This window comes from Arachis hypogaea, chromosome 5 (genome assembly GCF_003086295.3).
Source record: "Arachis hypogaea cultivar Tifrunner chromosome 5, arahy.Tifrunner.gnm2.J5K5, whole genome shotgun sequence".
NCBI classification, from domain to species: Eukaryota; Viridiplantae; Streptophyta; class Magnoliopsida; order Fabales; family Fabaceae; genus Arachis; species Arachis hypogaea.
The window spans coordinates 69,261,457-69,333,545 of NC_092040.1; the positions used below are offsets into that span (position 1 = coordinate 69,261,457).

The following is a 72,089-nucleotide window of genomic DNA, read 5'->3' on the forward strand; positions in this document are numbered from 1 at the left end:
TCATAGCCTTAAGACATAGATACTAGACACTAATGATCATGTAATAAAGACACAAACATAGACAAACATGGAGCTCAAAAACCAAAAAACAGAGAGATAAGAACAAGGAAGTTAAGGAATAAGTCCACCTTATTGATGGTGGTGCCTTCTTCTTGAAGGACCAATGGTGTTCTTGAGCTCCTCTATGTCTCTACCTTGCCTTTTTTGCTCCTCCCTCATAGCTCTTTGATCTTCTCTAATCTCATTGAGAATGATGGAATGTTCTTGGTGTTCCACCCATAATTGGTTCATGTCATGACTCAATGCTTCTAGAGAAGTGTTGAGTTATTTCCAATAGTTGTTTGGAGGAAAATGCATCCCTTGAGACATCTCAGGGATTTCTTGATGATGAACATCCTCATGCGTCTCTTGAGATCCATGAATATGCTCTCTTGTTTGCTCCATCCTTTTCTTAGTGATGGGCTTGTCCTCTTCAATGAGGATGTCTCCTTATATGACAACTCCAGCTAAGTTGCATAGATAGCAAATGAGATGAGGAAAAGCTAGCCTTGCCAAGGTGGAGGGTTTTTTGGCTACTTTGTAGAGTTCTAGAGGGATGACTTCATGAACTTCTACTTCTTCTCTAATCATGATGCTATGAATCATAGTGGCCCGATCCACAGTCACTTAAGATCAGTTGCTAGTAGGGATAATGGAGCGTTGGATGAACTCCAACCATCCTCTAGCCACAGGCTTAAGGTCTAGTCTTCTCAATTGAACCGGCTTGCCTTTTGAGTCTCTTTTTCATTGAGCTCCTTTCACACATATGTCCATGAGGACTTGGTCCAACCTTTGATCAAAGTTGACCCTTCTAATGTAGGGGCATGCATCTTCTTGCATCATAGGCAAGTTGAACACCAACCTTATGTTCTCCGGACTGAAATCTAAGCATTTCTCCCGAACCATTGTAAGCCAATTCTTTGGGTTTGGGTTCATGCTTTGATCATGGTTCCTAGTGATCCACACATTGGCATAAAACTCTTGAACCATTATGATTCCGACTTGTTGAATGGCATTGGTAAGAAAGGGACCACAGGGATCACCTATTTCTTAGCCACAACTTCATATAAGTGATCTTCATGGACCTTTGAGATGAATCTCTCCATCTCCCATGACTCAGAGGTGGAAGCTTTTGTCTTCCCTTTCCTCTTTCTAGAGGTTTCTCCGGCCTTAGGTACCATAAATGGTAATAGAAAAACAAAAAACTATGCTTTTACCATACCAAACTTAGAATGTTGCTCGCCCTTGAGAAAAAGAAGAAAGAATAGAAGAAGAAGAAGAAGATATGGAGGAAAGAGAGAGAGGTGTGTGTTTCGGCCAAAAGGGAGAAGAGAGGGTAGTGTGGTGTGAAAATAAAGAAGAATGGAGGGGTTTATATAGTGGAGGGAGAGGGGTTTGGTTCAGCCATTTAGGGTGGGTTTGGGTGGGAAAGAGATTTTGAATTTGAAGGTAGGTGGGGTTTATGGGGAAGAGTGGATGGATGTGAGTGGTAAAGAGGTGATGGGGAAGAGTGATTGAGGTAATTGGTGAATGATGTTTGGGGAAGAGGGTTATGAAAAGGTGTGAGAGAGAGGTAGAAGGTAGGTGGGGATCCTGTGGGGTCCACAGATCCTGAGGTGATCCCGTGGGGTCCACAGATCCTGAGGTGTCAAGGATTTCTCATCCCTGCACCTTTTTGGCGTGTAAAATGCCCTCTGTATGCAATCCTGGCGTTTAATGCCAGACTGCAGCTTATTTCTGGCATTAAACGCCCAGATGTAGCTTGTTTCTGGCGTTTAATGCCAGCCTGATGCTTGTTTTTGGCGTTAAAAGCCAACTTGGTGCTTGTTTCTGGCGTTAAACGCCAGACAGATGCTTGTTTCTGGCGTTTAAACGCCAGACAGCTCTTCCTCTAGGGTATGCTTTTTCTTCTGCTGTTTTTGATTCTGTTTTTAATTTTTGCAATTGTTTTGTGAATCCACATGATCATAAACCTAATAAAACATGAAAGAACAATAGAAATATAGATAAATAAAAATTGGGTTGCCTCCCAATAAGCGCTTCCTTAATGTTAATATCTTGACAGTGAGCTCTCATGGAGCCTCACAGATGTTCAAAGCATTGTTGGGACCTCCCAACATTAAACATCGAGTTTGAATGTGGGGGTTCAACACCAAACGTATAGTTTGGTTGTGGCCTCCCAACACCAAACTTAGAGTTTGATTATGGGGGCGTTGCTTGACTCTGTATTGAGAGAGCTTTTCATGCTTCCTCTCCATGGTTGCAAAGGAAGATCCTTGAGCTTTAAACACAAGGTAGTCCCCATTCAATTGAAGGACTAGCTCTCCTCTGTCAACATCAATCACAGCTCCTGCCGTGGCTACGAAGGGTCTTCCAAAGATGATGCATTCATCCTCATCCTTCCCAGTGTCTAGGATTATGAAATCAGCAGGGATGTAAAGGCCTTTAACCTTCACTAACACGTCCTCTACCAATCCATAAGCTTGTTTTATTGACTTGTCTGCCATCTCTAATGAGATTTTTGCAGCTTGTACCTCAAAGATCCCCAGTTTCTCCATTACAAAGAGTGGCATAAGATTTATACCTGACCTCAGGTCACACAGAGCCTTCTGAAAGGTCATGGTGCCTATGGTACAGGCTATTAAGAATTTACCAGGATCTTGTTTCTTTTGAGGTAAAGTTTGCTGAACCCATGTATTTAGTTCACTAATGAGCAAGGGAGGTTCATCTTCCCAAGTCTTATTACCAAACAACTTGGCATTCAGCTTCATGATGGCTCCAAAATATTGAGCAACTTGCTCTTCAATTACATCTTCATCTTCTTCAGAGGAAGAATAGTTCTCAGAACTCATGAATGGCAGAAGGAAGTTTAATTGAATCTCTATGGTCTCTATATGAGCCTCAGATTCCTTTAGGTCCTCAATAGGGAACTCCTTTCTGTTTGGGAGACGTCCCATGAGGTCTTCCTCATTGGGATTCACGTCCTCCCCTTCCTCTTTGGATTCGGCCATTTTGATTATATCAATGGCCTTGCACTCTCTTTTTGGATTCTCTTCTGTATTGCTTGGGAGAGTACTAGGAGGAGTTTCAGTGATTTTCTTACTCAGCTGACCCACTTGTGCCCCCAAGTTTCTAATGGAGGACCTTGTTTCATTCATGAAACTTAAAGTGGCCTTAGATAGATCAGAGACTATGTTTGCTAAGCTAGAGGGGTTCTGCTCAGAACTCTCTGTCTATTGCTGAGAAGATGATGGAAAAGGCTTGCTATTGCTAAACCTAATTCTTCCACCATTATTAAAGCCTTGCTGGGGCTTTTGTTTATCCTTTCATGAGAAATTTGGATGATTTCTCCATGAGGAATGATAGGTGTTTTCATAGGCTTCACCCATGTAATTCACCTCTGCCATTGCAGGGTTCTCAAGATCATAAGCTTCTTCTTCAGAAGATGCCTCCTTAGTACTGTTGGATGCATTTTGCAATCCATTCAGACTCTGAGAAATCATGTTGACTTGCTGAGTCAACATTTTGTTCTGAGCCAATATGGCATTCAAAGTATCAATTTCAAGAACTCTCCTCTTCTGAGGCGTCCCATTACTCACAGGATTCCTCTCAGAGGTGTACATGAATTGGTTATTTGCACCCATGTCAATGAGTTCTTGAGCTTCTGCAAGCGTTTTCTTTAGGTGAATGGATCCACCTACAGAATGGTCCAGTGACATCTTAGACAATTCAGACAGACTATCATAGAATATATCCAAGATGGTCCACTCTGAAAGCATGTCAGAAGGACACTTTTTGGTCAACTGGTTGTATCTTTCCAAAGCATCATAGAGTGATTCACCATCTTTTTGCTTGAAGGTCTGAACATCCACTCTAAGCTTGCTCAGCTTTTGAGGAGGAAAGAACTTAGCCAAGAAGGCCATGACTAGCTTATCCCAAGAGTCCAGGCTATCTTTAGGTTGTGAGTCCAACCATGTTCTAGCTCTGTCTCTTACAGCAAAAGAGAAAAGCATGAGCTTGTAGACTTCAGGATCTACTCCATTTGTCTTAACAGTATCACAAATCTGCAAGAACTCAGTTAAAAACTGGTAGGGATCTTCTGATGGAAGTCCATGAAACTTGCAGTTCTGTTGCATTAGAGCAACTAGTTGAGGCTTCAGCTCAAAATTGTTTGCTCCAATGGTAGAAATTGAGATGCTTCTTCCATAAAAATTGGAAGTAGGTGTAGTATAATCACCAGGCATCCTCCTTGCGCCTCCACCATTGTTATTGGGTTCGGCCACGTCTCTTTCTTTTTCGAGATTCTATGTAAGGTTTTCTCTGGATTGTTGTGCTTTAGCTTCTCTTAGCTTCTTCTTCAGAGTCCTTTCAGGTTCAGGATCTGCTTCAACAAGAATGTCCTTTTCCTTGCTCCTGCTCATATGAAAAAGACGAGAACAGAAAAGGAAGAGGAATCCTCTATGTCACAGTATAGAGATTTCTTTATGTGAGTAGAAGAATAAAAGAATAGAAGAAGGAAAACAGAAAAATTTGAACACAGAGAGGAAGAGAGGGTTTGAATTTTAAGATGAAGAGAATAGTTAGTAAATGAATAATTAAATAGAAGAAGATGAGAGGGATAGAATTTCAAAAATTATTTTTGAAAAAAAAAAGTTAGTGATTTTCGAAAATTAAGAGAAGAAATAAAGTTAAAATTAAAATTTGAAACAATTAGTTAATTAAAAGAATTTTGAAAAAGAGGAAGGTGATTTTCGAAAATTAGAGAGAGAAAAGTAGTTAGGTGGTTTTGAAAAAGATAAGAAATAATAAAACAAAAAAAAATCAATTAGTTAGTTGAAAAAGATTTGAAAATCAATTTTGAAAAGATAGGGAGTTGGAAAAGATTTTTGAAATTGATTTTGAAAGAGATATGATTGAAAAGATATGATTTTTAAAATTGAAATTGATTACTTGACTAACAAAAAACTAAAAAATATGATTCTAGAACTTAAAGATTGAACCTTTCTTAACAAGAAAGTAACAAACTTCAAATTTTTGAATCAATCACATTAATTGTTAGCAAAGTTTTCGAAAATTTGAAATGAAATTAAGAAAAAGATTTTGAAAATCATTTTTAAAAATTTTTCGAAAATAAATAAAAAATGAAAAAGATTTGAAAAGATAAGATTTTTCAAAATGAAATCTTGACTTGATTAACAATAAACAACTTATTTTAAAATTTTTTTGACTAAGTTAACCCAAAGATTTTGAAATTTTTGAGAGAAATAAGGGAAAGATATATTTTTTCATTTTTGAATATTTAATGAGGACAGAGAAAAATACAAATATGACCCAAAACATAAAAATTTTGGATCAAAACCAATGATGCATGCAAGAACACTATGAATGCAAGAATGCATATGAAAAACAAGAAAAAACACAAAACAAGAAAATAAGAAGATCAAACAAGAAGACTTATCAAGAACAACTTGACGATCATGAAGAACACCATGCATGAATTTTTCGAAAAAAAATGCATAAATTTTAAAAACATGCAATTGACACCAAACTTAAAAATTGACACTAGAATCAAACAAGAAACACAATTTTTTTTTTTGGTTTTTATGATTTTATAATTTTTTGTATTTTTTCGAAAATTATTTTTAGAAAAATGAAAACAGAGAAAAAATTTTTGAAAAAAAAATTTTGAAAACTTTTTGAAAAAAAATAAAGGAAAATTACCTAATCTGAGCAACAAGATGAACCGTCAGTTGTCCAAACTCAAACAATCCCCGACAACGACGCCATCAACTTGGTGCACGAAATTGTGATCATCAACAATGGCGCCAAAGACTTGGAGTTCTCAAACGTGAATTATACTTTGTCACAACCTCGCACAACTAACTAGCAAGTGCACTGGGTCGTCCAAGTAATAAACCTTACGTGAGTAAGGGTTGATCCCATGGAGATTGTTGGTATGAAGCAAGCTATGGTCATCTTGTAAATCTCAGTTAGACAGATTTAAATGGTTATAATGGCTTTCGAATATAACGATAAATAGAGCATAAAATAAAGATAGAGATACTTATGTATATCATTGGTGGGAATTTCAGATAAGTGTATGGAGATGCTTTGTCCCTTCTGAATCTCTGCTTTCCTATTGCCTTCCTCCAATCATTCTTACTTCTTTCCATGGCAAGCTGTATGTATGGGGTCACCGTTGTCAATAGCTACTTCCCATCCTCTCAGTGAAAATGGTCCAAATGCTCTGTCACAACATGGCTAATCATCTGTCGGTTCTCGATCATGTCGGAATAGAATCCAGTGATTCTTTTGCGTCTGTTACTATGCCCAACACTCGCGAGTTTGAAGCTCGTCATAGTCATTCAATCCCTGAATCCTACTCAGAATACCACAGATAAGGTTTAGACTTTCCGGATTCTCAAGAATGCTGCCAATGGATTCTAGCTTATACCACGAAGATTCTGATTAAGGAATCTAAGAGATATTCACTATAGCTTTCGCATGTAGAACGGAGGTGGTTGTCAGGCACGTGTTCATAAGGACGGATGATAATGAGTGTCACGGATCATCATATCCATCAGGTTGAGGTACGAGTGATATCTTAGAACAAGAACAAGCTTGAATTGAATAGAACAATAATAGTAATTGCGTTAATTCTCGAGGTACAGCAGAACTCCACATCTTAATCTATGGTGTGTAGAAACTCCACTATTGAAAATACATAAGTGATGGTCCAGGCATGGCCGTGAGGCCAGCCCCCAAGTTCTAAGGACTAAACGTCCAAAGATAGATACCAAGATCAAAATACAATAGTAAAAAGTTCTATTTATACTAAACTAGCTAGTAGGGTTTACAGAAATAAGTCTAAGTGCAGAAATCCACTTCCGGGGCCCACTTTGGTCTGTGCTTGGGCTGAACTTGAGCTTTACACGTGCAGAGGCTTCTCTTGGGGTTAAACGCTAAGTTGTAACGTGTTTTTGGCGTTTAACTCTGGTTTGTGACGTGTTTCTGGCGTTTTACTCTAGAATGCAGCATGGAACTGGCGTTGAACGCCAGTTTGCGTCGTCTAAGCTCGACTAAAGTATGAACTATTATATATTGCTGGAAAGCCCTGGATGTCTACTGGTGCACGAAATTGTGATCTCTAACAATGGCACTCAACTTGGCATGCGCATTTATAACTCAGTACTTTCTTCACAACTTCGCAGCACTAACCAACAAGTGTACTGGGTCGTCCAAGTAATAAACCTTACGTGAGTAAGGGTCGATCCCACAGAGATTGTTGGTATGAAGCAAGCTATGGTCATCTTGTAAATCTCATTCAGGCGGATAATAAATGGTGATAAAGTTTTCGAATAATGATAATAAATAAACAGAAAATAAAGATAGAAAAACTTATGTAGATCATTGGTGAGAATTTCAAATAAGTGCATAGAGATGCTTGTTCCTGTTGAATCTCTGCTTTCCTACTGCTTTCTTTCAATCCTTCTTATTCCTTCCCATGGCAAGTTGTATGTAGGGCATCACCGTTGTCAATGGCTACATCCCATCCTCTTAGTGAAAAAGGTCCAAATGCTCTGTCATGCCACGGCTAATCATCTGTCGGATCTCGATCATGTCGGAATAGAATCCATTGATTCTTTTGCATTTGTCATCACGCCCAACAATCGCGAGTTTGAAGCTCGTCACAGTCATTCAATCCCAGAATACTACTCAGAACACCACAGACAAGGTTTTGACTTTCCGGATTCTCATGAATGCCGCCATTAATTCTAGCTTGTACCACGAAGACTCTGATCTCACGGAATGGAATGCTCGGTTGTCAGGCGAGGGCAACCATGCGTCGTGCATCAAGAATCCAAGAGATACACACTCTAGCTCTCGCTTGTAGAACGGAGGTGGTTGTCAGGCACGCGTTCGTAACGATGGATTATGATAAGTGTCACGGATCATCACATCCATCAGGTTGAAGTACGAATGGTATCTTAGAACATGAATAAATTGAATTGAATAGAAAAAAGTAGTAATTACATTAAAACTTGAGGTACAGTAGAGCTCCACACCCTTAATCTATGGTGTGTAGAAACTCCACCGTTGAAAGTACATAAGTGATCAAGGTTCAGGCATGGCCGAATAGCCAGCCCCCAAAACGAAAACCTAGATGTAAAAAATCCAGATATGGAACCAAGATGTCCAATACAATAGTAAAATGTCCTATTGATGACCGGAAAATTTATACGCTTTTTGGCATTGTTTTTAGTATGTTTTAGTATGTTTTAGTTAGTTTTTAGTATATTTTTATTAGTTTTTAGTTAAAATTCACTTTTCTGGACTTTACTATGAGTTTGTGTATTTTTCTGTGATTTCAGGTATTTTCTGGCTGAAATTGAGGGACCTGAGCAAAAATTTGATTCAGAGGCTGAAAATTTGATTCTGACCTCCCTGCACTCGAAGTGGATTTTCTGGAGCTACAGATACCCAATTGGCGCACTCTCAACTGCGTTGGAAAGTAGACATTCTGGGCCTTCCAGAAATATATAATAGTCCACACTTTGTCGGAGATTTGATGGCCCAAACCGGCGTTCCAAATCAGCTCAAAATTGCCCGGCGTTAAACGCCGGAACTGGCACAAAAGCTGGCGTTTAACTCCAAGAGAAGTCTCTACACGAAAATGCTTCAATGCTCATCCCAAGCACACACTAAGTGGGCCCGGAAGTGGATTTTTATGTCATTTACTCATCCTTGTAAACCCTAGGCTACTAGTTCTCTACAAATAGGACCTTTTACTATTGTATTCTTATCTTGGTAGCTATCTTTAGTCTTATGCTATCTTAGATGATGGGGGCTGGCCTCACGGCCATGCCTAGACCTTGTTCTTATGTAGTTTCAACGGTGGAGTTTCTACACACCATAGATTAAGGTGTGGAGCTCTGCTGTACCTCGAGTATTAATGCAATTACTATTGTTCTTCTATTCAATTCAGCTTATTCTTGTTCTAAGATATTCATTTGCACCCAAAAACATGATGAATGTGATGATTATGTGACACTCATCATCATTCTCACTTATGAACGAGTGCCTGACAACCACTTCTATTCTACAAGCAAACAAGGCTTGAATGTTTATCTCTTGGATCCCTTGATCGGAATCTTCGTGGTATAAGCTAGAATTGATGGTGGCATTCAAGAGAATCCGGAAGGTCTAAACCTTGTCTGTGGTATTCTGAGTAGGATTCAATGATTGAATGACTGTGACAAGCTTCAAACTCCTGAAGGCTAGGCGTTAGTGACAGACGCAAAAGAATCACTGGATCCTATTTCAACCTGATTGAGAACCGACAGATGATTAGCCGTGCCGTGACAGGGTGCATAGAACATTTTCACTGAGAGGATGGGAGGTAGCCACTGACAACGGTGAAACCCTACATACAGCTTGCCATGGAAAGGAGTAAGAAGGATTGGATGAAGATAGTAGGAAAGCAGAGAGACGGAAGGGACAAAGCATCTCCATTCGCTTATCTGAAATTCTCACCAATGAATTACAAAGTATCTCTATCTTTATGCTTTATTCATATATTATCCATAACCATTTGAATCTGCCTGACTAAGATTTACAAGGTGACCATAGCTTGCTTCATACCAACAATCTCCGTGGGATCGACCCTTACTCGCGTAAGGTTTATTATTTGGACGACCCAATGCACTTGCTGGTTATTTGTGCAAAGTTGTGATAAAGAGTTGAGATTACAATTGTGCGTACCGTGTTGATGGCGCCATTGATGATCACAATTTTGTGCACTAAGTTTTTGGCGCCGTTGCCGGGTATTGTTTGAGTTTGGACAACTGACGGTTCATCTTGTTGCTTAGATTAGGTATTTTTCAGAATTTTTAAGAATGAATTCTAGTGTTTCAAGGTGATGTTCTTATCATCACCAAAGCTGATTGATCTTCATCAATTTAGCTCTTGAATGCAATGTCCTGCTGAAGCTTGGCTAGCCATGTCTAATTCCTTTAGACTGAAGCTTTAGACTAACATTGCATGATTCTTGGAATTCTTATTAAAAATTTTGAATCTCTTTATTTTCTTTTTCCACATAATTTTCGAAAAAACCAAAAAAATTACAAAAAAAAAACCAAAAATATTTTATGTTTCTTATTGAGACACTAGTCTCATTTTAAGTTTGGTGTCAATTGCATGTTTCTGTTCTTCTTGCATTTTTCATACTGCAGAGGAATTACACAGAAATAGCTGGGCGTTCAAAATGCCCAGTGAAGAAGGAAAACTGGCGTTTAAACGCCAGCCAGGGTGCCTGGCTGGGCGTTTAACGCCCAAAAGGGGTGAGTTTTGGGCATTAAACGCCAGAATGTGCACCATTCTGGGCGTTTAACGCCAGGATGGTGATGTACCCCATTTTGAGGGTTCATCTTGTGTTGATTTCAGGGGTTTTATCAATTATTCCGCACGCTTTCTAGATGAAAATACAAGACTTTGTGTTCCGTTCCTAATTTTGCCTCATGGATGAAAACATGCCTATTTTGCACTAAATTAGATACATTTCTAATCTTCTCTTGATGCCATTCGATGTCGTGACCTGTGTGTTAAGTGGTTTCAGAATATAGGGCAGGGATGGACCGGAAGAGAGAAGAAAGACGGGTGCAAAGGAAGAGAGCATGAGAATTGAACTTTGGAAATCTCAGCATAGGCGCGTGCGCGCACTTGATGCATCTGCGTGGATTGAGAAGCTAGAAGTCGAAGCCAAGAGCCAAGCCACGAGCCGGTTTGCGTAGCGGCTAGGCCATGATTTTAGTGGGCGCGCACGCGTACATTACGCCTCCGCGCACATTACAAGATGCCCGGTGGCGCGCACGCGTACATTGCGCGTGCGCGCCGATGTTCGAATATGATTTTTTAAAGAGCCACGTGACTTGGGCATGGAGGTAGTTGGGAATCCCATTTTGGGAAAGTGCCCTGGCGGGAAAAGCATAAAAAGACCAAAGGAACAAGGGTTAAGGGACTTTTAGCTCATTTTCTAGATTCTAGATATTTTGGAAGATAGTTAGTTACACTTGTGGAGAAGGAGAGAGATTCCAAGCTCTCATTAGGGTTCATCTTCATCTAATTTCTGAATTTTCATTCACTCTTTGGTGAGATCCCTTGCAATTCTCAATTCATTTTGTTTATGTCATAGATCTTCTTCTCCAATCTACATTAGTGTTTGTAATTGCTCAATTCTCATAGATCTTAGATTCAATCTTGTAATTGTGGATTTAATCAATTTCCTTTAGAATCTCATTTCCATTGTTGTTCTTTGTTAATTGTTGTTAGTTCCTTGTGTTGAAATACTTTTAATTCTACTTTCTTCTCAATTTTACTATGACTTTCACTCTTGCTCACCAAATGTTTGATGAAATGCCAACACTAGTTATGGAGTAAAAGTTTCTTACTTGGCATAGGGTTTGGGCCATTAGAAGAAGTTGAATAGTTGTGTCAATTGTTGAATTATAATTAGGGATTGCTAATTGACTTGGAGTACACTAAAGCTAGATTTCCATAAGGTAAAGCTAGGACTTGTGACTCAAGTTGATTACTCTCATTTGACTTTCCTCTATGCCTAGGGGTTAACTAAATGAAGCAAGACCTAATTGTTGTCATCATTGAAAGAACTATAAGGATAGAATTTCTAATGCCAACCCTAAGCCAAGTCTTTTAAGGATTGATTGTTTGTTTTCTATTTTGCTAAAACCTTCAAGGAATCATAACAAGGCTTTCTAATCAATAAGATGCACACTCTAGCAATTTCAAGGGAGGACGACTCGGGAAACTAGTACTCTCGGTTATAGATTGTAGGATTGTTTGATGCGAAGTTTAAGTGTCGATTAGACTATACTCACGATCATATTCATCATTGAATTCTAAATCGACATGCTAAATTTTGTTTATCAAAATGGCGCCGTTGCTGGATGGATATGATGCCTACCAAGAAGTCTTGACTGCATGCAATGACCGTGCGTTCGATTGGAGCGCGATCCTCCGCGTAATTGCTTTACCCGACGCGTGTTGGATTCGGGGGACCATAAAACAACGACCAAAGGGTTTAGATGCCTGCTACTTCACTCAAGAAGCCACGGCATGGGCCCAAATTCTAGCTCACTACGTGCTCCCAAGCACCCACGGGTCATCCATTACCGCCGAGCTTGCATTATTGATATGGTGCATTCTAACCGAGAAACCGGTCAACATTCCGCATGCCATTCGCCAATCCATGGGGCGCATTCATGCCAAGGGAAATCTACCATTCCCTGCTATGGTGACCGAGTTAGTTGCATTTGCCGGCGTCCACCGAGAGGCTAAGGATAGGAGAACCTCAATCCCGATCGAGGGCGATGTTATTCCGACCAAGAGGTGCCTCAAGCCTCCGGAATTCACCAAGGACATTAGACTACCCACACCATCTTGCAACACCACCACATCATCCACACCACAAAAATCAACCACCCAACGCCTTGAAGACCTGCACAAGAAGTTGGACTGTTATGAGAGGCGTAACCAATGCCGATATGCTCACGTGAAGAAACTTCTAAGCGTAGTCACCCCACCTATGGAGGAACTAGATATCTCCACATCCACCGAAACTTCAAGCGGATATAGCGATGACATTGGAGATGAGGGACACTCGGGACTCGACCACCCATTGCGCCTAACCTATAGCACGGAGGACCGTGCTAAGTTTTAAGTGTGGGGAGGTCGGCCGACCGATCTCCGTAGGTAACACCCGAATAAATTCTTGTTCTTTGAACTCCTTTGTAATTAGGATAGGTTGCATGATTAGGTCTTGTTTGACACCATTTGCATGATAAGTTTACTTGGTTGGAACAATGAAACTCTTTCTTAGGAAACCAATACTTTGGGGCAACCGTGGCATTGCCAATTTTAAACAAGTTCGATGCCAATTTTGCATGGAGAATTATATCTTGGAACATGGATTTTGAGTTAAGAACACAAGCTAGTGAGCTTTGAGCCTTGTTTTGTGGCTACATTTTATAGTCACCTACTCTCCTTCTTGTGTGAAATTGTTTTCTCTCTATGAGTGTGATCCTTGCTTTGTTCGAGTCTATATGTCCATTGTTCCCTGTATTCATGCATTTATATGATTGAGGCCATCATTTCATCAGCTCACTTACCCAAATAGCCTTACCTTTTATCATCCATTGTTAGCCAATTTGAGCCTACGCTTAACCCACCTTGTTCTTAATTTAGCACATTACAAGCCTTAAAGCGAAAAACAATAAATGTCCTTAATTTGGATCTTTGATTGGCTTAGGCTAGTGTGTGTGAGTATCATTCAAGTGTGGAAATCCTGGGAAATTGGAGGAATAAAAGGGTAGTTTTGCATTTTATTTGAAAATATTGGGAATTGGGTACATGCTCATGTATTGATCAAATGTATAGGCCTTATGCATTGATGCTCTTGTATATAGAAAAAAAATGAAATGAGAAAAACAAAAAGAAAACAAGGGAGAAAAAGAAATATATATATATAGAAAAAAATAGAAAAAGAAAAAAAAAAGGGGAAGACAAAGAAAGAAATAAAAAGGGGACAAAATGCCCCAAAGCAAAAAGCATAGTCCAATGAAATCAATGCATAAGAAATGAGAAAGAAAATGCATGAGTATGTGGAAGGGTGAAAAATGGGTAGTTAGGTTAGAATTTAATTGTATAGGATGTCATAGGTTAGGTGGAAAGTTCAAGCTTATCAAGGATTCAAATTTCAACTCACTTAACCAAATATGCATCCCACCTTGACCCTAGCCCCATTACAACCTAAAGAAAGACCTCATGATATTTGTACACATGCATGGAATAAATGTTGATTGTTAGACGGAGAACAAATCTTGGAGAGCATGATTAGGAGAAAATCGAGAGAATCAACCCTAGACACTTGAGCGAATATAGTGTAAACACTTCCGGTGAGCGGATAATTTATACGCTTTTTGGCATTGTTCTTAGTATGTTTTTAGTATGTTTTAGTTAGTTTTTAGTATATTTTTATTAGTTTTTAGTTAAAATTCACTTTTCTGGACTTTACTATGAGTGTGTGTATTTTTCTGTGATTTCAGGTATTTTCTGGCTGAAATTGAGGGACCTGAGCAAAAATCTGATTCAGAGGCTGAAACGGACCGCAGATGCTGTTGGATTCTGACCTCCCTACACTCGAAGTGGATTTTCTGGAGCTACAGAAGCCCAATTGGCGTGCTCTCAACTGCGTTGGAAAGTAGACATTCTGGGCCTTCCAGAAATATATAATAGTCCATACTTTTCCCGAGATTTGATGGCCCAAACCGGCGTTCCAAATCAGCTCAAAACTGTCCGGCGTTAAACGCCGGAACTGGCACAAGAATGGGAGTTAAACGCCCAAACTGGCACAAAAGCTGGTGTTTAACTCCAAGAGAACTCTCTACACAAAAATGCTTCAATGCTCAGCCCAAGCACACACCAAGTGGGCCCGGAAGTGGATTTTTATGTCATTTACTCATCCTTGTAAACCCTACGCTACTAGTTCTCTACAAATAGGACATTTTACAATTGTATTCTTATCTTGGTAGCTATCTTTAGTCTTATACTATCTTAGATGATGGGGGCTGGCCTCACGGCCATGCCTAGACCTTGTTCTTATGTATTTTCAACGGTGGAGTTTCTACACACCATAGATTAAGGTGTGGAGCTCTGCTGTACCTCGAGTATTAATGCAATTACTATTGTTCTTCTATTCAATTCAGCTTATTCTTGTTCTAAAATATTCATTTTCACCCAAGAACATGATGAATGTGATGATTATGTGACACTCATCATCATTCTCACTTATGAACGATTGCCTGACAACCCCTTCTGTTCTACAAGCAAACAAGGCTTGAATGTTTATCTCTTAGATCCCTTGATCGGAATCTTCGTGGTATAAGCTAGAATTGATGGCGGCATTCAAGAGAATCCGGAAGGTCTAAACCTTGTCTGTGGTATTCTGAGTAGGATTCAATGATTGAATGACTGTGACAAGCTTCAAACTCCTGAAGGCTGGGCGTTAGTGACAGACGCAAAAGAATCACTAGATTCTATTCCAACCTGATTGAGAACCGATAGATGATTAGCCGTGCCGTGACAGGGTGCGTAGAACATTTTCATTGAGAGGATGAGAGGTAGCCACTGACAACGGTGAAACCCTACATACAGCTTGCCATGGAAAGGAGTAAGAAGGATTGGATGAAGACAGTAGGAAAGCAGAGAGACGGAAGGGACAAAGCATCTCCATTCGCTTATCAGAAATTCTCACCAATGAATTACATAAGTATCTCTATCTTTATGCTTTATTTATATATCATCCATAACCATTTGAATCTGCCTGACTAAGATTTACAAGGTGACCATAGCTTGCTTCATACCAACAATCTCCGTGGGATCGACCCTTACTCGCGTAAGGTTTATTACTTGGACGACCCAGTGCACTTGCTGGTTAGTTGTGCGAAGTTGTGATAAAGAGTTGAGATTACAATTGTGCGTACCATGTTGATGGCGCCATTGATGATCACAATTTCGTGCACCACCTATTTATACTAGACTAGCTACTAGGGTTTACAAAAGTAAGTAATTGATGCAGAAATCCACTTCCAGAGCCCACTTGGTGTGTGCTTAGGCTGTGCTTGAGCTTTACACGTGCAGTGGCTTCTTTTGGAGTTGAACGCCAAGTTGTAACGTATTTTTGGTGATCAACTCTGGTTCGTGACGTGTTTCTGGCGTTTGACTCCAGAATGCAGCATGGAACTGGAGTTGAGTGCAAGTTTACGTCGTCTAATCTCAAATAAAGTATGGACCATTATATATTGCTGGAAAGCATTGGATGTCTAATTTCCAACGCCATTGAGAGCGTGCCATTTGGAGTTTTGAAGCTCCAAAAAATCTATTTCGAGTGCAGGGAGGTCAGAATCCAACAGCATCAGCAGTCCTTTGTCAGCCTCCTTATCAGAGTTTTGCTCAGGTCCCTCAATTTCAGCCAGAAAATACCTAAAATTACAGAAAAACACACAAACTCATAGTAAAGTATTGAAATGTGAATTTAGCATAAAAACTAATGAAAACATCCCTAAAAGTAACTAGATCCTACTAAAAACTACCGAAAACAATGCCAAAAGCATATAAATTATCCGCTCATCACAACACCAAACTTAAATTGTTGCTTGTCCCCAAGAAACTGAAAATCAAACAGGATAAAAAGAAGAGAATATACTATAAATCTCAAAATATCAATGAATATTTAGTTCTAATTAGATGAGCGGGACGTGTAGCTTTTTGCTTCTGAACAGTTTTGGCTTCTCACTTTTTCCCTTGAAGTGTAGAATGATTGGCATCTTATGGGAACTTAGAATTTCAGATAGTGTTATTGATTCTCCTAGTTAAGTATGTTGATTCTTGAACACAACTACTTTTATGAGTCTTGGCCGTGGCCCTAAGCACTTTGTTTTCCAGTATTACCACCGGATACATAAATGCCACAGACACATGACTGGGTGAACCTTTTCAGATTGTGACTCAGCTTTGCTAGAGTCCCCAGTTAGAGGTGTCCAGAGCTCTTAAGCACACTCTTTTTGTTTTGGATCATGACTTTAACCACTCAGTCTCAAGCTTTTCACTTGGACCTTCATGCCACAAGCACATGGTTAGGGACAACTTGATTTAGCCGCTTAGGCCTAGATTTTATTTCCTTGGGCCCTCCTATCCATTAATGCTCAAAGCCTTGATCCTTTTTACCCTTGCCTTTTGGTTTTAAGGGCTATTCGCTTTTTCTGCTTGCTTTTTTCTTTTTCTTTCTAATTTTTTTCGCCACTTTTTTTTTCGCAAGCATTTGCTTTTTCACTGCTTTTTCTTGCTTCAAGAATCAATTTCATGATTTTTCAGATTATCAATAACATTTCTCTTTGTTCATCTTTCTTTCAAGAGCCAACAATATTAACATTTATAAATGGTGCACGAAATTGCAATCACGCTTTTGCAGTTCCGCACAACTAACCAGCAAGTGCACTGGGTCGTCCAAGTAATACCTTACGTGAGTAAGGGTCGATCCCATGGAGATTGTCGGCTTGAAGCAAGCTATGGTTATCTTGTAACTCTTAGTCAGGATATCAATAATTATCAGATTTAATTGTGAAAAGTGAAAGAACATGAACTTAGTACTTGTTTTGCAGTGATAGAGAACAGGTTGAGGTTCTGGAGATGCTCTATCTTCTGAATCTCTGTTTTCCTACTGTCTTCTTCTTCATGCACGCAAGGCTCCTTCCATGGCAAGCTGTATGTAGGGTTTCACCGTTGTCAATGGCTACCTCCCATCCTCTCAGTGAAAATGTTCAACGCGCTCTGTCACAGCACGGCTAATCATCTGTCGGTTCTCAATCGGGTTGGAATAGAATCCAGTGATTTTTTTGCGTCTGTCACTAACGCCCAGCCCTCAGGAGTTTGAAGCTCGTCACAGTCATTCAATCCTTGAATCCTACTCAGAATACCACAGACAAGGTTTAGACCTTCCGGATTCTCTTGAATGCCGCCATCAATTCTAGCTTATACCACGAAAATTCTGATTAAGGAATCCAAGAGATATTCATTCAATCTAAAGTAGAACGGAGGTGGTTGTCAGGCACATGTTCATAAGCGAGAATGATGATGAGTGTCACGGATCATCACATTCATCGAGTTGAAGAACAAGTGATATCTTAGAATGGAAGCAAGCGTGATTGAATGAAAAACAGTAGTAATTGCATTAATCCATCAAGACACAGCAGAGCTCCTCACCCCAACCATGGGGTTTAGAGACTCATGTCGTAGAAGATACAATGAGAAACGTGTAATGTGTCATGAGGTAGGTATACAATATCAAAAGGTCCTATTAATAGTGAACTAGTAACCTAGGGTATACAGAAATGAGTAAATGACGTAAAAATCCACTTCTGGGGTCCACTTGGTGTGTGCTTGGGCTGAGCATTGAAGCTTTCATGTGTAGAGACTTTTTCTGGAGTTAAACGCCAGCTTTTATGCCAGTTTGGGCGTTTAACTCCAATTTTTGTGCCAGTTCCGGCGTTAAACGCCGGAAATTCTAAAGCTGATTTGCAATGCCGGTTTAGGCCATTAAATCTCTGGCAAAGTATGGACTATTATACTTTTCTGGAAAGCCCAGGATGTCTACTTTCCAACGCAATTAAAAGCACGCCAATTGGGCTTTTGTAGCTCCAGAAAATCCACTTCGAGTGCAGAGAGGTCAGAATCCAATAGCATCTGCAGTCCTTTTCAGCCTCTGAATCAGACTTTTGCTCAGGTCCCTCAATTTCAGCCAGAAAATACCTGAAATCACAGAAAAACACACAAACTCATAGTAAAGCCCAGAAAAGTGAATTTTAACTAAAAACTAATAAAATTGTAATAAAAACTAATTAAAATATACTAAAAACATACTAAAAACAATGCCAAAAAGCGTATAAATTATCCGCTCATCAATAAAGAACAAGATCAAAAAATATGCACTGTTCAAGCATTCATTCAGAAAACAAAAAGTATTGTCACCACATTGATATAATTAAACTAAATTCAAGGATAAATTCGAAACTCATGTACTTCTTGTTCTTTTGTATTAAAACATTTTTTTATTTAAGAAATGTGAAGGATTCATAGAATTATTCATAGCCTTAAGACATAGTTACTACATACTAATGATCATGAAGTAGAGACACAAAACATAGATAAACATGAAGTATAAAAATCGAAAAACAGAAAAATAAGAATAAGGAGTGAGTCCACCTTAGTGGCGTCTTCTTCTTGAAGGACCAATGATGTCCTTTAGCTCTTCTATGTCTCTTCCTTGCCTTTGTTGCTCCTCCCTCATTGCTCTTTGATCTTCTCTAATTTCATGGAGAATGATGGAGTGCTCTTGATGTTCCACCCTTAATTGATCCATATTGTAACTCAAATCTTCTAGAGAAGTGTTGAGCTGTTCCCAATAGTTGTTGGGAGGAAAGTGCATCCCTTGAGGCATCTCCGAGATTTCTTGATGATGAGCTTCCTCACGCATCTCTTGAGATCTGTGGATGGCCTCTCTTGTTTGCTCCATCCTTTTCTTAGTGATGGGCTTATCCTCCACAATGGGGATGTCTCCTTCTATGATAACTTCCGCTGAGTAACATAGATGGCAAATAAGATGAGGAAAAGCTAGCCTTGCCATGGTGGAGGGCTTTTCGGCTATTTTGTAGAATACAAGAGAGATGACTTCATGAACTTCTACTTCCTCTCCAATCATGATGCTATGGATCATGATGGCCCGATCCACAGTAACTTCGGATCGGTTGCTAGTAGGGTTGATGGAGCGTTGGATGAACTCCAACCATCCTCTAGCCACAGGCTTAAGGTCCAGTCTTCTCAATTGAACCGGCTTGCCTCTTGAGTCTCTTTTCCATTGAGCTCCTTCCACACATATGACCATGAGGACTTGGTCCAATCTTTGATCAAAGTTGACCCTTCTAGTGTGGGGGCGTTCATCTCTTTGCATCATGGGCAAGTTGAATGCCAACCTCACATTTTTTAGACTAAAATCTAAGTATTTCCCCCGAACCATTGTAAGATAATTATTTGGGTTTGGGTTCATACTTTGATCATGGTTCCTAGTGATCCATGCATTGGCATAGAACTCTTGAACCATTAGGATTCCGACTTGTTGAGTGGGGTTGGTCAGAACTTCCCAACCTCTTCTTTGGATCTTATGTCGGATCTCCGGATACTCATTTTTCTTGAGCTTGAAAGGGACCTCAGAGATCACCTTCTTCTTGGCCACAACATCATAAAAATGGTCTTGATGGGCTTTGGAGATGAATCTCTCCATCTCCCATGACTCGGAGGTGGAAGCTTTTGTCTTCCCTTTCCCTTTTCTAGAGGTTTCTCCGGCCTTAGGTGCCATCAGTGGTTATGGAAAAATAAAAAGCTATGCTTTTACCACACCAAACTTAGAATTATTGCTCATCCTCGAGCAAACGAAGAAAGAAGAGAAGAAGAAGAAGAAAATATGGATGAAAGGTAGAGGTGTGTGGGTTCGGCCAAGGTGAAGAAGAGAGGGTTGTGGTGTGTGAAAATAAGGAAGGATAGAGGGGTTTATATAGTGAGGGGAGAGGGGGTAGGTTCGGCCATTTATGGTGGGTTTGGGTGGGAAAGAGATTTTGAATTTTGAAGGTAGGTGGGGTTTATGGGGAAGGGTAGATGGATGTGAGTGGTGAAGAGGTGATGGGGAAGAGAGATTGAGGTGATTGGTGAAGGGTTTTTGGGGATCCTGTGGGGTCCACAGATCCTGAGGTGTCAAGGATTTACATCCTTGCACCAATGAGGCATGTCAAATGCCCTCTGCATGCAATCCTGGCATTTAACGCCAGATTGATGCTTGTTTCTGGCGTTGAACGCCAGTTTCATGCTTGTTTTGGGCGTTCAACGCCCATCTGCAGCATGTTTCTAGCGTTGAACGCCAGTTCCATGCTTGTTTCTGGCGTTCAGCGCCAGCTTTCCTCAGGGTGTATTCCTGGCGTTTAAATGCCAGGATGTTGCTTGTTTCTGGCGATCAACGCCAAATCCATGCTCTGTTCTGGCGTTGAATGCCAGCCAGATGCTCCTTACTGGCGTTTAAACGCCAGTAAGCTCTTCCTCCAGGTTGTGCTGTTTCTTCTGCTATTTTTGATTCTGTTTTTAATTTTAGTAATTTTTTTTTGTCTCCACATGATCATGAACCTAATAAAACATAAAAGAACAATGAAATAAAAATAAAATTAGATAAATAAAAATTTGGTTGCCTCCCAATAAGCGCTCTTTTAATGTCACTAGCTTAATAGTGGGCTCTCATGGAGCCTCACAAGTGATCAGGTCAATGTTGTAGACTCCCAACACCAAACTTAGAGTTTGGATGTGGGGATTCAACATCAAACTAAAAGTTTGGATGTGGCCTCCCAACACCAAACTTAGAGTTTGGCTGTGGGGGCTTTGTTTGACTCTGTACTGAGAGAAGCTTTTCATGCTTCCTCTCCATGTATACAGAAGAACACTCTTGGGTCATAAACACAAGGTAGTCCCCATTCAATTGAAGGACTAATTCTCCTCTGTTAACATCTATCACAGCTCCTGCTGTGGCTAGGAAAGGTCTTCAAAGGATGATGCATTCATCCTCCTCCTTCCTACTGTCTAAGATTATGAAATCAACAGGGATGTAAAGGCGATCAACCTTCACTAACACGTCCTCTACCAATCCATAAGCTTGTCTTACTGACTTTTATGCCATTTGTAATGAGAATATGGCAGGTGGTGCACGAAATTGTGATCATCAATGGTGCCATCAACATGGTACGCACAATTGTAATCTCAACTCTTTATCACAACTTCGTACAACTAACTAGCAAGTGCACTGGGTCGTCCAAGTAATAAAGCTTACGCGAGTAAGGGTCGATCCCACGGAGATTGTTGGTATGAAGCAAGCTATGGTCACCTTGTAAATCTTAGTCAGGCATATTCAAATGGTAATGGATGATATATGAATAAAGCATAAAGATAGAGATACTTATGTAATTCATTGGTGAGAATTTCAGATAAGCGAATGGAGATGCTTTGTCCCTTCCGTCTCTCTGCTTTCCTACTGTCTTCATCCAATCCTTCTTACTCCTTTCCATGGCAAGCTGTATGTAGGATTTCACCGTTGTCAGTGGCTACCTCCCATCCTCTCAGTGAAAATGTTCTACGCACCCTGTCACGGCACGGCTAATCATCTGTCGGTTCTCAATCAGGTTGGAATAGAATCCTATGATTCTTCTGCGTCTGTCACTAACGCCCAGCCTTCAGGAGTTTGAAGCTCGTCACAGTCATTTAATCATTGAATCCTACCTAGAATACCACAGACAAGGTTTAGACCTTTCGGATTCTCTTGAATGCCGCCATCAATTCTAGCTTATACCATAAAGATTCCGATCAAGGGATCCTAGAGATAAACATTCAAGCCTCGTTTGCTTGTAGAACAGAAGTGGTTGTGAGGCACTCGTTCATAAGTGAGAATGATGATGAGTGTCACATAATCATCACATTCATCATGTTCTTGGGTGCAAATGAATATTTTAGAACAAGAATAAGCTGAATTGAATAGAAGAACAATAGTTATTGCATTAATACTCGAGGTACAGCAGAGCTCCACACCTTAATCTATGGTGTGTAGAAACTCCACCGTTGAAAATACATAAGAACAAGGTCTAGGCATGGCCGTGAGCCCAGCCCCCATGATTTAAGATAGCATAAGACTAAAGATAGCTACCAAGATAAGAATACAATAGTAAAAGGTCCTATTTGTAGAGAACTAGTAGCCTAGGGTTTAAAAGGATGAGTAAATGACATAAAAATCCACTTCCGGGCCCACTTGGTGTGTGCTTGGGCTGAGCATTGAAGCATTTTTGTGTAGAGACTTCTCTTGGAGTTAAACGCCAGCTTTTGTGCCAGTTTGGGCGTTTAACTCCCATTCTTGTGCCAGTTCCGGCGTTTAACGCCGGGAAGTTTTGAGCTGATTTGGAACGTCGGTTTGGGCCATCAAATCTCGGGCAAAGCATGGACTATTATATATTGCTGGAAAGCCCAGGATGTCAACTTTCCAATGCAGTTGAGAGCGCGCCAATTGGGCTTCTGTAGCTCCAGAAAATCGACTTCAAGTGTAGGGAGGTCAGAATCCAACAGCATCTGCGGTCCTTTTCAGCCTCTGAATCAGATTTTTGCTCAGGTCCCTCAATTTCAGCCAGAAAATACCTGAAATCACAGAAGAACACACAAACTCATAGTAAAGTCCAGAAAAGTGAATTTTAACTAAAAACTAATAAAAATATACTAAAAACTAACTAAAACATACTAAAAATATACTAAAAACAATGCCAAAAAGCGTATAAATTATTCGCTCATCACAACACCAAACTTAAATTGTTGCTTGTCCCCAAGCAACTGAAAATCAAATAAGATAAAAAGAAGAGAATATGCAATGAACTCCAAAAACATCTATGAAGATCAGTATTAATTAGATGAGCGGGGCTTTAGCTTTTTGCCTCTGAATAGTTTTGGCATCTCACTCTATCCTTTGAAATTCAGAATGATTGGCTTCTATAGGAACTCAGAATCCAGATAGTGTTATTGATTCTCCTAGTTAAGTATGATGATTCTTGAACACAGCTACTTTATGAGTCTTGGCCGTGGCCCAAAGCACTCTGTCTTCCAGTATTACCACCGGATACATACATGCCACAGACACATAACTGGGTGAACCTTTTCAGATTGTGACTCAGCTTTGCTAGAGTCCCCAATTAGAGGTGTCCAGGGTTCTTAAGCACACTCTTTTTGCTTTGGATCACAACTTTATTTTTTTTCTTTTCTCTCTCTCTCTCTTTTTTTCGTTTTTCTCTTTCCTTTTTTTTTGTATTCACTACTTTTTCTTGCTTCAAGAATCATTTTTATAATTTTTCAGATCCTCAATAACATGTCTCCTTTTTCATCATTCTTTCAAGAGCCAACATTCATGAACAACAAATTCTAAAGATTTATGCACTGTTCAAGCATACATTCAGAAACCAAAATATTGCCACCACATCAAAATAATTAATCTGTTATAAAATTTAAAATTCATGCAATTCTTCTCTTTTTCAATTAAGAACATTTTTCATTTAGGAAAGGTGATGGATTCATAGGACATTCATAACTTTAAGGCATAGACACTAAGACACTAATGATCATAAGACACAAACATGAATAGACATAAGCATGATTTTTTGAAAAACAGAAAAATAAAGAACAAGGAGATTAAAGAACGGGTCCACCTTAGTGATGGCGGCTTGTTCTTCCTCTTGAAGATCTTATGGAGTGCTTGAGCTCCTCAATGTCTCTTCCTTGCCTTTGTTGCTCCTCTCTCATGATTCTTTGATCTTCTCTAATTTCATGGAGGAGGATGGAATGTTCTTGGTGCTCCACCCTTAGTTGTCCCATGTTGGAACTCAATTCTCCTAGGGAGGTATTGATTTGCTCCCAATAGTTTTGTGGAGGAAAGTGCATCCCTTGAGGCATCTCAGGGATTTCATGATGAGAGGGGTCTCTTGTTTGCTCCATCCTTTTCTTAGTGATGGGCTTGTCCTCATCAATGAGGGTGTCTCCCTCTATGTCAACTCCAACTGAATAACAGAGGTGACAAATGAGATGAGGAAAGGCTAACCTTGCCAAGGTAGAGGACTTGTCCGCCACCTTATAAAGTTCTTGGGATATAACCTCGTGAACTTCTACTTCCTCTCCAATCATGATGCTATGAATCATGATGGCCCGGTCTATAGTAACTTCGGACCGGTTGCTAGTCGGAATGATTGAGCGTTGGATAAACTCCAACCATCCTCTAGCCACGGGCTTGAGGTCATGCCTTCTCAGTTGAACCGGCTTCCCTCTTGAATCTCTCTTCCATTGAGCGCCCTCTTCACAGATGTCTATGAGGACTTGGTCCAACCTTTGATCAAAGTTGACCCTTCTAGTGTAAGGGTGTTCATCTCCTTGCATCATGGGCAAGTTGAATGCCAACCTTACATTTTCCGGACTAAAATCTAAGTATTTCCCCCGAACCATTGTAAGCCAATTCTTTGGGTCCGGGTTCACACTTTGATCATGGTTCTTGGTGATCCATGCATTGGCATAGAACTCTTGAACCATTAAGATTTCGACTTGTTGAATGGGGTTGGTAAGAACTTCCCAACCTCTTCTTCGGATCTCATGTCAGATCTCCGGATATTCACTCTTTTTGAGTTTGAAAGGGACCTCGGGGATCACCTTCTTCATGGCCACAACTTCATAGATGGTTATGGAAAAACAAAAAGCAATGCTTTTACCACACCAAACTTAAAAGGTTTGCTCGTCCTCGAGCAAAAGAAGAAAGAAGAGAGTAGAAGAAGAAGAAATGAAGGAGATGGAGGAGGCTTTGTGGTTCGGCTAAGGGGAAGAGGTAGTGTTTAGGTTGTGTGAAAATGAAGGAGTGAAGATGGGTTTATGTAGGAGTGGAGAGGGGGTGTATGGTTTGGTCATGTATGGCTGGGTTTGGGAGGGAAAGTGTTTTGAATTTGAATGGTGAGGTAGGTGGGGTTTTATGAAGGATGGATGTGAGTGGTGAAGAGAAAAGATGGGATTTGATAGGTGAGAGGTTTTTGGGGAAGAGGTATTGAGGTGATTGATGAATGGGTAAAGAAGAGAGAGAGTGGTGGGGTAGGTGGGGATCCTGTGGGGTCCACAGATCCTGAGGTGTCAAGGAAAATTCATCACTGGACCAAGTGGCGAGCAAAAATGCTCTTTATACCAATTCTGGCATTAAACACTGGGCTGGTGCCCATTTCTGGCGTTTAACGCCAACTTCTTGCCCTTTCCTGGCGTTTAACACCAGTCTGGTGCCCCTTTCTGGCGTTAAACGCCCAGAATGGTGCCAGACTAGGCGTTAAACGCCCATTTGCTGCCCTTACTGGCGTTTAAACGCCAGCAAGGTCTTCCTCCAGGGTGTGCTATTTTTCTTTTGGTTTTTCATTCTGTTTTTGCTTTTTCAATTGATTTTGTGACTTCCCATGATCATCAACCTACAGAAAATATAAAATAACAAAGGAAAAATAGATAAATATAACATTGGGTTCCCTCCCAACAAGCGCTTCTTTAATGTCAGTAGCTTGACAGTGGGCTCTCATGGAGCCTCACATATGCTCAAAGCAATGTTGGAACCTTCCAACACCAAACTTAGAGTTTGAATGTCAAGGTTTAACACCAAACTTAGAAGTTGGTTGTGGCCTCCCAACACCAAACTTAGAGTTTGACTGTGGGGGCTCTGTTTGGCTCTCTTTTGAGAGAAGCTCTTCATGCTTCCTCTCCATGGTTACAGAGGGATATCCTTGAGCCTTAAACACAAGGGATTCTTCATTCACTTGAATGATCAATTCTCCTCTGTCAACATCAATCACAGCCTTTGTTGTGGCTAGGAAGGGTCTGCCAAGGATGATGGATTCATCCATGCACTTCTCAGTCTCTAGGACTATGAAATCAGCAGGGATGTAATGGTCTTCAACTTTTACCAGAACATCCTCTACAAGTCCTTAAGCTTGTTTTCTTGAATTGTCTGCCATCTCTAGTGAGATTTTTGCAGCTTGCACCTCAAAGATCCCTAGCTTCTCCATCACAGAGAGGGGCATGAGATTTATGCTTGACCCTAGGTCACACAGAGCCTTCTTGAAGGTCATGGTGCCTACTGTACAAGGTATTGAGAACTTCCCAGGGTCCTGTCTCTTTTGAGGTAATCTCTGCCTAGTCAAGTTATCCAGCTCTTTGGTGAGCAAAGGGGGTTCATCCTCCCAAGTCTCATTACCAAATAACTTGTCATTTAGCTTTATGATTGCTCCAAGGTACTTGGCAACTTGCTCTTCAGTGACATCTTCATCCTCTTCAGAGGAAGAATACTCATCAGAGCTCATGAATGGCAGAAGTAAATCCAATGGAATCTCTATGGTCTCAGTGTGAGCCTCAGATTCCCATGGTTCCTCATTAGGGAACTCATTGGAGGCCAGTGAATGTCCATTGAGGCCTTCCTCAGTGGCGCTCACTGCCTCTTCCTCCTCTCCAAATTCGGACATGTAGGTCATGTTAATGGCCTTGCACTCTCCTTTTGGATTCTCTTCTGTATTGCTTGGAAGAGTGCTAAGAGGGAGTTCAGTAATTTTCTTACTCAGCTGACCCACTTGTGCCTCCAAGGTTCTAATGGAGGACCTTGTTTCAGTCATGAAACTTTGAGTGGTTTTGATTAGATCGGAGACCATGGTTGCTAAGTCAGAATGGCTCTGCTTAGAATTCTCTGTCTGTTGCTGAGAAGATGATGGAAAAGGCTTGCCATTGCTAAACCTATTTCTTCCACCATTATTGTTGTTGAAACCTTGTTGAGGTCTCTGTTGATCCTTCCATGAAAGATTTGGATGATTTCTCCATGAAGGATTATAGGTGTTTCCATAGGATTCTCCCATGTAATTCACCGCTTCCATTGAAGGGTTCTCAGGATCATAAGCTTCTTCTTCAGATGAAGCATCCTTAGTACTGCCTGGTGCAGTTTGCATTCCAGACAGACTTTGAGAAATCATATTGACTTGCTGAGTCAATATTTTGTTCTGAGCCAATATGGCATTCAGAGTATCAATCTCAAGAACTCCTTTCTTCTTATTTGTCCCATTGTTCACAGGATTCCTTTCAGAAGTGTACATGAATTGGTTATTTGCAACCATTTCAATCAGTTCTTGAGCTTCTGCAGGCGTCTTCTTCAGATGAAGAGAGCCTCCAGCAGAACTATCCAATGACATCTTGGACAGTTCAGACAGACCATCATAGAAGATACCTATGATGCTCCACTCAGAAAGCATGTCAGAAGGACACTTTCTGATCAATTGTTTGTATCTTTCCCAAGCTTCATAGAGGGATTCACCTTCCTTTTGTCTGAAGGTTTGGACTTCCACTCTAAGCTTACTCAATTTTTGAGGTGGAAAGAACTTTGCCAAGAAGGCATTGACTAGCTTTTCCCAAGAGTTCAGGCTTTCTTTAGGTTGTGAGTCTAACCATATCCTAGCTCTGTCTCTTACAGCAAAAGGGAATAGCATAAGTCTGTAGACCTCAGGGTCAACCCCATTGGTTTTGACAGTGTCACAGATTTGCAAGAACTTAGCTAGAAACTGATGAGGATCTTCCAATGGAAGTCCATGAAACTTGCAATTCTGTTGCATTAGAGAAACTAATTGAGGCTTAAGCTCAAAGTTGTTTGCTCCAATGGCAGGGATAGAGATGCTTCTCCCATAGAAGTCGGGAGTAGGTGCAGTAAAGTCACTAAGCACCTTCCTTGCATTGTTGTTATTGTTGTTGTTTTCGGCTGCCATGTCTTCTTCTTTGAGGATTTCTGTTAGGTCCTCTACAGAAAATTATGCTTTAACTTCTCTTAGCTTTCGCTTCAAGGTCCTTTCAGGTTCAGGGTCAACCTCAACAAGAATGCTTTTGTCTTTGCTCCTGCTCATATGAAAGAGAAGAAAACAAGAAAATATGGAATCCTCTATGTCACAGTATAGAGATTCCTTGATGTGTCAGAGGAAAAGAAAAATAGAAGGAAGAGGTAGAAGAATTCAAACTTATCAAGAAAGATAGAGTTCGAATTATGCATTAAGGAGGAGTGTTAGTCCATAAATAGAAGGATGTGAGAAGAGGGGAAGAAATTTTTGAAAATAAATTAAAAAGCTTTTAAAAACATTTTGAAAAAGATTAATTGATTTTCGAAAACTAAGAGTGGGAAAGAAATCAAGTGATTTTTGAAAAAGATTTTGAAATAAGAAATTAAAAAGATATGATTGAAAACTATTTTGAAAAAGATGTGATTTAAGAAGATATGATTGAAAAAGATATATTTTTAAAAAGACATGATTGAGAAGATATGATTTGAAAAATAATTTAAAAAGATTTGATTTTGAAAATTAATGACTTGGCTAACAAGAAAAGATATGATTCAAACATTAAACCTTTCTCAACAGAAAAGGCAACATACTTGAAATGTTGAATCAAATCATTAATTGATAGCAAGTATTTTTGAAAATGGAAAGAAATTGATTTTGAAAAAGATTTGATTGAAAATATTTGATTTGAAAAAGATTTGATTTTGAAAAATTTTGAAAACTTGAAAAAAATTTGCATTAAAAACAAAATCTTCCCTCTTGTGCCATCCTGGCGTTAAACGCCCAGAATGGTGCACATTCTGGCATTTAACGCCCAAAACTCACCCCTTTTGGGGGTTAAATGCCCAGCCAGGCACCCTGGCTGGCGTTTAAACACCAATTTTCCTTCTTCACTGGGCATTTTGAACGCCCAGCTTTTTCTGTGTAATTCCTCTGCAGTATGTTCTGAATCTTCAATTCTCTGTATTATTGACTTGAAAAGACACAAATTAAAATTTTTTTAGATTTTTAATAATGAGAAATAATCAAAATGCAACTGAAATCAAATAACAATGCATGCAAGACACCAAACTTAAAAGTTTGTATACTATTGACACTAACAAGTTGAGAATGCATATGAGAAACAACAAAACACTCAAGACAAGAGAATTTAAAGATCAGAGCAAGTAAATCATCAAGAACAACTTGAAGATCACTGAAGACACATGAAAAATGCAAGAAGAACAGAAACATGCAATTGACACCAAACTTAAAATGAGACTAGTGTCTCAATAAGAAACATAAAATATTTTTTGTTTTTTTATAATTTTTTTGGTTTTTTCGAAAATAATGTGGAAAAAGAAAATAAAGAGATTCAAAATTTTTAATAAGAATTCCAGGAATCATGCAATGTTAGAAGAACAATAGTAATTGCATAGAAGAACAAGAATATCTTAGAACAAGAATAAGCTGAATTGAATAGAAGAACAATAGTAATTGCATTAATACTCGAGGTACAGCAGAGCTCCACACCTTAATCTATGATGTGTAGAAACTCCACCGTTGAAAATACATAAGAACAAGGTCTAGGCATGGCCGTGAGGCCAGCCCCCATGATCTAAGATAGCATAAGACTAAAGATAGCTACCAAGATAAGAATACAATAGTAAAAGGTCCTATTTGTAGAGAACTAGTAGCCTAGGGTTTACAAGGATGAGTAAATGACATAAAAATCCACTTCCGGGCCCACTTGGTGTGTGCTTGGGCTGAGCATTGAAGCATTTTCGTGTAGAGACTTCTCTTGGAGTTAAACGCCAGTTCTTGTGCCAGTTCCGGCATTTAACGCCGGGCAGTTTTGAGCTGATTTGGAACGCCGGTTTGGGCCATCAAATCTCGGGCAAAGTATGGACTATTATATATTGCTGGAAATCCCAGGATGTCTACTTTCCAACGCAGTTAAAAGCGCGTAAATTGAGTTTCTGTAGCTCCATAAAATCTACTTCGAGTGCAGGGAGGTCAGAATCCAACAGCATCTGCGGTCCTTTTCAGCCTCTGAATCAGATTTTTGCTCAGGTCCCTCAATTTCAGCCAGAAAATACCTGAAATCACAGAAAAATACACAAACTCATAGTAAAGTCCAGAAAAGTGAATTTTAACTAAAAACTAATAAAAATATACTAAAAACTAACTAAAACATACTAAAAATAATGCCAAAAAGCGTATAAATTATCCGCTCATCAGCAGGCTGTACCTCAATGATCCCTAGCTTCTCCGTTACAGAGAGTGGCATAAGATTTATGCCTGACCCTAGGTCACACAAAGCCTTGTCAAAGGTCATGGTGCCTATGGTACAGGGTATTAAGAATTTACCAGGATCTTGTCTCTTTTGAGGTAAAGTTTGCTGAACCCATGTATCTAGTTCACTAATGAGCAAGGGAGGTTCACCTTCCCAAGTCTCATTACCAAACAACTTGGCATTAAGCTTCATGATAGCTCCTAGATATTGAGCAACTTGCTCTCCAGTTACATCTTCTTCCTCTTCAGAGGAAGAATAGTCTTCAGAGCTCATGAATGGCAGAAGGAGATTTAATGGGATCTCTATGGTCTCTATATGACCTTCAGATTCTTTTTGGTCCTCACTATGGAACTCCTTCTTGCTTGAGAGACGTCCCATGAGGTCTTCCTCATTGGGATTCACGTCCTCTCCTTCCTCTCTAGGTTCCGCCATGTTGATTATGTCAATAGCCTCGCACTCTCCTTTAGGATTCTCTTCAGTATTGCTTGGGAGAGTACTAGGAGGAGTTTCAGTGACTTTCTTACTCAGCTGGCCCACTTGTGCCTCCAAATTTCTGATGGAGGACCTTGTTTCACTCATGAAACTTAAAGTGGTGTTAGACAGATCAGAGACTATGTTTGCTAAGTTAGAGGAGCTCTGCTCAGAATTCTCTGTCTGTTGCTGTGAAGATGATGGAAAAGGCTTGCTATTGCTGAGCCTATTTCTTCCACCATTATTAAAGCCTTGTTGAGGCTTTTGTTGATCCTTCCATGAGAAATTTGGATGATTTCTCCATGATGAATTATAGGTGTTCCCATAAGGTTCACCCATGTAATTTACCTCTGCCATTGCAGGGTTCTCAGGATCATAAGCTTCTTCTTCAAAAGATGCCTCTTTAGTACTGTTGGATGCATTTTTCCATCCATTCAGACTTTGAGAAATCATGTTGACTTGCTGAGTCAACATTTTATTCTGAGCCAATATGGCATTCAGAGCATCAATTTCAAGAACTCTCTTCCTTTGAGGCATCCCATTATTCACGGAACTCCTCTCAGAAGTGTACATTAATTGGTTATTTGCAACCATTTCAATAAGTTCTTGAGCTTCTGCAGGAATTTTATTTAGGTGAATGGATCCACCTGTAGAATGGTCCAGTGACATCTTAGAGAACTCAGATAGACCATAATAGAATATATATATCATGGCCTACTTTGAAAACATGTCAGAAGGACACTTTTTGGTCATCTGCTTGTATCTTTCCCAAGCTTCATAGAGGGATTCACCATCTTTTTGCTTGAAGGTCTGAACATCCACTCTAAGCTTGCTCAGCTTTTGAGGAGGAAAGAACTTAACCAAGAAGGCCATGACCAGCTTATCCCAAGAGTCCAGGCTATCTTTAGATTGTGAGTCCAACCATGTTTTAGCTCTGTCTCTTACAGCAAAAGGAAAAAGCATGAGCCTGTAGACTTCAGGATCTACTCCATTAGTCTTAACAGTCTCACAGATCTGCAAGAACTCAGTCAAAAAATGGTAGGAATCTTTTGATGGAAGTCTATGAAACTTGCAGTTCTGTTGCATTAGAGCAACTAGTTGAGGTTTCAGCTCAAAATTGTTTGCTCCAATGGCAGGAATTAAGATGCTTCTTCCATCAAACTTGGAAGTAGGTGTAGTATAATCACCAAGCATCCTCCTTGCATTATTGTTGTTAGGTTCGGCTGCCATATACTTTTCTTGTTCAAAAATTTCAGTAAGGTTGTCTCTGGAGTGTTGTAATTTAGCTTCTCTTAGTTTCCTCTTCAGAGTCCTTTCAAGTTCAGGGTCAGCTTCAACAAGAATGCCTTTCTCCTTGTTCCTGCTCATATGAAAGAGAAGAGAACAGAAGAAGAAGAGGAATCTTCTATGTCAAAGTATATAGATTCCTTTATGTTAGTAGAAGAAGAAGGGAATAGAGGAAGGAAAAGGTAAGAATCCAAACACAAGGGTGAGGATAGGTTCAGATTCTTGAGATGAAGAGAAGTGTTAGTAAATAAATACATAAATAGAAGAAGATGAGGGGGAGAGCGTTCAAAAATTAATTTTGAAAAAGGGTTAGTGATTTTCAAAATTAAAGGAAGAATTAAAATTGAAATTAAAAATTTAAAACAATTAGTTAATTAAAAAGAATTTTGAAAAAGGGGTGAGATATTTACGAAAAATTGAGAGGGAAAATTAGTTAGGTGGTTTTAAAAAAGATAAAAAAATAACAAAAGTTAATTAATTAGTTGAAAAAGATTTGAAAATCAATTTTGAAAAGATAAGAAGATAAGAAAAGATATTTTGAAATCAAATTTTTGAAAAAGATAAAATTTAAAAAAAAAGATAACTTTAAAAGATATGATTGAAAAAAGATATTTTGAAAAAGATTTAATTTTTGAAATTAAAATTAATTACTTGACTAACAAGAAACTAAAAGATAAGATTCTAGAATTTAAAGATTGAACCTTTCTTAACAAGAAAGTAACAAACTTCAAATTTTTTAATCAATCACATTAATTGTTAGTAAAGCCTTTGAAAATTATGAATTAAAGATAAGAAAAAGATTTTAAAATTCAAATTAAAAATTTTCGAAAAATAGTAAGAAAAATGAAAAAGAATTGATTTTTGAAAAAGATTTGAAAATATAAGATTTTGAAAATTGAAAATTTGACTTGACTTATAAGAAATAGCTAAGTTTCAAAAATTTTTGACTATGTCAACTCAAATTTTCGAAATTTTGAGAGAAATAAGGAAAAGATATTTTTTTGATTGTTGAATTTTAATGATGAGAGAGAAAAACAACAAAAAGACTCAATGCATGGAAATTTTAGATCAAAACACACGATGCATGCAAGAACACTATGAATGTCAAGATGAACACCAAGAACAATTTGGAGATCATGATGAACATCAAGAACTTATTTTTGAAAAATTTTCAACAAAAGAAAATATGCAAGACACCAAACTTAGAAATTTTTCATGTTTAGACACTATGAATGCAAGAATGCATATGAAAAACACCATACAACACAAAACAAGAAATTATGAAGATCAAACAAGAAAATTCATCAAGAACAACTTGAAGATCATGAAGAACACTATGCATGCATGCAATTTTCGGAAATTATTTTAAAAAAAAATTAAAACATGCAATTGACACCAAACTTGTGACTTGACTCTAGACTCAAACAAGAAACACAAAATATTTTTGGTTTTTATGATTTTATTAATTTTTTTGTATTTTATTTTATTTTTTTCGAAAATATATAGGAAAAAGAAAATAAGAAATTCAAAATTTTTAATAAGAATTCCAAGAATCTTTCAATGTTTGCCTAAAGCTCCAATCCAAGGGTTGGACATGGCTTAATAGCCAGCCAGCTTTAGGATATAAATCAGGTATACAACAGCTGATATTTCAATTAACTTGCCTCTATGCTGATGGTTTGGAAGCCTCAGTCCAAAAGAATTAGACATGGCTTTACAGCCTGCCAGATTTCAACATGCTTCATGAAACTCTAGAATTCATTCTTAAAAATTTTGAAAAATTTTCGACAACAAGTGAGAACATTTTGAAAAATATTTTGAAAAATATGTAATTTTTTTGAAAACATTTTGAAAAGAAAATAAAAAGAAAATTACCTAATCTGAGCAACAAGATGAACCATTAGTTGTCCAAACTCGAACAATCCCCGGCAACGGCGCCAAAAACTTGGTGCACAAAATTGTGATCTCTAACAATGGCACTCAATTTGGCATGCGCATTTATAACCAGAGTAATTTCTTCACAACTTCGCATCACTAACCAGCAAGTGTACTGGGTCGTCCAAGTAATAAACCTTACGTGAGTAAGGGTCGATCCCACAGAGATTGTTGGTATGAAGCAAGCTATGGTCATCTTTTAAATCTCAGTCAGGCAGATAATAAATGGTGATAGAGTTTTCGAATAATGATAATAAATAAACAGAAAATAAAGATAGAAAAACTTATGTAGATCATTGGTGAAAATTTCAAATAAGTGCATAGAGATGCTTGTTCCTATTGAATCTCTGCTTTCCTACTGCTTTCTTTCAATCCTTCTTATTCCTTTCCATGGCAAGCTGTATGTAGGGTATCACCGTTGTCAATGACTACATCACATCCTCTCAGTGAAAAAGGTCCAAATGCTCTGTCATGGCACGGCTAATCATCTGTCGGTTCTCGATCATGTCGGAATAGAATCCATTGATTCTTTTGCGTTTGTCATCACGCCCAACAATTGCGAGTTTGAAGCTCGTCACAGTCATTCAATCCCAGAATCCTACTCGAAATACCACAGACAAGGTTTAAACTTTCCGGATTCTCATGAATGCCGCCATCAATTCTAGCTTGTACCACGAAGACTCTGATCTCACAGAATGAAAGGCTCGGTTGTCAGGCGAGGGCAACCATGCGTCGTGCATCAGGAATCGAAGATATACACACTCTAGCTCTCGCTTGTAGAACTGAGGTGGTTGTCAGGCACGCGTTCATAAGGATGGATTATGATGAGTGTCACGGATCATCACATCCATCAGGTTAAAGTACGAATGGTATCTTAGAGTAGGAATAAATTGAATTGAATAGAAAATAGTAGTAATTGCATTAAAACATGAGGTACAGCAGAGCTCCACACCCTTAATCTATGGTGTGTAGAAACTCCACCGTTGAAAGTACATAAGTGATCAAGGTTCATGCATGGCCGAATGGCCAGCCCCCAAAATGAAAACCAAGATGTAAAAAATCCAGATATGGAACCAAGATGTCAAATACAATAGTAAAATGTCCTATTTATACTAGACTAGCTACAAGGGTTTACAGAAGTAAGTAATTGATGCAGAAATCCACTTCTGGGGCCCACTTAGTGTGTGCTTGGGCTGACCTTGAGCTTTACACGTGCAGAGGCTTCTTTTGGAGTTGAATGCCAAGTTGTAACGTGTTTTTGCCATTCAACTCTGGTTCGTGACGTGTTTCTGGCATTTGACTCCAGAATGCAGCATGAAACTGGCATTGAGCGCCGGTTTACGTCATCTAATATCAAATAAAGTATGGACTAGTATATATTGCAGGAAAGCTCTGGATGTCTACTTTCCAACGCCATTGAGAGCGCGCCATTTGGAATTCTGTAGCTCCAAAAAATCCATTTTGAGTGCAAGGAGGTCAGAATCCAACAGCATCAGCAGTCCTTTGTCAGCCTCCTTATCAGAGTTTTGCTCAGGTCCCTCAATTTCAGCCAGAAAATACCTGAAATTACAGAAAAATACACAAACTCATAGTAAAGTCCAGAAATGTGAATTTAGCATAAAAACTAATGAAAACATCCCTAAAAGTAACTAGATCCTACTAAAAACTACCTAAAAACAATGCCAAAATGCGTATAAATTATGCGCTCATCATCTACTTTCCAACGCAATTGAGAGCACGCCATTTGGAGTTCTGTAGCTCCAGAAAATCCATCTCAAGTGCAGGGAGGTCAGAATGCAACAGCATCAGCAGTCCTTTGTCGGCCTCCTATCAGATTTTTGCTCAGGTCTCTCAATTTCAGCTAGAAAGTACCTGAAATCACAGAAAAACACACAAACTCATAGTAAAGTCCAGAAATGTGAATTTTGCATAAAAACTAATGAAAAAATCCCTAAAAGTAGCTAGATCCTACTAAAAACTACCTAAAAATAATGCCAAAAGCATATAAATTATCCGCTCATCACATGTGAAAATATATATATATATAAAAAATGGGCGAAAAATAAAAAGAAAAATGAATAAGCAAGCAGAAAAACCCAAAAGCTCTTTAAACCAAAAGGCAATAGCAAAAAGCCAGTAACCCTTTAACCGAAAAGGCAAGGGTAAATGGGCCCAAGGCTTTGAGCATCAGTGGTTAGGATGGCCCAAAGGAATAAAATCCTGTCCTAAGCGGCTAAACCAAGCTGTCCCTAACCATGTGCTTGTTGCGTGAAGGTGTGAAGTGAAAAGTTTGAGACTGACCGGTTAAAGTCGTGGTCCAAAGCAAAAAGAGTGTGCTTAAGAACTCTGAACACATCTATCTGGGGACTCTAGCAAAGCTGAGTCACAATCTGAAAAGGTGCATACAGTTAAAGTGTCTGTGGCATGAATGTATTGGGTGGTAATACTGTAAAATAGAGTGCTTAGGGTCACGGCCAAGACTCAAAAAGCTGTGTTCAAGAGTCAAAATAAGCTTAACTAGGAAAGTCAATAATATCATCTGGATTCTAAGTTCCTAAGGATGCCAACACCTCTGAGTTTCAATGGATAGTGAAATGCCAAGACTATTCAGAAGCAAAAAGCTACTTAGTCCCGCTCATCTAATTATAAATAAGCTTCGTTTGAAACTTAGAGATTCACTGTATCTTAATTTTGTTTATCCTACTATGTTTTTAGTTGCTTGGGGACAAGCAACGGTTTAAGTTTGGTGTTGTGATGAGCGGATATTGTATACGCTTTTTGACATAATTTCGATATAGTTTTAGTATGTTTTTATTTAGTTTTTATTATATTTTTTATAGGTTTTAGTGTTAAAATCACATTTTTGGATTCTACTATAAGTTTTTGTGTTTTTGAACAATATTTTTTGGCTGAAATTAAGGAGCTGAAGCAGAGGTCTGATTCAGAGACAGAGAAAGCACTACAGATGTTGTTCGGATTTGATCTACCTACATTCGGAAAAGCATTTTTGGAGCTACAGAAGTCAAAATGGAGCGCTCTCAATGGCTATGGAAACCTGACTTTCAAAGCTTTCCAGTAATATTTAATAGTCCATAGTTTGCTTCGGATTAGAAGGCCCAAAACTAGCGTCCAACGCCAGCTTCCTACCCCCTTCCTAGCGTCCAGCGCCCAAAAGCAGAGACCAGCGTCCAAACGCCCAATGAGGACCCCCTAGCTTGCGTTCTATGCCCAAGAGACCTTATAGCACGTGGATCTCATCAAAGCTCAACCCAAATACTCACAAAGTGGGCCCCAGAAGTGGATTTTAGCACTAAATAGACTATTTTACCCTTACTAGTCATCTGTTTATTATTTAAGTTTTACTTTTACATAAACAAAGGGAACTTTATGCTATTTTTGAATTCTTCATTGTATTCTACCTTCAGTATGAGTTTCTAAACCTCCTAGGTTGAGGGGCAGAGCCTTGCTGAGCCCCATGAATTAATAAAAGTACTAATGTTTCTCTTCGATCCATGTTTGATTAATTCTAAGAGAAACAATAGTACTTTTCTTAATTTAAGGGACTCAGCAGGGCTCCTCCCCTCAACCTAGAAGGTTTAGAAACTCATACTGAAGGTAGAATACAATGGTGAATTTGAAAATAGCATAAAGTTCCCTTTGTTTATGTAAAAATAACACTTAAATACTAAACAGATGACTAGTAAGGGTAAAACAGTATATTTAGTGCTAAAATCTACTTTTGAGGCCCACTTGGTGAGTGTTTGAGCTGAGATTTGATGAGATCCATGTGCTAGGAGGTCTCTTGGGCGTGGAACGCAAGCTAGGGTGTCCTCATTGGGCGTTTGGACACTGGTCTCTGCTTTTGGGTGCTAGACGCTAGGAAGGGGGCAGGAAGCTCGTGTTGGACGCCAGTTTTGGGCCTTCTAATCCGAAGCAAAGTATAAACTATTATATATTGCTGGAAAGATCTAGAAGTCATCCTTCCATAGCCGCGGCGAGCGCTCTATTTGGACTTTTGTAACTCTAGAAAAGATCTTTCGAATGTAGGTAGGTCAGATCCGGACAGCATCTGCAGTGCTTTCTCTATCTCTGAATCAGACTTCTGCTCCAGCTCCTCAATTTTTGCCAGAAAATACCTGAAATTGTACAAAAATACAAAAACTCATAGTAGAATCCAAAAATGTAATTTTAACACTAAAACCTATAAAAGTATAATAAAAACTAAATAAAAGCATACTAAAACTATATGAAAATGATGCCAAAAAGCGTATAAAATATCTGCTCATCATTAGGTAATGGTTGAGAGAGAATCACACTTTATCTTGGAGGTTGAGTATTATTGGAAGGTAGGGCTAAGTGGGATATGGCTTCGGTCAAAGTGGCCATGTATGAATCTTGTCACTTTTGAAAATTCCTTTGCTCTTGAAGAAGAATGCGAAGGGTATCATCCACGGGAGCTTGATTGGAGGAAGAAGAAGGGTAGGTGATTTGAGAAACTTGTGGTTGGGTAATTTGAGGCACTTGAGCTTGTCTTTGATGAGGAGGTTGGTAGCGTTAGCCTTGAGATTGTTGTTGGAATTGAGGGTTTGGTGGGTTGCGGTATTGTTGATGGTTGTTGTGCCACCTTTGACTTGCACCATCTCTGCATCCTTGGTTATATTTGTCTCTCCACCCTTGGTTTGAGTTCTCTTGCCAACCTTGGTTTCGCCACCCTTGGTTATAATTACCCCTTTGTTGATAAGGGTTTTGACTTGAAAGGTTGAAGTATGGATTGGTGGCCGCCAAGGTATTGTCCCCTTAGAGTTGTGGACATTCATCGGTATAATGAGAGTTACAAGCACAAATTCCACATACTCTTTGTGAGGCTACCGGTTGGTATTGTTGTTGTGGTGGAGGAGGTTGTTGTTGGTTTTGATGAATTTGTTTGAGAATGGTGGTCATCTCCCCTAAGGTCTTGGTGAGGGCTGATTCATTAGAAGAGACCTCTATGATGGTCTTTGGATGATTGTTCCTTTGCCTTGCATGTTGGGTAGATTCGGCTATATCGGTAATAAGTTGCCAAGCCTCTTCTGTCATTTTATACTTCACTAAAGAGCCATTGCTTGAAGCATGCAAGAGAATTTTGTCTTGAGACTTGAGGCTTTGACAAAAGTAACTAATCAACACCAAGTCGTCTATCCTATGATGAGGACATGAATGAAAGAGCTTCTTAAAATGCTACCAATACTCATGAAGAGTTTTCGCTTCACCTTGTATGATGCATGAGATCTCCTTCCTTAACCTATCGGTTACCTCCGATGGGAAGAATTTATCTAAGAATTCTCTCCGAAGCAAATCCTAATTGGTGACAACCTTATCCGGTTGGGTATAGAACAACTTTCTTTCCCTTCCTTCAAAAGGAAATGGGAAGGCAAACACCCAAAGAGCAACTTCTTCCGAGCCATACCTCTTAGTAGTGGAGAATCCACCTTGAAAATCCTTGAGGTGTTTGATGAGGTCTTGAGCGAACTTAGGAAGTAGATTGATCAAGCCGATCTTTAGCTCAAAATTAGTGTCCAAGTCCGGATAATGCACTTGAAGTGGTTGGAGAGTGAAGTCCGATGCACTCACCTTTTTGAGAGAAATTCTTCTTGGGGCAGCCATGGTGTCGGTGCCTAAGTTAATAGAAGAGACGTTAATGGAGTCAATAGATGAATAAATAGTTTCTCCTTCAAATGATGTTTCAGATTCAACCTCGGATAAGGTTGGTGATTTGGCAGAAGCCGTTTCACCACCCTCAAAGGCTAACCGAGGCTGAGCTTACCTAATATGTAATAAAGTTCTTTCAATTTCGGGATCAAAAGAGGCTAAGCTCAGATCTGAAAATGAACGTGTCATTCAAGAGAAGAAACATAGAGCTCATTACAACAAGATATACTAGAGTAAAGTAACTACCAATTACTACCAACTATACATCCTAACTAAGAACTAGACTAGCAAACAATCAAGAAAAGAGTAGCTATTCACATATAAACATATTCACACTAGCCAGAAACATAACATTGTTGCAACTTCTCCGGCAACAGCGCCAAAAACTTAATAGAGGAAAATCGTCGATTAGGAATTTCACAAAATAATTATGTTGAAGTAGAGATCCAAATCGACAATCAACCCTCAATCAATGTTTAATTTGTTTGTCACTTTAGTCAAACCAATAAAAACTGAGAGTATTTAAGCCTCGAGTCGTCTCTCAAGGAATTACAGGAAAGTGTACATATTATTGGTTATGAGATATTTTGGGTGTTTTTGATATGATGAACAATAAAGTAAATAACAAGAAAGTAAAGCTACAACTAAGAAACGTCTTGGCAAGGAATGAGAATTGAAATTTCTATCCTCGTTACCATCCTCCATTGTGATGGTAATTGTCTTTTGCTCTCACTTATTTATCCTCTAACAATTGAAGAAAAGTCAAGTGAGCAAATTAACTCTAGTCCACAAGTCCTAATCAAAGATTAGCTTTAGTAGAATTCAAGCCAACTAGCAATCCTCAATCATCAATCAACAAAAGAATTTGACAATTCAAGAGTCTCTAATTACTCAACCCAAGCCAAGAATACAAAATTCTACACTAAAATTGAAAGAGGCATTTTATCAAGCACCTAATATGCATAAAAGGAAAGCATGGCAGAATTGCAAGAAAGAACAAAATCTAAAGCTACCAACTGCAAGGAAATAACAACAATCACTCAAATAAACATCAAGAAATATTAAAAAAAAAATTCAAATTAACAAATGTGCATTAACATAAAGAGTATATTAGCATAAAGAGTATCAAAACAAAAAGAGTAACAATAAAAGAAAACTACAAGAACTGTGAAGCTTTAACAAGGTATTGTAAATAAAACTAAATGAAAGCAAGAATCAAATTCTAAACTAAGAAGAAACCTAAATCTAAAACCCTAACTTCTAGAGAGAGGAGAAAGCCTCTCTCTCTAGAAATCTCACTGAAAACATGCTAAAAACTAAATGAAATTGATTGTTTGTTGTCTTGGAATGTTTCCCCCCTTGAAAGAGCTTCCATTCAGCTTCTGGGCATCTGAAATTGGGCCACAAGGCCCCCCAAATCGCGAGCCACGTGACTTTTTAATGAAGTTATGCACCCAGACTTGTGCGTATGTACAGGGTTGTGTGCGTACGCACACTTGCTAAATTCCACCTTGTGCGTACGCACAGAATGTTGTATGTACGCACACTTCATTGTGTGTACCTCCCTTGTTTCTTCTTGTGTTCTCCCATTTTGCATGCTTTCGTTCCACTTTTTCCAAGCCATTCTTACCTAATTGACCTAAAATCACTCAACAAAATATATCACGGCATCGAATGAAATAAAAATGGAATTAAATTAAGCAAATTAAGCACAAAATAGCATGTTTTCACACTTACCTGCAATTTAGAGAGAAATCACAAAATTATGCTTTTCAAGTGTATAAATGTGAGTTTATGTAATGAAATCCACCCAATTCAAGTCAAAATTTACCAGCAAATATGGCTTCATCAGGAATATGCCAACTCTTTTAAAAGCTTATGCAGCACATTCATTGGAAGGATGTGCATTAAACCACTAAATTCTAATTCACGGACAATGACTTTCTTTTTATGACCCATGTTTTCGAATTTATCATAAAGGAGTCTTCTAAAGCATCTGAATTTTCTGTACACAAATGAGAATCATCTAAATAAACTATATTTGTACAAGAAATTAAAAAATTAAATTTGTCTAAGATATATGTGCTTACATTATATTTTGGTGCAGGGTTCTTGCTTGTCATTTTTCTATAACGAATAAAAAATAACAGTAATAGATAACAACAGCACAGAATGCACCTCAATTCACCTAATATATACCGAAATACGAGTTATATACACCTCTATTATTTTTTGATTACATAAAATTATATGAGTTCAAAATGATATTCAACTCAATCAAACATGCATAAAATGACACTAGAAGCACAAAAATAATATTCTATTTTTAGTTACAACGAGAATAGGACAATAGCACCAATTACATGTGAATTCACTTGAAATACACTGAAATACAAATATACAATCCATATACACCTCTATTATTTTTTGATTACATGAAATAATGAGTTGAAAATGATATTCAACTTAATCAAACATGCATAAAATGACACCAGAAGCACAAGAACAATATTTTGTTTCTAGTTACAACAAGGATAGGACAACAGTACCAATTACACGCGAATTCACTCAAAATACAGCAAAAGTTTCTAGTTATAGAAACTCAGTTCTTACAGACAAACTCAGTTCGAAACATTCAAACATGCACAACAACACATTTAAATTCCTCAAACACATGAAAATATACGTTAAACTATACCGAAAATAGTATGCAAAATAGTTATCACTCTTTGAACAATATGATGAGAACAATAATGTGTACTTTAATTTAAAGCAAGAACACATAATGAATCTACTAAATAAATAGAAATATGACTCTCTAGTATTTCGCGATCGAAATGAGAAAGAGAAAAGTGAAAAAACTGGACGATTAGTGAATAGTACCTTGAATAATCTTTCGTCTTTTGTTTCTATGTTTCTTGATGGATATTTTGAACTTCTGCTGTAGATTTTCTTGAGTTTTCGCGACTATTTTGACAGTTTTTTTTAAGAGATTTCGAGCGTTGTTTGAATCTTCAGGGTTGGGGTTTTGACCGAGGAAGAAGAAGAAGCGTTTTCCATAATAGCGCGCTATTGAACGGTTGATCGAGCGCATGTCTACTCGCACGTTAATGTGAGGGTTGTTTTTGTTGGGTTTGGACCAACTTGTTTAAAATTGTATGCCAAAAAGACTTGTATGTACAACAGATTTGAAAAGTAATTTAGGAATTTTCATAAAATTAAGAGATAAGATAAATATTCAACTATTTAAGATTAAATATATGTGATATAACAAAAATAGTTTAAAATCATATAAATCTATATATTTTAATTTACTAATTAGTTTTAAAAATATTTTAATTTAAAATTAAAAATAATTTCATTAATTTTCTTTATTCATAAAATTAAACGTTCAATCTATTATTCAAATTAATTTATCTAATTCTCATTTTTAATTATTAAATTTTTTAATTTTAAATTTGTAAAATACTCAATATTATAAAAATTATATAAAAATGTTAATTAAGTTAAATTTAAATTATCATAAATTTGATTTAGTTATCTTTAATAAAGAAAATTTCTAAAGTGAATGCAAAGTGAAAGAGAGGTTAACAGCACGACAATTTTTTAGTAAAAATTTCTAAAATAATTTTTAACATTTTTTAAATTTATAATCTAATTTTTTATTTTTCAAAAAAAATTATTTAATTAACACACACAATATTTTAGAAAAACTAGAATTTTGGAACAAATTAAAATTATCATAAAAAAAATTTGTAAAAAATATTTTTCCTTCCAACACAAAAGTGTTAACATTTTGAAATAAAATATTTTTTAGTTACATAAAAATTTTGAAACAATTAAAACTTCTGAAACAAATGAATATTTTGTTATAATATATTTTAAACTTTTACAATAACTTCATCTTTTGTTATAAGTTATAAAATATTATAAAATTTTATAACAAAATATTGATTTATTACAAAAAGCAACATAATTTATAACAAAAAAATTTAATTATTATAAAATATCATAACATTTTGTAATAAATTATATTGTTGTTACAAATTATTGTTATTCTGTAATAACCACTAATTTTTTTTATAAATTTTTTTTTTAATAATTTTAAATTTAATATAAAATTTGTGTTATAAATGTTCTATTTTTTATAATGATAATTTATCTGTTTAACTTTTTTATGTACATTTATTATTTTATATTATAGTTGTATATATTAGATTAAAAATATTATTAAATTTTTATTAATTGATATTTGACTATTAATTTTTTACATTTTGATGAATGACAGTGTAAAATGCCATAAATATATAGGCCTGAATACTCATAATATTGTAAATCAGATTTTTCAATACAATTCTTAGTTAGCTTTCTTTCCATTACAAGCTTCCCTTGTTTTGCTTTGTTTTTTGTTTCACTATTCTTGGATCTGTGTTTGAACCATTTTTTATACATTGTTACATGTTGTTTTCACCTTTACCTAAAACGTTAATTTGAGTCTGAGCGCGAAATCTAGGTCTCTTGATACAGTAGCGTTCGATCTCTTTGGTGTCGAGATGTCACCTGTTTGAGTTCTTCATGAGGAGGTGGAGAATAGTACCTGTAAGAGATCCCAATACTTAAATTTGCAAGAGTTTTAGACAAATTTTTAGTAGATTAGAATATGTCTTATACCTAAAAGACGTCAGTGTATTTATAGTAGAATTTGATAACCACTTTTATTGGAGTAGTTCCATCATTTCTGATGGATAAGTATTTCCCTTATCTTGAGAGTCTGTTAGAATTTACCTTTTAGATGAAATTGAAATAATAAGAGAGATTTAAGGAGGCAGTTAATTGTTAAGTAAAATAAAACTGAACTTTTATGACGTTATCCATCCTTCTTAAAGAAGTAGAATTTATAATGAAATCCACCTTTAATTGTCGGTCTTTATGTGTTGTGGAGCCTAGCTCTCAATTATTGGATTAGAATATGAACACATATTATATTTATGTCTTGAGCTATCTGTATATACATAATGTGTAATTAATATTATTTTAGATCGCTACCACCTGTATGCTATTGGCTCTAACAAGTTTAAATTTGTCTAAAGCGAAAAGTAATTATTGATAAAGATTTTTTTTTTCACATTTAATAGTTTATTAACACATTATTAACAAATATGTACTATTAACATAAAATAAATGTTAATAGGCTGCAGTTCAAGTGGCTTTTTTTTAATTCTTGTGCGAAATTAAGCAGCTTATTTATATTTTGTAAAAAGAAAAACTGATAGAAAATATTGTAATATATTATTTAATGAAAGTATGAATTTTAGATTTAATTTGTATGTATTGGTAAGGTAAATAATGTTATATAAACCTTTAATAAGATGTTAATTTGACTTAGTTGTTAGTCACTAGTATAATCTTATTGAACAATGGTATCAAAATTTCTTTTAAATAACTAAACTCATACTTTTTACACTCTGCATAGAAATTAAAATAATTAATTAAAGCCATAAAAGCTTGGCCAAGTATAAAATTAATTACATGATAAGCTTAAGTACCATTGTGAGGCAGCTAAGCAGCTATATGCAATTAGGGTTTCCTTGAGACACAAAATAAAATGCATCACAAGACTTGGATGATTGTGGATTGCCGAATCCGCAAAGCGCTATGCAGAGAGATCATGCGCACTAATTAACTAATTTATCAATTATCAAATGATTTTGCCATATGCTTATGCAGAAAGCACATGTACGAATGAATTCTATCTCTCTAATATAAGCTTTCTGTGATTTTAATTTTAGCTTTACTATATTCAGTATATCATGTCTCTCGGGTAATGAGTTATTAGGTCGAGTTATTTGTTTTATGGATCCAATAGAATTTTTGCATTTCTTATGTAAAAGTGAGCCAGAGTGTTCTTAAAATTCATCAAATTTAATCATTAAAATAACTCTGCTATTGTTGTTATGGATTGATTTTATATACTGATTATACCAAGTTTCAACAAAATAAAAAAAAGAATCAATTTTCATATTATCATCAGGAAAAAAAGTTCTTTATATATATATAGGATAATTTAATCTAACTCGACCTTATTCAATTTGTGAATAATGGATCGAATAATGAGACAAGTAATTAATATTCGAAAAGAGTGTAAATATTAAAATACATGCTTCGCTATGCCTTATTATACCATTGATATATAATGGATACATGAATAGATATACATAATACATCTTTTATTATCTTTAGCTAATATTTTTAATCATCATCTTAATTTTTTTAATCTAACAACTAAGAAGTAGAAGTTATTATCTTTAGCTAATATTTTTAGTTATTATCTCAATTATATTAGTCTAACAATCTAACAACGTATTTTTAATTTATATTTTTAAATATTATTAATTAACTACTAATAAAAAATAATAAATTTTATTTACTCTCAAGTATTCTTCTGTACAACATACGTTGATTCCTCATTCTTTTTTATTCTTTCCATGGCTTGCTGTAAGAAACAAAAATGCAGCAAGTGAGGTTAATGAGAATTCGGCTGCCAAGGATGAATTAACAAGAGAGGAAAAGTTTTTTGAGACCCATGAACACGTGGCAGCAGGCCCATTATTTCAGGGTGCAAGAAGGAGCATGAGGAACAGAACAGTAAGTAGGAGGCTACACGGTTATGATTAGAAGGCTAATGATTGGTATTGCTCATTCTCTCTTCTACATTTTGTTATTCTCTCTTCATCCCTTCCTCAATTCTCGTTTATCCTCTCTTCTTTTCTGAGCTGTTCTCTTTATCTACGTATAAGTTGCTCAATGCTCATGCACATAACGAATTCTTGAGTACACAATATGTATTGTGTTTGAATACGATGTATAAAATACTAATGTAATGTATAATATTATGTTTGGATACACATGGACAAGACTAAAATATTATATGAAATGACTAAAATAGTCATGTGATTCCAAATTTTTAAGGGTGTACATGGATCGGGTGAAACCGGGTTTAATGTGACCCGAACCTGACTCTAGACCCGATGAAATCTATACACTTTCGGGCCACGATTATACCAGGTAAAAACCAGGTGAAAACCGGGCCATTAACATTACATTACCTTGATAACTTCTTATAAGCTAGCATGTGAAAATATTCAAATTTCCAAAACTCTAACCATTATTTGACAAGGTAAAATTCACTTAGAAAAATATAACAATAACCAACTCTTCTCTAAAATTAAAGCATAATCATAATCAATACTAATATTGTCTAATAACACCAAATATTTAATTCAATACAAATAATACAATATTATGTATTAGTCTAAAATCTTATGCATTTTAAACATAAAACATTAATTTATAATCTTATAATAACTAATAACACAATATTAAAATTTACAATACTTAAATTCACATAAGAATAGCTATCATCCATCACTAATAACAGAAAATATTAATTGTGTATGATGACCGGGCCACCGGACCGACTTCGGGTGACCTGAACCATAGCTCGGACCCGACCCGAAATAATGACCGGGTCTATTTTCGAGACCTTTACCCGGCCCTAGACCCAGTAAAATCACACCAAAATAGCCCTTAAAGTGTTCAGAGCCGGGCCAGCTCTTCAGGTCAGATCGGGCCATGCACACCCCTACAAATTTTCTACATCAAGTACAAACTAATTTAATAGAAAATGAAAAGAGAACTTGAAAAAAAATATTTGAAGGGACAAAAAATTTTAATAAAAAATTATATAATAATATTTATATTAAAATAAAATTTATAAATATAATTATTTTATTTTTAAATTTATTATTAATATGTAGGAACACATATGGTTAATATTAATAAAAAAAATAAATCTAAATTTGATTAATAAAAAATTTCGTTTAGGTTAATAAGTTAAATTAACTTTAAATACAAAATCAATTTTGAAAAAAAATCCATCTTTATATGAAAAAAATTAACTTTTGCACATAAAAATCTATTTTTATTTAGATAACCAAATTCTTTTTTATCTAAAAATTGATTTTTTTTCAAAAAACTTATTTTTCAAAATTATATAAAATTAATTATAATTTATAAATTATTATTTAGTATTTTAAAAGATCAATTTTACCTTTGATAATATTTATCTTTTAAAAATCTCAAGACTAGTTATTTTGTTATTATTTTTATTACAAATCAAATAATATAATACAATATTAAAATAATATTGAAGTAAGAACCATAAAAAAGAATGAATTATTGATGAGCGAGAATTTGTTATTGATTCGGAATTTCTCAAAATAAAAATCATTCCTTGTTAGTATAGCCAAATCAACAACTAAATATCAACATCAAAGTTTAATTCAAAGAATAAGTCACAATACAAAACAAATAACCGGGAGTTTGAATTCTCCACTCGTTCTTCCTAGGAATTGCAATGAAATGCTCAATTGTTGGCTATGAGGGAAGCAAGGGGGTTGTGATTGCAAGGAGCAAGAAACTAAAGTGCAAGAAAGTAACTTAACATACAAGAGATTAAATGAAGGCAAGTAAAGGCAATAAATATAGAATTTAAATACTAAAAGAGCTCTTGGTGAGGATTTGGTGATTAGGGCTTGCTATCCTAGTAGTGGACCACAAACATAGTAATTGTGTGTGAATTAATCCCAATTAGTCAACCCTACATCGAGGATAAGTCAAAAGGGCATAATTAACCTCAATCCACAAGTCCTAGCTAACTCACTAATTAACTTAGTGAAAGGCTAGCGTTAATGAAAACCAAGTTAATTAACAACCATCACACAATGTGGAATAGACATCCACCACTCAAGTTCCCCAAACCACTCAATTTCTCAACCAAGAGTGAGAAAAACTATGTAAAAACGCAACCAAGCATTTTATCAAACATTTGGTGGGTATGAAAAGAAAGCGTGGTAAATGACAAGAAATAATAAATGCTACAGGCAAGGAAAATAAAGATAGCAACTCAATAAGGCAATAAAGAAACATAAACATCAAAATTGCATTAAAGGAAATTAAAAGTGACAAGTGTGTTCATACAACTAAAATGAGCATAAAAGAGAAATTAAAAAAGGAAACAAAGAGAGTAAAGGCAATAGAACAAGAAAATGTAAATAAAACTACAATTAAACAAGAATTAAAGAGAGAAATTAATGAGAGAACAAAGATAAAAATCCTAATTCTAGAGAGACGGGAGAGCTTTTCTCTCTAGAAAATGACCTACAACATGATAAAACCTAAACCTAAGTGCTCCCCCTTCATTCCTCTTCAATTTGGTTTAAAATAGCTTCAGAAATGAGTTGGATTGGGTTTTGGGGCCCCAGAAATCGCCCCCAGTGGTTTGCAGTTAATGATCTCACGTGCCAGGACCTGTGCGGACGCACAGATGTGTGCGTCTGCACACTTGCTATTTTCTAACCTATGCGTGCGCATTAATTGTGTGCGTATGCACACTTCAACTTAGTCCACTATAGCAAATTATATATCATTTCGAAGCCCCGGAGGTTAGCTTTAAAATGCTGCTAAAACCATCTCATTTGGATCTCTGTAGCTCAAGTTATGACCAATTTAGTACCGAGAGGTCAGGGTTGACAGCTTTACAAATTCTTCATTTCTTGAATTCTCTCATTTTGCATGCTTTCCTTCCGCTTCTTCAATTCATACTTGCCTAGTAAGCCTGAAATTACTCAACAAACACATCAAAGTTTCAAATAGAATTAAAGTGGATAAAATTTAGCAATTATAAAGCTTAAAAAAAACATGTTTTCACTTTCAAGCACAATTTAAGGAGAAATTATGAAACTATGCTATTCAATAAATAAATGCAAGAAAAATCAATGAAATTTACCTAATTAAAGCAAAAAAATACCATGAAATGTAGATTCCTCACATCCCCACACTTAAACAATAGCATGTCCTCATGCTATACCAAAGGAAGACAAGAAGGGAAATCAACAATTATTCAATGTTACTAACTATATGCAATCTACCTATGTATATGTAACTATACTATCTAACTATCTATATATATTTAATTAGTCCAAGTAAATCAATTTCCAAGAAAGCATCCATACAAAATCAAGGGCTAAAGCAATCATAACCAAATCACATTCATAATTGAATTGAGTCATATAAAAGAATTTAACCAAACTTGCAAGATAAACAATAATCATAGGTGAAAATATGGAGTTGAGTAATTGAACCTTCACCGGATATGTGTATGCACTCTAGTCACTCAAGTGTCTAGGGTCAATCCACTCAATTATTCTCTAATCATGCTTTCTAAAGTTTGTTATTCATCTAACCAATCAACAAAAATTTAATGTAAATATGCAAAAATTATGAGATCTTTTCAAGGTTGTAATGGGGCTAAGGTTAAAGGTAAGGAGGTATATATGGCTAGCTGAGCTTGCATTTGAATCTTTGATTAACCTAAATTTTCACCTAAGACATACACAACCTATACAATTCTAATATCAAGCTTAGCTACCCATGATCTCACTTTTACAAATACACACACTCATGCTTCAAATTCAATCACATATGCATTGATTATTATTGAATTTTATATTGGGGTAATTTTGTCCCCTTTTCATTATTTTTTCTTTTTTTTCTTTTTTTTTTCAAGAATATAATTCATACCAATTCATCAATGCATATGGTTTCTATAATATTACATGAGTATGCACCCAAATTTCTAATTTTTTTTCAATAAGAATAAAATATATTTTCATCAACCTATGTTTCCCACATCTTCCCCACACTTAAACATCACACACACTCACTAACTTAAGCTACTCAAAGATTCAAATAAATTACATTTCATTATTTATCGCTTAAGGTTAATGATGTGGCAAAATAAAGAATAAAATGGGGTATTCATAGGCTCAAAGTGGCAATCAAAGGTGAATGAAATGGTAGGCTATTTGGGTAAAGTGAGTTATAAAGAAATAATGGCCTCAATCACATAAATGCATAAAAATACATTAAACAATGGATATATAGAATTAAACAAACTAAAGATTGCACTCATAGAGAAGAGCACGCACAAGAATAAAAACAGTGGTCAAATAGTATAACCACACAATAAGGCTCAAAATCTCACAAGTTGTATGTTCTTTAACTCAAAAATCATATTCCACAATCTATAAATCATGCAAGTTTTAAAGAATTTCAACTTAATTCAATTTGAATTTCAATGCCCTTTATAAAAAGTTTCTTGGAAATTTCATTAAATTGACTAATAGTTATTCTATATATGTATATAGAGTGATTGGATGAAAAAGGTCAAAAATCCTAAGTTTAGTTCCCAATTTCAATCAAACTAAAATAACAAGTGTATAGGAAATCAAACTAGGTACAATCATCACATTATCCAAATCACAATCACAACTAAAAGCTAAAAAAGGAAATCAAAAACATGCTTTACTACAATATAATACTAAGTTATATACAAGCAAAATTGAAAAGTGTAATAAACTAAGAAAGTACAATAAACTAAGTAAAAAGGTTTTCAAAAGATAAAATATATACAAAACAACTAAAAAGTATAAAAAGAACTAAACTAAAAGTGTTCGGAATGAAGCTTGTCACACAAAATGCGCTGCTAAAGTTGGACAACCTCCCCACACTTAAATTGTAGCACCGTCCTCGGTGCTCACGATCATGCAGAGTGGAAGAAGTCGTCACTGTGTCACCTCTACTGTCCCATGCCTCCTCCTCCTCAGATGCTCATAAGCAAAAAACTGAATCACAAAACAGCATATATATATATGAAGTGAACAAATAATGTATATTTGAATGGAAGCATGCATGAGATTCAAGTTGAATGTAAACAAAAGCAACCTCCAATCAAATAAATGAATCTAAGAAAGCAAACTTGCTTGTTTATCAAAGAATTAAAGAAGGAAGGAGCATTGTTACTATGCACAAAGAGAAAGAAAACAGTTAAAAGTTAAAAGGAAAGTTAGTTAAAAAAGAAAGGAAAAGTCAAAAGTTAGTTGAAAAGAAGAAAACAGTTAAAAAGTTAGTGTTAGTTGAAAAGAAAAAGAAAGTTAAAAGTTATGTGAGTAAAAAGAAAATGGTTAGCCGAAAAAGAGAAGAGAGGTTAAAACTTAGGAGAAAGAAAAGAAAAAGTTAATTGAAAAAGAAAACAAAAGTCAAAAGTCATAAAGAAAAAGGAAGAGTTAGTTGAAAACAAAAAAGAAAAGAAAAAGTTATGTGCATAGCAAAAACGTCCTTAATTCCAAAAACATTTTCAGAGTTTCAAAACAAGCAAGTCTTTGTTCACTTCTTAAAAATTCAAGATGCCAAAACAAGTGATGCACATGTATGTGTAGAGCACATAATCAAGTAATTATCAATAACAAGTAAAGTGGCATAAGTTTAAGCAATTTGGTGTTGATAAAATCAAAACATTGAGAAACAAGTTAATCAAGAAATATTCAAACACCAAATTTAATGAGGCATAAAAGTCACAAGTTAAAAAAGAATGGAAAACCTCATGATCTATGTGACTTAGTGTAAATTTGGTATGAATAAAATGAATCAAATCAGCCACATAGATTAAAAACCTTCAAACTTGGGAGTTTATGCAAAAGAGGCTCAAATTTTCCAAAGAATTTCAAGTTTATGGTCAATTTTGAAAAATCACTTGAACTACTCAATGCATAGAAATAAATTAGCATCACAAGTAAGTAAAGAAAGTTAGAAGCATGACCAAAACTTGCAAAGAAGTGTTTGAGGAGTTTTCCAAAACCATTTAGCCAACAAGATTCTATTGACATAGAAATTCTTCAAATAGAATCTTGTTGCACCCAAGAGGACAATGCCATTTAATGAAACAAGGTTAGGAAAAAAATCCTGCAGCATTTCAGCAGTAAATTGGCCTATTTCCCAATTTCAAACAATCAATTCAGACTTCCTATGAATTCATGGACAATTAAAAACAGAAAAATCATATATAAATTCATAGGAAGTAATCAAATGAGCCAACATACAGCAACAACAGCAGTGAATAATTAAGCCATAACTAATAAATCAACAAGCAGCATGCTTTCTTTGAACAATGAACAAAAATAATGGCTTAAAACACAACACCAAAACAGCACAATGACCAAAAGTACTCGATTCAAGAAGCATTCTAATCATTGAGTTCAACAACCATTCCAGAAGTGGCATGAATTCAAGAAATTACTTATAACTAAATCCAACAATGAAATGAGACTTCTGCAGCACTCAAATCCAATTTATAACAGCAAGAATCAAACAACAAGAACATTATGCAGCATCAAGAAACCAATTGAGTACAAAGGCATGGCATCACCAACAACAAAACAGCAATTAATGGCCCAAGATTCGGCCTCACAACAGCAATAATGAACAATCCAGCAGCAATAACAAGTTGAATTCAGAAATTTATCAAAATTATCACCACTGCAACAACTATCTCTTGGAATTGTTTATTTCAAAAACCAGCCACCAACAAGAAAAAGTAATAACTAACAACAGGACAGCATTCTGTTCGTTTGAAATTAACAACCAATCACAACCAGCATGAATTCAAACAATTAAGCATCACTGAATCAAACAGTGAACTTCAAACTGAAATAGGAACTCAGCAGCAATAACAATTGAAGTTTATAACAGCTTTCAGCAAGAGTAGAGTAGTAATAAGACTATGCAGCAGCATGAACAAATCAATTCAGCACCGGGAGAGATCAATGAAACAGCAACATTCCAAACAGCATTATTAATCAAAACAAACCCAAATCCACTATCCACGCCAGATTTTCTAACAACCTAATCAACTAACATGCATTTCTAACTAACTTAATCAACAAAAATTAACCTAAGCTAACTAAAAATAGAAAGGGAAATAGGAAACAGAAAAGAAAATGGAACCTGGAAGGAAGGAAATGGAACACAGGAAGAGAAGAAAAGGTGGATGATGGTGAGTGAACGGCCGGAGTAACCCAGCTGGCCTGGTAGTGGAGCTGCTCCAATGGCAGCAGCTGAAGAGGGGCACAGCAAAGGAACAAGGCTCTTGCCCTATTCTGTCGTTCTAGCCAGTGAAGAGAAACAGGGGGAAGGCTTGAGCGCGGAGGAGTTCTGGGCTCGATGGAAGAGGGGTGGTGTCAGACGGGGGTCACGAAGAGGAAGACTTATGGTCTCTGGACTTGATGGCGACAGAAAGGGGAAAGGGAGGAGGCTGGGCTAAGGATGGCAACGGGTCCCATGGGGGCGGGGACATGCCACCCGCCCCCCAATTACTATCCCCGTCCCCGTCCCGTCCCCATGACGGGTAACGGGGACCCCGTATCCGCCGGGGGCCTGGGTCTCTGCGGATATCCGCGGATTTTTGTAAAAATAAGTAAAAATTGAAAAAAAATGAAAAAAATTAGAGAAAATCAAAGATAATCTTCAATTGTCATTAGAAACATAATATCCATAGTCTTTAAAGACTTAAATAGCAATAACAACAAACATAAACATCCAAACATATCCATAAACAACCAAATATTACATAAACAACCAACTATATTCATAAACAACAAAATAAAGTTCATGACATCATAAAAACATAATTCCACCATCCCAATCTTCCTTTCATCCCATAATGATAGTGATGGTAGATTCTGACTTACTTGAATCCTACATTGACAAGAAAACAATTTAAAGTTAAAATCATATAATAACTCAATAAGTCAATAATATAAAAACATAGTGTATTATATGTAATTTAATAGTTTACTTACGTCAACATCTCCTTCAATGTTATGAATTATGTAGCACTCAATTCCTATGTTAGTTGTAGTGCCAAGTTCATTCCAAAGCCAATCTTGATTACACATTAGAGCCTCTAATGTGTCCGGACGCAACCTACTACGATGTGGCGTAACAAATCGACCACCCGTACTAAATGAAGATTCAGAGGCAACGGTAGAGATAGGAATCGCCAAAAAATCTCTAGCAATAGCTTGCAAAGTAGGAAACTTCGCTTCATTTGACTTCCACCAATTTAAGATATAAAAATAATGTTCAGTTTGTGGTACTGGTCTCTCTTCAAGATAATAATCCAACTCGCTCTTTGTATCAATAAATGCGGATTCCTCACTTACATGTGCAGCAAAATCAGCTTGCCAATCTTCATGACTGAACTTCCTCCCCTTTGAACTTGAAGGAATTGATGGTGGTGGTGGCATATCTAATTGAGCAGCTTGGTCTCTCTCTCTTCCCTTTGTTGCATATTCTAAAACTAAATCTTGCACTACCCTTTTCACTTGACCAATTACAACACATGCTTCTGTCTCACCATATATTTTACGAAAAAAGAAATTCAATAAATACATCTTGTACCTAGGATCCAAAAGAGTCCCAATAGCCATAACTGTATTAATCACACCCCAATACTTTTCAAACTTAGTTATCATACTAGTAGCCATCATTTCAATTATCTCATTTCCACAATTTTTCCACTCCATCAAAGCCAACCTAATCACACAAACCTTAGGAAAATAAAGATTTGATGTAGGATAAGTTGTTCCAGAAAATAATTCAGTCACATCAAAAAATACCCTCAATCTTTGAAAAATCTCATCCGCCATATCCCAATCCTTCTCACTAGGAAAATATTTATATTGACTCTCATGCAATGACAATCTTTCAAATACATCTCTATACATAATTGCAACTTCAAGCATCAAAAATGTTGAATTCCACCTAGTTTTACAATCAAGACAAAGATTTTTTGTGTAGGGTATTTTAAGTTGCGCACATGTTTCCTTAAATTTTTCTTCTCTTTTTGGTGTTGCAGTCCAATAATGAACACTATCCCTCACCCTTTCAATAGCATGTGAAATAAGTTGTAACCTATTAGTGCCTATAGGTTCTTCCGATGGAGCACTCTTCTCAAGAGTATTACTCAATGCATCCAAAGAAGACATTCTATAAATAATGAAATATAAATCATGAATCAAAATCACATTAATCTAAAATATAAATCATCAATAAAAATCTCATTAACCTAATTAAAAAATATAAATTATACATTAAAAATTAAAATTCAGCTCTCCAAACTATTCAAATAACACTTAGATAGGAATATGACATTAGTTAAAACTGTTTAGTCTAGTGAAACAGATCAAAGAATAAAGGAACTGGAAGCAGGAAAAAGAATCTCAGCTTATTTCTAAGCTTTATATATATATATATATATATATATATACTAAATTAAAGAATCTCAGCTATTGAAGCTTGAAAAAGAAGAACGTAAGAACACAAAGAATGAATAAGAAAAAATAGTAGAAAAATCAGAATAAACAAAGACAATTTCTTGCAGATTAAGTAATCATTCAAATGAGTATATACAATTTCTTATATGTAATATTCTTACACTAGTGTATTAAAACATAATTAGACTCATACACCAGGGAGGAAAAAACTAATAAACACAACTACTCTTATATAGTGCTCTAAGTTTATAATAACTGAGCTACTACTGCTGTTAGAACAGAAAAACATAAAATAGTTTCTAACGAATTTCTTGGGTTGCTTCTTGATTAGCTTCAGTTTGTTTTCCTTTTCTATCTTCAATATAGACCTTCTCCACCAAGCTCAGTTGGGGTGTGCGTGTGTGTTGATGAGAGGAATGGATGGACTTTTTTTGTATAAGTCCAATGTCCAATACTCCAATCTCTTTTAAATTGTATTATGTGCCTCGCTCTTATATATTTATTTGGCCTAATTCATTCAGACTTAACTACCAAGACAGTAATCACCACTCACTATCATATCTAATGTAATCAAATATTCAAATAGGAATAACTCTTCACTAGAATAAAAATGCAAATATTGTTTATCAAATTGTTTTGCAATGACTTTTAAAAAGAATGAAACCATTTGGACTTAGCATAATAAACTTTTATGCAGAAACAAACATGGCAGTATGGCACCGATAAACTATGAGGCATAGTTTTGAAAATTAGGACGACCCAGAAAATTAGTCCAATTCAAAATATTAACTCAGAAATACCAATTACACAACCAGAAATTCATAATCGGAATCAGATTAACCTAACTTTAGATTAACTCAACATTAACTCAAATATTAATCAGAATCAAAAATCAAATTCATATCAACCTAACTCAGAAATATAAATTACACAACCAAAATTCAGAAATTCATAGTCAGAAATTCAGCAACCTAATTAGAAATTCAGCAACTCAAAACTCAAAAATCCAGAAATTCAAAACACAAAAATTCAGATCAATAGGAATCTCATTAATTCAAAACACCCAAATTCGTTACCCTAATTCAGAAATCTAAATTTAGAGAAGGGGATGGAAGACCAACGAAGACCAGGGCTAACTTACCTGAACCTGATGGAGAAAAGGGGAAGGAAGACTAGCGTCCAGCGAAGACCAGCGACGCGAACAGGAGAAGATGATGACCACGACCAGGAAAAGACGACGACGTTGCTGAGTCTGGGGTGGGAGGCAACGCTGAGAGACCAGAGGGTGGAAGGCGGCGGCGACGGTCGGCGGTCGGCGGTCAGCGGGAAGGAGGCAGGAGGGGCTAAGGGTTTGAGAAGGAGTGGAGTGTGGAGACAAGACTCACAGATCTCAGCTCAGTTCTCGCTTTCTGTCTCTCTCTGAAGTAGGACGACTAGGGTTAGGTTATGTTCAAATCATCAAATGAGAGTGGCTCACATATAATATATATATATATATATATATATATATATATATATATATATATATATATCAGGGCATTTTTGTCTTTTCACACAAACGGGGATTTAACGGGTCTCTACGGGGCGGGGACCACTACCCCCACCCCCATCCCATTTATTATACAGGGCCCTGTCCCCGTCCCCGCAGGTAAAAATTACCCCCCATACCTGCTCCCCGACGGGTAAATTCCCGCGGATACCCGCCCCACTGGGGATTTTTGCCATGCCTAGGCTGGGCGCGGTGGTCGAGACAAGAGTTTGAGACAGGGCTAGGGTTCGGTGGAGGAGAGAAGAGACGCGCGGCAGACAGGGCAGCGACAGCCCGAGCTCACTGGTTGTAGAGCGTGGTGCGGTGGCCCTTGGGCTCGCGGTTGTAGTGGCGGAGGTCAGGGTGATGATAATCAAAGGAGAAGAGAAGGGATTCGTACGAAGGGAAGGGGCCTGGATGCCGCGGCGGCGCTGGGTGGTGGGTTCAGAAGAGGGTTAGGCCGCGGAGAGGTTGCCGGCGTAGGTGGGTAGAGGGAGAGGGGCGCGGAGACTCGTCGAGGCCAACGGTGATGGTTGGTGGAGGCTGTGGTTCTGCAACGCGGAGAGAGGAGAAGAGGGTTGGGCAAGGGAAAGAAGATGATGAGAAAAGGAAAGCTCGGTGACTGGAGGCTGAGAAAGGGATGGATGATGATGGTGAAGAAGATGGAAGTTCAAATGGAGAAGCTATTGGGTGGCTCAGAGAAAAAGAAACGAGAAGAAAAGGGAAGAACAGGGGGGCTGCGGACGCACATAACGTGCATATGCTTCCAAGAGAGGAGGGTGAATTGTGGGTGCGTACGCACGTACACACGAATAGGAAAATGGGCTACAATGCGTACGCATATGCTGTGCGAATGCTGAGAATAGAAGGCGTGTATGAGAGTGTGCGTACACATAGAGGGCTTTTTTTTCTTTTTTTTTTCAAATAAAAAATTCACCTAACAATACAAAATGCATATAAACAAGAAATTAATAAAAAAATGCAAATATTTATATTAATTTTAAAATTAATCTAAAATTATATTTTTTAAATCAAAATTATAGACTATTCAAAGCACTTGTAATATGCACAAATAAAAATCCATTCAAATTTAATCATCCAAAAACTAGTTAAAAATTTTTAAACATGCAATTTAAGTTAAAAAGGCAATTTAAAGCAAAATTACTAACTATTCACATATGCACTTTAAAATAAAAACCTATTAAGACAAGTTAATAACCAAGAGACATATTTACAAACAAAAACAAGCGATCAATCAAAAACAAATTATTCACATATTCACATATTAACAATAGCCAATGATATAACACCATTGCAATCTCCCCGACAATGGTGCCAAAAACTTGATGAGCGAGAATTTGTTATTGATTCAAAATTTCTCAAAATAGAAATCACTCGTTGTAAGTATAGCCAAATCAACAACTAACTCTCAACATCAAAGTTTAATTCAAAGAATAAGTCACAATACAAAATAAATAACCGGGAGTTTGAATTCCCGGGTCGTTCTCCGTAGGAATTGTAATGAAATGCTCAATTGTTGGCTATAACGGAAGCAAGGGGGTTGTGATTGCAAGGAGAAAGAAACTAAAGTGTAAGAAAGTAACTTAACATGCAAGAAATTAAATGAAGGCAAGTAAAGGCAATGAAAATAGAATTTAAATACTAAAAGAGCTCTTGGTGATGATTGGGTGATTAGGGCTTGCTATCCTAGAAGTGGACCACAAACATGGTAATTGTGTGTTAATTAATCCCAATTAGTCAACCCTACATCGATGATAAGTCAAAAGGGCATAATTAACCTCAATCCACAAGTCTTAGCCAACTCACTAATTAACTTAGTGAAAGGCTAGAGTTAGTGGAAACCAAGTTAATTAACAACCCTCACATAATGTGGAATGGACATCCACCACTCAAGTTCACCTAAACCACTCAATTTCTCAACTTAGAGTGAGAAAAACTATGTAAAAATTCAACCAAACATTTTATCAAACACTTGGTGGGTATGAAAAGAAACATAAACATCAAAATTGCATTAAAGGAAATTAAAAGTGACAAGTGTGTTCATACAACTAAAATGAGCATAAAAGAGAAATTAAAAAAGGAAACAAAGAGAGTAAAGGCAATAGAACAAGAAAATGTAAATGAAACTACAATTAAACAAGAATTAAAGAGGGAAATTAATGAGAGAACAAAGATAAAAATCCTAATTCTAGAGAGAAGGGGGAGCTTCTCTCTCTACAAAATGACCTACAACATGATAAAACATAAACCTAAGTGCTCCCCCTTCATTCCTCTTCAATTTAGTTTGAAATAGCTTTAGAAATGAGTTGGATTCGATTTTGGGGCCCCAGAAACCGCCCCCAGTGGTTTGCAGTTAATGAGCTCACGTGCCAGGACCTGTGCGTCCGCACACTTGTTGTTTTCTGACCTATGCGTGCGCACTAATTGTGTGCGTACGCACACTTTAACTTAGTCCACTATAGCAAATTATATATCATTTCGAAGGCCGGGACGTTATCTTTCCAATGTCGTTGGAACCGTCTCATTTGGACCTCTGTAGCTCAAGTTATGACCAATTTAGTATTGAGAGGTCAGGGCTGACAGTTTTATAAATCCATCATTTCTTGAATTCTCCCATTTTGCATGCTTTCCTTCCACTTCTTCAATTCATACTTGTCTAGTAAGCCTAAAATTACTTAACAAACACATCAAGGCATCAAATGGAATTAAAGTGGATAAAATTTAGCAATTATAATGCTTGAAAAAATATGTTTTCACTTTCAAACATAATTTAGAGAGAAACTATGAAACTATACTATTTCAATGAATAAATGCAAGAAAAGTCAATGAAATCCACCTAATTAAAGCAAATAAATACCATGAAATGAGAATTCATCAATTATTCAACCCAATAAAAAATTCTATATAAAGAAAAAAGTATCTAAAAAAAAAAAGAAGGAGAACGTAGAGATAGAGAAAGAGCATGGAGAAAAAAGTACGTTTTTGAGAACAACGCAAATTAGGAAAAATAAGAAAGGGTAATAGTAGAATAATAAAAAATATTTATGGATAAAAACAAAAAATAAATTCATAAAAATGGTCCGTGTCCCTCTTCCAAATCTCGTGTTTATTATTTTCCTTCGTAAAAGAGTGGACACAAAATTATAAAAAATTGTCTCAGAGACAATGTGTTCAGTGTCTATATCTCTGCTTCTAAATACTTTTTAAAGATGTGCTGTCCATGTCTCTGTGTCATATCTTCAAAAATAAACGCTACTTTAGTAAAGAACATAAATATATTTTTAAGTGCTTATATATAATTATATCCGTATAAACAAGTATTTTGATTAATGAAGTTTAATTAAGTTGATTCACTAAAATTATCATATAAAATACGCCTGAATTATACATAAAATGTGCATAAATTATATGATACTACTATTAGAGGTGGTAATATTATCCGAAGCATAAATACTCACTCTGCTCTTACTCGATCAAGGCGCGGATTTTGTGAGACAAGCAGGATGGAGTTGGTTTTAGAAAAAAAAAATATAATTAGACAATTAAAATATTAAATAATTTAAATAATAAATATATTGAATATTTAATTTATTAGGTGTACGAATAATTATTTTAATATTTAAATTTAGGTGAGTAAATTGGAGTGTGGTGTGTTTTATTTGAATTGCCCGTTATTTATGTTGTTTAAAAAAAATTATTGATTATTTAATATAATCCAAAAAAAAAAAATTACACACCCTAATATATATAAATATATATAATTTTAATATATAATATATCTAATATATATAAAAAATATTAATAAATTTATTAATAATATTATTTGATATTTTATTATTCTTAACTTTTTAATTTAATTTATGTTATATATACATAATTATAATTATATGAATTTTAAAATTTAATTTTGTTTGTTAAATTTTAATAATTATTAAAAATAGATAAAGCAGGACGGATTAGAGTATAAGTGTTCACTACCAACAAATAGGAATGAAACAGATTTTATATGGATTAGGATTGAATGCGATAGAATTTGATAAGACAAAAATTCACTCTTATTTATTTCATTTACCACCCCTAATTACTATTTTTATTATGACCGCTAATACCACTAATATTATCACTATCACTACTATTACCACTAAAGAGTTGAAATTTACAGGGCGAAAGAGGTAAATATCATGATTATATGTGAGAAATGAACTGAATTAATTGATTCAATTGTTGTCACTTAACTAGTTCATCCGTTGATTTGTCAAAATCAAAGGGTTGAACCGCTGCTTTTTGTTTTAATAAGAAAACTAGCTTAAAAGAATATATATTTTAAAAAAATATATTTTATATAGAAGTATATTATTTTATTATGGTCAATTCAATAATGTTACGTTTTTAGTTTCATAAATAGAATTATTAATTTGATTCTCAAAGTCTTAGTAAATATTAGATTATATTGGTCTAATTGTTCTTATATATATATATATATATATATATATATATATATATATATATATATATATATATATATATATATATATAAACTTGCAATGACATTAGATTGTTAAACTCATTTACTTAATTCTATCACGGTACATCACACGTAAACTCGAATCGACCAAACCTTTTAAGATGTAAAATTATAAAATATTAGTTTGTTATTGTTTATCCAAAGACGTACACAAGTACACAACAACATTGTTTTGGGAGTTACTGAAGTGGAAATTTGGGTCTGAACGTGAGGTTTAGATTCTTTTTGAAACATCATCTGACTTGTTCTGATGTCGAGGTACTGCTGTTCGAGTTTTTCGTGAGAAGGTGAGAATACTATTTTCAAGAGACTCTGACACTTAAGTTAACAAAGTATAAACAGTGTCTCTACTTGAATCCCAACTTTTATGAGATCGAGTTCAAGCATTTTATGGTTCCAACTTTCTTCGTCAGGTATGCCGTTTCAAGAGGTCGAGTACTCGACGTGTTTCAAAAATTTTTGTAACGTTGCTCCCTTTAATGACATGGTGCACGCTACGCAGCAGTTCCCTAAGAATCCGCACGTGACCTTTAAAGAGGGGTGTGGAATGTTCTTTTTGCCTTTTTTTTCTTAAAAAAGCTTCACCTCTTCCCTCTTTCTTCTTTTCCCGTTTCTGAAACGTTCCTCTTCGTTCTTCCTTCATAACTGTGTCTCAGTTCAAAATTTCTCCATCTTGAATCTTTTTAAAGATTTTGTTTGCATTTTGGAGAGGAATGTTCGTATTTCTGCTATTTGGCTTGCCTTCTATTTCCGCTTTCTATTAAGGTCGGTATTTTTTTACCCATTTTCCTCTCTTTCTGTTTCGATTGCTCTTGGTTGTATTTGTATTTGTATTTGTTTTGAATGATACTTTGAATGGTGATTTGAAATATTGTTGGTGATGGAGACTTTTGTATCTCCTTTTGAAACTATCGCTTACTTGTTTGTGTCTTGAAACTATTGAAACCATCATTACTTGAGATTGTTGATACGGGCTATAGTTATATTCTCCCCAAATGGTGTCGCTTTTCCATGTTTAGAAGCGATGCAATTTCTATATCTTGAGCATGTTTGTGAAAAAACCTTTTAAAATTATATTTTTAGTTTTGTTGTTGAAATCCGATTTTCTTTGTTTGGTGTCCAAGCTCTTTTGTGACGATTTCTTTGATTGTTGTATTTGTAGGTATAGCTTTAATGTATTGATCTATTATTCACAACATGTCAACCAAAGTTTTGTCTGACCTTACTTGGGTAGATATATCGGTCCTTACTCCTATCCTTATAATTGATAGAGAGTATGCTAAACAATTTTGTAGATGTCATAGGTTGTGCGTAAACCAAGAGGATGAGAGAAACTATGAAATTATTGTTGCTGATCATGAGGAGAGGGTGTGTTTTTCCCGACTTGATAGGTCAGAATGCCCTTTCTTTTATGCCTATGATTGCTTTTTCATTAAACTAGATGTCCACCTCCCTAGGGTGTCCTCTGGACTTATAATATTGCTCCTACCTATATGCATCCTAATTCTTAGGGTTTTTTAAAGATATACTATTTTATGTGTTGGGAACTCGATGTCCGACCATCTTTGAAGGTCTTCTTTTATCTCTTTGTGCTTACCAAGCTTTTAGTTCTTTTAAAAAATCAGGTTGGGTCTCTTTTCGGGCTATCCAAAGGTGGAAAGCGTTTGCTATCTTTGATGAGTCATTTCATAATTTTAAGAATTATTTCTTCAAAATCTGAGCTATTGATAATAGCCGACCTTTCTTTTTCAATGAAAACGATGAACCACAATTTCCTTTATATTGGGGGGAGAAACGGGTGATAGTTAAGTACAATGTGGACGATTTAGATGATCTTGAGAAGAGCGTAGCTGAGCTGTTCTAGGAGTGCTAGGTTCGTGCTCCTTATTTAGATACGAAAAGATTTTTAGGGAACTCCAGCCAAATCCAATCCGAGCATGGTAGCCTTCTTTCTATTTTCTTTTAAGGAGCTGTTAATTATACCTTTCATGCCTGACTTTGTTTTTAATTTCTTGATGTGGTGTAGAAAAAATGGCTCCCAAGATGGCCACAATAAAGAATTTACAGACTCCGAGAAAGAGTGCGGTTGCTCGAAATATATAGCCTCAAGAGACTGGTGGGGTGGCTTCGTCTTCCAAGTCAAACTCGGGTGCTTCTGCCTCGATAAAATCTATACCCAATCCAGGTCCCCATATAGTCTCCTCTACCTCAGAACAAGCAACTCGTCCCCGAAAACAAGTAAATCATCCCCTCCTTCAAATCTTGATTCAGGCTCTAAAAAGTGCAAGACGTCGAGTTTGGACATCTACGAACAAGGTTTTAATGCCTTGGCCTGGAGTGAGAAGCACATTCTTCCTCATAGTTTTATAAGCATGGATGATGTGGCTATTGAATCTCATCACCTCAAGGTTATGGCCCGAGGAGGGGTTCGGATGGCTAGGCTCCGCGTGGCCTTACTGAAAGAGCTGAAGAAGGCCCACTTTAGGCACCACTCAGAGTAACCTGGTCAAGTTGCAAATTGAGGTGGAGTCTTTGAGGGAGATAAAAAAAGAGTTGGAGGCCAAGAAGGAGACCCGAGTGTCTGACTTGTCCAAAGCTCGAGAAAAATTGAAGCAGTCTGAGGCGGCTTTGACCATGGTCGAGGGGCTGAAAAAGAAAGTCGAGGAAAGTTACACCAGGATTTTTGGAGAAAGGCTGGACTTGGTGGATGAGTTGTCTAAGGCAAGGGACAATTATCAAGACTTGGAAGATAGTGTTGCTGAGGGGATGGATGAGCTCGTGGAGAATCTAAAGGCCTAATTTCGAGTTCATGCTCTCGAGGTTGACCTTACCCTGATCTCAGCTGACAATGTTGTGGTGGACGGAAAGATAGTTCCTACTCCCAAGGATGACTATGCCCGACCTCAAGGCGTCGGGTCGTCGTCCTGAGGAGAATTCTCAGGGACTTGCTCAAACCGATGACGAACCCATCCCTTCCCCGCCTAAGGAATAGCCTCCCCCTTCTAATTCAGTCCTGACCTCTTCCATCCATCCCGAGGACGTTGTTACCGGCGAGGAGTTGCAGCCTTTGTGATTTTGTTCTGTATGGCCCAACTTGTGTGTCTTTGATGAACACTTTTTGTAGTTGTTTGAACAATTCATTTTGCTTCACTTGTAGTTAAACAACTTTTTGTTAAAGAACCTTTCTTTATTTTGATAATGATTGTAGGTCTTACGTAGTTGTTTCTCGTTGAATTAGATCTTTGCCTATACAGTTACTTAGTTGGAGATTATACCTCGACAACTTTTTAACGTTGTTTTTTTGCTAAGTTTAATAGTGATGTTGGGGCAATAGGTTGGTGTAGAATATTTTTGTTTTCCTTTGTAAGTTTCGACTTTGTGTAATCGAACTTTGCCAAGTTACTTTTACATTTTATTTTTGTTCTGCCTTAATTTTGGAGTCGATCTTACGAATTACTTACATAACTTCTTACATTAATCTGTACCTTGTCGTTTCATTTTACCGACCATACTTGGTCGGGCAATGATTTTTGCAGTTTGTTAATCTTAAATTAATGCCTTTTTATAGAAAACTTTTGAAGAAGAAGTGGATTTATCATTATTAAATGAAAAATGACTTACATAAAGTTTGCTACTAAGGACTTTTTACTACCTTTAGCCTTTGTTATGATGCCTCATTAAAATCCTTTTCAGAAAAAATCTTTCTCAAAAAGAAATCATGAAGTTGGGAAAAATAGTACACCGAGGAACAAGGTGTTTACCTAACTGTAGTATTTCTTCAAGTTACTCGCATGCCACGACCTTCGGAGTTCATTCCCTTGTAAGTCGGTCACTTTGTAATAATCCTTTCCTAAGACTTCAACAATCTTGTAGTGTCCTTTCCAGTTTGTAGCTAGCTTTCCATTGCCTGACTTCTAAATCCCGATGTCATTTCAAATTAGTATCAGGTCGTCCATGGTAAAGCTTCTTTTGATTACCTTCAGAGCCATCCTTTGCTTTAGTGCTTCCTCTTTGTTCCGAGCTTATTCTCAGACTTCTAGGAGGAGATTAAGCTCTTTCTTTTGTGCTTAGATGTTAACCCCTTCATTGCAAAATACGACCCTTGGAGATTCTTCAGCGATCTCTACAGGAATCATGGCTTCCATTCCGTAAGCATGTCGGAAAGATGACTCCCCTGTTGTGGAATGAGGAGTTGTCCAATATACCCATAAGAGGATCGTCTGCCCATGCTCCCTTTTTCTCTTGTAGTCGGCACTTCAACTCAGCCAGTATGACCTTATTTGCAGCTTCGCCTTGTCCATTGGCCTGATGGTGTTCTACCGATGTGAATTAGTGTTTTATCTTTAGGCCGACCACCAAGTTCCTAAAGGTTGAGTCAGTAAATTGAGTTCTATTGTCCGTGACAATAGAGTGGGAAAATCCAAACCTTGTGATTCCTATTTTCTTGTAATTGGATTATAGAAATTGGCACGAGTGGACACAACTCCGTTCAACTAACCAGCAAGTGTACTGGGTCGTCCAAGTAATAAACCTTACGTGAGTAAGGGTCGAATCCACAGAGATTGTTGGTATGAAGCAAGCTATGGTCACCTTGCAAATCTCAGTTAGGCAGATTAAAAATGGTTTATGGGTTTTCGAATAATTAATAATAAAAAAAAGAAATAATAAAAGGGATAGAACACTTATGCAGATTCATTGGTGGGAATTTCAGATAAGCGGATGGAGATGCTGCAGAGCTCTCGGACGCCTGCTCTCCTACTCCTTCTACTCAATCCTTCTTACTCCTTTCCATGGCAAGCTTTGTATAGGGGTTCACCATCAACTGTGGCTACTTTCATTCCTCACGGGGAAATATCCTGTGCGGCTGTCACTCGCATAGCTAACCAGTCTGGAGGCATCACCCATGGCTGATGGCTACATCCCATCCTCGCAGTGAAAACTATGCTAACGCACTCTGTCACAGTACGGCTAATCACCGGTTGGTTCCCGCTCCTACTGGAATAGAATCCCTCTTTTGCGTCTGTCACTAACGCCCAGCAGGTTAAAGTTTGAAGCACGTCACAGTCATTCATTACCGGAATCCTACTCGGAACACCACAGACAAGGTTGGACTTTCCGGATTCCCAGGATCCTACTCGGAATACCACAGACAAGGTGAGACTTTCCGGATCCTCATAAATGCCGCCATCTATCTAGCTTATACCACGAAGATTCTGTTGGGGAATCTAAGAGATACGCATTCAAGCTCTGTTGCATGTAGAACGGAAGTGGTTGTCAATCACGCGCGTTCATAAGTAAGAATGATAATGAGGGTAATCTGACTCATAACATTCATCATGTTCTTGGGTACGAATGAATATCTTGGAATAAGAATAAAAGAGATTTGAATAAAAGAAGATAGAATTTCATTAATACTTGAGGTGCAGCAGAGCTCCACACCCTTAATCTATGGTGTGCAGAAACTCCACCGTTGAAAATACATAAGCAAAGAGTTCAGGCATGGCCGAATGGCCAGCCCCCTCTAACGTGATCAATGATCCCCTAAGATGAAGAATAAAACAAAACTGAGATCAAAGATGAGATCAAAGATGTCTAATACAATAGATAAATGTCCTATATATACTAGACTAGCTACTAGGGTTTACATGAGTAAGTAATTGATGCATAAATTCACTTCCGGGGCCCACTTGGTGTATGCTTGGGCTGAGCTTGATGAATTCACGTGCTAAGGCATTTCTTGGCGTCAAACTCCAGGTTATGACGTGTTTTGGATGTTCAACTCCGGATCATGACGTTTCTCTGGCGTTTAACTTCAAACAGCAGCGTGTACTTGGCGTTCAACGCCAAGTTACGTCGTCATTCTTCGAATAAAGTATGGACTATTATATATTGCTGGAAAGCCCTGGATGTCTACTTTCCAACGCCGTTGAGAGCGCGCCAATTGGAGTTCTGTAGCTCCAGAAAATACATTTCGAGTGCAGGGAGGTCAGAATCCAACAGCATCAGCAGTCCTTTTGTCAGCCTTCTTCAGAGTTTTGCTCAAATCCCTCAATTTTAGTCAGAATTTACCTGAAATCACAGAAAAACACACAAACTCATAGTAAAGTCCAGAAATGTGAATTTAACATAAAAACTAATGAAAACATCCCTAAAAGTAGCTTAAACTTACTAAAAACTATATAAAAACAATGCCAAAAAGCGTATAAATTATCCGCTCATCACAACACCAAACTTAAATTGTTGCTTGTCCCCAAGCAACTGAAAATCAAATAGGATAAAAAGAAGAGAATATACTATAAAGTCCAAAATATCAATGAATATTGATTTAATTAGATGAGCGGGGCTTGTAGCTTTTTGCTTCTGAACAGTTTTGGCATCTCACTTTTTCCTTTGAAGTTTAGAGTGATTGGCTTCTCTAGGAACTTAGAATTTCAGATAGTGTTATTGACTTTCCTAGTTAGGCATGTTGATTCTTGAACACAGCTACTTTATGAGTCTTGGCTGTGGCCCTAAGCACTTTGTCTTCCAGTATTACCACCGGATACACAAATGCCACAGACACATAACTGGGTGAACCTTTTCAGATTGTGACTCAGCTTTGCTAAAGTCCCCAGTTAGTGGTGTCCAGAGCTCTTAAGCACACTCTTTAGCTTTGGATCACGACTTTAACCATTCAGTCTCAAGCTTTTCACTTGGACCTTCATGACACAAGCACATGGTTAGGGACAGCTTGATTTTAGCCGCTTAGGCCTGGATTTTTAATTTCCTTGGGCCCTCCTATCCATTAATGCTCAAAGCCTTGGATCCTTGCCTTAAAATTTTCGCCACTTTTTCTCTTTTTTTTTTTCACTGCTTTTTCTTGCTTCAAGAATCAATTTCATGATGTTTTTCAGATCATCAATAACATTTCTCTTTGTTCATCATTCTTTCAAGAGCCAACAATTTTAACACTCATAGACAACAAGATCAAAAATATGCACTGTTCATTCATTCATTCAGAAAACAAAAATTATTGCCACCACATCAATGTAATTAAATTAAATTCACTAATAATTTCGAAAATTATGTACTTCTTGTTCTTTTGAATTAAAACATTTTTCTTTTAAGAGAGGTGAAAGACTAATGGATTTTATTCATAGCTTTAAGGCATGGTTACACACTAATGATCATGAAGTAGAGACACAAAAACATAGATAAACATAACACTTAAAAACCGAAAACAGAAAGAAAATAAAGAACAAGGAATGAATCCACCTCTAGTGGCGTCTTCTTCTTGAAGGACCAATGATGTTCTTCAACTCTTCTATGTCCCTTCCTTGCCTTTGTTGCTCCTCCCTCATAGCTCTTTGATCTTCTCTTATTTCTTGGAGAGTGAGGGCGTGTTCATGGTGTTCCACCCTTAGTTGTTCCACATTATGGCTCAAGTCTTCTAAGGAGGTACTGAGTTGCTCCCAATAGTTGTTGGGAGGAAAGTGCATTCCATGAGGCATTTGTTGATGATGAACTTCCTCATGTTCTCCTTGCGGGCCGTGAGGAACTTCCCTTGTTTGCTCCATCCTTTTCTTGGTGATGGGCTTGTCTTCTTCAATGGAGACATCTCCATCTATGATAACTCCGGCTGAATAACATAGATGGCATATGAGGTGGGGGAAGGCTAGCCGTGCCAAGTATGAAGGCTTGTCAGCTATTTTGTAGAGTTCATTAGAGATGACTTCATGAACTTCCACTTCTTCTCCAATCATGATGCTATGAATCATGATGGCCCGATCCACAGTAACTTCAGATTGGTTGCTTGTAGGGATGATGGATCTTTGGATGAACTCCAACCATCCTCTAGCTACAGGCTTGAGGTCCAGTCTTCTTAGTTGGACCGGTTTGCCTTTGGAGTCTACTCTCCATTGTGTGCCTTCCACACAAATGTCCATTAGGACTTGGTCCAACCTTTGATTGAAGTTGACCCTTCTTGTGTAGGGGCGTTCATCACCTTGCATCATGGGTAGATGAAACGCCAACCTCACATTTTCCGGACTGAAATCTAAGTATTTCCCCCGAACCATTGTAAGATAGTTCTTTGGATTCGGGTTCATACTTTGATCATGGTTCCTTGTGATCCATGCATTAGCATAGAACTCTTGAACCATCAATATTCCGACTTGTTGCATGGGGTTGGTTATGACTTCCCACCCTCTTCTTTGAATTTCATATCGGATTTCCGGATACTCATTCTTTTTGAGCTTGAAAGGGACCTCGGGGATCACCTTCTTTTTTTTGCCACAACATCATAGAAGTGGTCTTGGTGGCTCTTGGAGATGAATCTCTCCTTCTCCCATGACTCAGAAGTGGAAGCTTTTGCCTTCCCTTTTCCTTTTCTTGAGGAAACTCCGGTCTTGGGTGCCATTGATGGTGAATGAAAAATAAAAAGCTAGGCTTTTTACCACACCAAACTTAAAATTTGCTCGTCCTCGAGCAAAAAAGAAAAGAAGAGTAGAAGAAGAAGAAGAGAATTTGGGTAGAGAAGGAGAAGAGGGGGTTCGGCTATTTAGAGAAGAAAGGGTTAGTGTTGTGTGAAAATGAGGAAGAAAGGAGAGGTATTTATAGGGAGGGGGGAGGGTAGGTTTCGGCCATTTTGGGTGGGAAAGGGTGGGAAATTGAATTTGAATATAGTGGGGGTAGGTGGGGTTTATGGGGAAGAGGAGGTTGATGTGAATGGTGCATGGGGTAATTGGGAAGAGGAATTGAGGTGATTGGTGAAGGGTATTGGGAATTGTGACATGGATATTCAAATCACAAAAATAGGATTAAGAGGGAAGGTGAGAATAGGGTAGGTGGGGATCCTGTGGGGTCCACAGATCCTGAGGTGGGGATCCTGTGGGGTCCACAGATCCTGTGGTGAAAAGAAATACCATTCCTTCACCCTATAGGCGTGTAAATTGCCTTCATGCACCATTCTGGCGTTCAAACGCCCATTGGTGCATGTTCTGGGCGTTAAACGCCCATGTGATGCTTGTTTCTGGCGTTGAACGCCAGTTTCAAGCTTGTTTCTGGCGTTCAGCGCCAGATTGTCCTCTGTGTGCGCATCCTGGCGTTAAACGCCAGGATGTAGCTTGTTTTGGGCGTTCAGCGCCAGAAAGATGCTCTGTTCTGGCGTTGAACGCCAGCCAGATGCATCTTCTGGGCGTTGAACGCCGGCCCGTGCGTCCTCCAGGGTGAAAAATGTTTTTCTTCTGTTTTTGACTCTGTTTTTAATTTTTTTGATTTTTTCGTGACTCCTCATGATCATGTACCTAATTCAACACAAAAATAACACCAAAACAAAATAAAATAAAATTAGATAAATAAAATTGGGTTGCCTCCCAACAAGCGCTTCTTTAATGTCAATAGCTTGACAGTGGCTCTCATGGAGCCACAGAGCAATCAAGTCAATGTTGTCTAGTCCCAACACCAAACTTAGAGTTTGGATATGGGGTTTGAACACCAAACTTAGAGTTTGGTTGTGGCTTCACAACACCAAACTTAGAGTCTGATTGTGTGGGCTCTTGTTGACCTTGAACTGAGAGAAGCTCTTCATGCTTACTCTCTTTTTTCACAGAGGGATGGCCATGTGCTTGAAACACAAGATATTCTCCATTCAATTGAAGGACTAACTCTCCTCTGTTGACATCTATCACAGCTTCTGCTGTGGCTAGGAAAGGTCTTCCTAGGATGATGCATTCATCATCTTCCTTCCTAGTGTCTAGGATAATGAAATCAGTAGGAATGTAAAGGCCTTCAACCTTTACTAGTACGTCCTCTACCATTCCATAAGCTTGTCTTATGGATTTGTCTGCCAGTTGTAATGAGAACAAGGCAGGTTGTACCTCAATGATTCCCAGCTTCTCCATTACAGAGAGTGGCATAAGGTTTATTCCTGACCCAAGATCACATAGAGCTTTTTCAAAGCTCATGGTGCCAATGGTGCAAGGTATTAAGAACTTGCCAGGATCTTGTTTCTTTTGAGGTAGAGTTTCCTGAATCCAAGTATCTAAGT

At 37.0% G+C, this 72,089-nt stretch overlaps 1 protein-coding gene and 2 non-coding genes across 3 annotated transcripts; 2 read left to right on the top strand and 1 right to left on the bottom strand.

Moving 5' to 3' along the window:
* The first annotated feature begins 27,524 nt into the window (after positions 1 to 27,524).
* On the top strand, positions 27,525 to 27,632 carry LOC112804494 (small nucleolar RNA R71). The gene has a single exon (XR_003203108.1). It is a non-coding gene; the product is annotated as a small nucleolar RNA R71 (small nucleolar RNA).
* Positions 27,633 to 31,573: 3,941 nt separating this feature from the next.
* LOC112804481 (small nucleolar RNA R71) lies at positions 31,574 to 31,677 on the top strand. The gene has a single exon (XR_003203095.1). It is a non-coding gene; the product is annotated as a small nucleolar RNA R71 (small nucleolar RNA).
* A 22,686-nt stretch (positions 31,678 to 54,363) lies between these two features.
* Positions 54,364 to 55,142, bottom strand: LOC112803589 (zinc finger BED domain-containing protein RICESLEEPER 2-like). Its single transcript, XM_025847072.2, has 2 exons — positions 54,513 to 55,142; positions 54,364 to 54,408 (listed from the first exon to the last, which is right to left on the bottom strand). Exons 1-2 carry the CDS (start codon positions 55,140 to 55,142, stop codon positions 54,364 to 54,366), a joined length of 675 nt encoding a protein of 224 aa, XP_025702857.2.
* Positions 55,143 to 72,089: the final 16,947 nt, after the last annotated feature.

Bases quoted from the DNA above. Each gene is read 5' to 3' on its own strand.
- LOC112803589 (XM_025847072.2), bottom strand. From the start codon at position 55,142: ATGGCTATTGGGACTCTTTTGGATCCTAGGTACAAGATGTATTTATTG. The intron at 54,409-54,512 runs GTAAGTAAACTA...TTGTCAATGTAG, and splicing joins ACATTGAAGGAGATGTTGAC to GATTCAAGTAAGTCAGAATC.